The sequence below is a fragment of the Trachurus trachurus genome, assembly GCF_905171665.1.
Source record: "Trachurus trachurus genome assembly, chromosome: 12".
Classification (NCBI taxonomy): domain Eukaryota; kingdom Metazoa; phylum Chordata; class Actinopteri; order Carangiformes; family Carangidae; genus Trachurus; species Trachurus trachurus.
This window is the reverse complement of record NC_139908.1, coordinates 4726988-4798491: the sequence shown is the minus strand read 5'-3', so window position 1 is coordinate 4798491 and position 71504 is coordinate 4726988. Positions and strand designations below refer to the sequence as shown.

The 71504-nt window shown below is 40.9% G+C and overlaps 2 long non-coding RNA genes across 2 annotated transcripts; both read right to left on the bottom strand.

The window, feature by feature from the left end:
• Nucleotides 1–18065: 18065 nt before the first annotated feature.
• Nucleotides 18066–32572, bottom strand: LOC310994752. The gene is made up of 3 exons (XR_014595799.1): nucleotides 32490–32572; nucleotides 22029–22119; nucleotides 18066–18169 (listed from the first exon to the last, which is right to left on the bottom strand). It is a non-coding gene; the product is annotated as an uncharacterized lncRNA (long non-coding RNA).
• A 9147-nt stretch (nucleotides 32573–41719) lies between these two features.
• Nucleotides 41720–47522, bottom strand: LOC310994753. The gene is made up of 2 exons (XR_014595800.1): nucleotides 47457–47522; nucleotides 41720–43375 (listed from the first exon to the last, which is right to left on the bottom strand). It is a non-coding gene; the product is annotated as an uncharacterized lncRNA (long non-coding RNA).
• Nucleotides 47523–71504: the final 23982 nt, after the last annotated feature.

Here is a 71504-nt window from a genome sequence, read left to right as displayed (position 1 = left end):
CTATCGTTCTATCTATCTATCGTTCTATCGTTCTATCTATCGTTCTATCTATCGTTCTATCTATCTATCTATCTATCATTATATCTCTATCTATCTATCTATCTATCTATCTATCTATCGTTCTATCGTTCTATCTATCTATCTATCTATCTATCTATCTATCATTATATCTATCTATCTATCTATCTATCTATCTATCTATCTATCTATCTATCTATCTATCTATCTATCTATCCATCTATCTATCTATCGTTCTATCTATCGTTCTATCTATCTATCGTTCTATCTATCTATCGTTCTATCTATCTATCTATCTATCGTTCTATCTATCTATCGTTCTATCTATCTATCTATCTATCTATCTATCTATCTATCTATCTATCTATCTATCTATCTATCTATCTATCTATCATTCTATCTATCTATCTATCGTTCTATCGTTCTATCTATCTATCTATCTATCTATCTATCTATCTATCGTTCTATCTATCTATCTATCGTTCTATCGTTCTATCTATCTATCTATCTATCTATCTATCTATCTATCTATCTATCTATCATTATATCTATCTATCTATCTATCTATCTATCTATCTATCTATCTATCTATCTATCCATCTATCTATCGTTCTATCTATCGTTCTATCTATCTATCTATCGTTCTATCTATCTATCTATCGTTCTATCTATCTATCTATCTATCTATCTATCTATCATTCTATCATTCTATCTATCTATCTATCTATCTATCTATCGTTCTATCGTTCTATCTATCGTTCTATCTATCTATCTATCTATCTATCGTTCTATCTATCGTTCTATCTATCTATCTATCTATCTATCTATCTATCTATCGTTCTATCGTTCTATCTATCGTTCTATCTATCTATCTATCTATCGTTCTATCGTTCTATCGTTCTATCGTTCTATCTATCGTTCTATCTATCTATCTATCTATCTATCTATCTATCTATCTATCTATCTATCTATCTATCTATCTATCTATCTATCGTTCTATCGTTCTATCGTTCTATCGTTCTATCTATCGTTCTATCTATCTATCTATCGTTCTATCTATCGTTCTATCTATCGTTCTATCTATCTATCTATCTATCTATCTATCTATCTATCATTCTATCTATCTATCTATCGTTCTATCGTTCTATCTATCGTTCTATCTATCTATCGTTCTATCTATCTATCGTTCTATCTATCTATCTATCTATCTATCTATCTATCTATCTATCTATCTATCTATCTATCTATCTATCTATCTATCTATCTATCTATCATTCTATCTATCTATCTATCGTTCTATCGTTCTATCTATCTATCTATCTATCTATCTATCGTTCTATCTATCTATCTATCTATCTATCTATCTATCTATCTATCTATCTATCTTTCTATCTATCTTTCTATCTATCTATCTATCGTTCTATCTATCGTTCTATCTATCGTTCTATCTATCTATCTATCTATCTATCGTTCTATCTATCGTTCTATCTATCGTTCTATCTATCTATCGTTCTATCGTTCTATCTATCTTTCTATCTATCGTTCTATCTATCTATCTATCTATCTATCTATCTATCTATCTATCTATCTATCTATCTGTATATCGTTCTATCTATCTATCGTTCTATCTATCGTTCTATCTATCTATCTATCTATCTATCCATCTATCTATCTATCCATCTATCATTATATCTATCTATCTATCTATCTATCTATCTATCATTCTATCTATCGTTCTATCTATCTATCGTTCTATCTATCTATCTATCTATCTATCTATCTATCTATCTATCTATCTATCTATCTATCTATCTATCTATCTATCTATCTATCTATCTATCTATCTATCTATCTATCTATCCATCCATCTATCCATCTATCCATCTATCTATCTATCTAAAGCAGTAAACCCAAATTAGACAACACCACTGATGATGTCTTGTTCTTCTTTTTCTTCCTCTTCTTCTTCTCCAGGTTTTGACTCGTCACTGACACTGAAGGAGGATGATGACCACGGACTTCACCCCCCCCCCTCTCCCCCTCCTCCTCCCTCCCTCATGGTCCACAAACCTCTCAGACTCGTCAACAAGAACCAAACATTTCTTTCTACACACAGTGAAGAAACATGAACTGAACCCAGAGCAGAGACCAGAGACCTGGGGCCGTTTTTATCAAGTTTTTATCAAGCGTCTTATCAAGCGTCATTCAAGTCTTCAGCGCTGAAGAATTGGATTTGTGGGATTCAATCCTACTCCCAAACTTAAGAATAAAAGCTATTTATCAACTTCCTCCAGTCTAAGAATCGCTCCTACTTCCCCATTGGTTTGGAGTTGCCGATAACCTCCAACAGCAGAGCTTTCACTGCTGAATTAAACCTCATCACAGTCACAACGCTTCGACTTCTCGCCACTGGAAAAATGCAACAATGTAACACTGAATTAATGAAATGGAATGATTAGGAAACATTTATTTATTATATTCATTTCATTCCCAATGTACATAGTTTGTAATATTTTGTAGATTATTGTCAAATACGGTTGAATATACACTACCATTTATTATATTTCTATAATTAGGGATTCCCTTTGGCCATCGGTCACTCCTATGGACTTGGAAGTGACGTCATCTAAAATTCAATTTACGGCGCATTGTGGTGTCATAACTCAGCTCTGAGACCGACGCTGAAGATTCAGTCCTACACTTCAGTAAAAGTCTGAGTAAGACGCTTGATAACCAACTTTTAAATGCAGCTTTTTATTCAGAAGTCGACTCCTCGCAGTTGTTTTTTTGTTTTTTTTAGGAGTATTTCTAAGAAGCTTGATAACTTCGGCCCCATGAGGAACTGATAGTGTACATAGTGTGTTTGTCCAGCAGGGGGCAGAGCGACCGCAGTTGTAAAGTAACAGGACGAGTCCAGATGTGGACCTGCTCTGTCTCCTGTTTGTGTGTGTGTGTGTGCGAGTGCTTGTGTGTGCGTGTGTGCGTCACCTCACCTGCTCTCACCGGTGTGTGTCACAGCTCCGTGTAAATAACAATATCTCTATTTTTCTACGTCGACTCGTGGACTGTTCATCTCTTGACTTTTTTTTTTTTTTTCTATGTAGCTGGTTCCAACATGGCCGCCACCACAGAACCACGTCAACTTACCAAAAAACTAATAAAGTTCAACTGCTTCAGTAGCTCTGCATGGTGTGGCATCTGCTTCCTGTCATACACACACACACACACACACACACACACACACACACACACACACACACATAATAGAATAGAAAATACTTTATTTATCCCTAGGAGGGAAATTCATCAGGGTTCCTACGCAAGTATTAGAATTTGATTTTATACATTTCCAGGTCTGGAAAAGTATGGAAAATGGAAACTATTGTAAGGAAATATATTTATCTTAATACTTAACTGGGTTTGGTCTTATCTGAAGTTATTTGGATCAATGTTTTTAATGTGCTATTGTACCTAGTTACAATCTCCTGGAAATTATTTGGTGACATAATGGTGTACAAATTCATAAAAATGAAAATTAATACAATTAAAACATCTAATTACTCAAATGTCACAAATATTTTTTTTTATTTTCTTTTACAGAGAAGTCTGGAAAAATAATGACATTTTGAAATAAGTGTAGAAACCCTGTGCTTTTTCCAGACTTCTCAGTAAAAAAAAAAAAAAAAAAAAATTTCATTATTCTGAATTTGTATGTCATTATGTCACCAAGTCACTTCCAGCAGATTGTAGCTATGGTTACAATAGCGCATCAAAAATAATTAACCCAAATAACTTCAGATAAGACCAAACCCAGATAAGTATTAAGATAACTTACAACAACAATACAATATTACAACAATATTTTTCCCATTTTCCATACTTGCGTAGTTACCGTGGTAACCAGTGCTGGAGAACAAGTCGGGTGAATCTCTGAGGTCACATCAAAAGGCATCGATCATTTAGTAGCAAAAGTCTCACATTAGGTGATGTCATACAAAAGTCTCTCGTTAAACCATTTACATTTAATGCATTTACACAGTTTTGATGATAATATTCTGTTTATGTCAACTGCACATTTATTCTTACACAGTGCAACATGTTCAGCCTTGGCACAAGCAATAGCCTACTATACTATATATGTACACACACACACATAATATTTACATACACACAACTTTCCAGAGTTATTTATATAAAACCATACAGTGTCTCTTTTTTATATTTTAGTTTTCACCTCATGCTGCTGTAACAAGTAAATGTCTCGTCAGTGGGATCAATAAAAAAGTCTGACAGACATCCTTCCATGGACAAACAGGTTTTCAAATGTTGATGAAAATAAATAAAACAAATCGTTATATGCAAAGTGACCAGCATGCTGATTAAACATAAGTAAATATCCATATTTAATAACTTTCGGCATGTGAATTCACTGCACAATCTGAATGTTCAAACAATTTTCAGCTTCTTTTAAATCTGACGAACAATTTATTTATTATTATTAAAGTTGTTTATGACATGTAATCATTGTTCACGATTACTCCATGTCTTGAATTTCAATGTCCATTCACCACTAAGAGTGAATTTGTTTTTTTTGTTCCCCTCCTTTTTTTGTAACAACCAATCAGAGCTTGGAAAAGAATGAGTCATCCCTAGCAACGGGGATAAAAGTCTCTGTCCCCTCCTTGCTCAGAGTTGCTCTCAGAAACTTCCTAAAATCACTCTTAAGCTAAAATACCCAAGATGGTAACACTTTACTTAAAGGTCTCATCATAAGAGTGACATGTCACAGTCATGAATGTGTCATAAACATTATGTCAATGTCATAAGGTTGTTATTAAGTGTCATTCACTTTACCCTTACCCTAACCCTACAAACCCGAATGACATGCAATGTAACCTGATGTATGAATGCCTTATGAAGTTGTCATGGATGTATTACAAACACCTTATAAACGGTTTTATGAATGCGTTATGCACTAGACCGTTAAGTAAAGTGTTACCAATAAGAGTAACCATAGAGGTCGTCGTCTTCGTGATTACCGGCTCAGACGTCTCCTCCTCTTTACTGTCCTGTGAAGTCTTTGACTTTGTCCTTCATCTTCTTCAGTTCATCAGTGACTTTCTGACACTGATCAGCTGACTTGACGATGGAGGCTCTTAGCTTCTCATCCTGCTCAGAAGACGGAGTGAATCTGAAGACATTGACAACGAGCTGGATCAGACCATTGATGAATGATATCACTCCTGTGACGATCTCCAACGCTCCTATACTCTGTGTTTTCAGTTCAGAGACTCGTATCAGGACGTCTCTGAACTCCTCCATGTTCCTCAGAGTTTCTTCAGCCTGATGTTTCTGTGATTGTTCCTCCAACTCTTCACACGTCGTCTTTATCTCCTCCAAGGTTTTCTTCATTGGTTCAGCGATGCTCGTGAAGTATTTTCCCAGCTCTTCTACTCTCTGTGCACCTTGCTTCTCTTTAAACACCTTTCTTACATTTGTAAAAACAACATTTGCACCTTGAGCTCCTGCTTTGCGTATGTTTTCAGATACATTCCAACTAGAGAATATGCTCTTTGCAGCATCAGCTCCTGCTTCTCTGGCTCTATCTGCTTCCTCCTGTATCGCTTTCACCTCATCAACAATCTTCTGAAACTCTCCAACAATCCTCCTCATCTCATCCTCACTGCTGTCAAACTGTCTGATGAATTCATTTGCACATTTAATCAGTGTGTTCATTAAGTCAGACAGATGAGGAGGCAGCTCTCTGCTCACTCTTCTCTGGTTTGGTTGTGGTTCCATCTTCAGGTTCAGATTCTGTCCAATCAACACAATAAAAACACAAGTGAATACAATGCAGTGATGTCAGTTCTGCCTCTCTAGTCTTTCTTCTCTTCTATAACTAGGTTAAACAAAAGTTATTACAAAAATTATGCTACATTTTTATCTTAATGAAATGGGTTTGGAGTAATTGTGATGGTTTAATAAATGGCTTAACTTGTTACGCAGGTTTCATTGTAAACAAATGCACAGAGGAGGGTTAGCAAAACAGAGTGGTGTGGAATTTTGAAAGTCAATTTTTGTAAAGCACATTTACTTTGTTAATATAGAAATATAATAAACAGTTCAATCTAAGTATCAAATGTTACACCGAAATGTTAAATGTTGTCGAGTAAGATTGCGGTTCCTGGGCTTGGCCTCCAGGAGAAATGTGGTTTTGCTTAAAATAATGGTAACGACAGGGAAAGACAGTCACAATTGAGTTGATGATAAGGTTAGGGTGACAAAAGTCTTATGTGGTTTTTGCTATTTTGTTATTTCTGTCAAGAGTCATGTTATAAACAATAAGTGTGTTTTTGCTTAAAGGGATAGTTCAACATTTTGGCAAATTGGCCCCATTGCTATAATCCCTATAGTCATAGCAGTAGGTTCGTTACCTTTAATTGCGGTGCAAGCTATTTTTAGAACGGCGGAGCAGAGCTACTCTACTGAGGCTAACAGGATTTCTTGGTTTCCCTCATCAAATACACAATCCAACAACTTCAAAACGCTCTGGTGGACAAGTTGTGGCTCGCAGCTCTGCTCCACCGTTCTAAAAATAGCTTGCACCGACAATTAAAGGGTTCCAAACCTACTGCTAAAACTATAGGGATTATGGCAATGGGCCAATTTGCCAAAATGTTGAACTATCCCTTCAAAAATAGGGAAAGATATAGTCGATGCACAATCGTACCTAATGGTAAGGTTAGGGTAAGAAAGTGTGATGTGATTTTAGCTGTTGTGAGATTTGTGTTGAAACGCCTGAATTGATGAAATAATGGCTGTAACCCATTAGAGGTAGTAATGAGAGTAGGAGGGCGAAGGTTGAGGCGGATTATGTTTGTGACCTGAGATGGGTGGACAGGCTGAGGCAGGCTGAGGCAGGCCGAGAGGAAGAGGCCACAAGGACTGTGATGGTGACGGCACCTGAGACTCTGAGGAGGGGGTTGGGCAAAAGAAAAAAAACAAAAAAAAAAACACTAAATGTAAAACGAAATATTAAATCTTAATCTTAAATGTTCGCAGAGTGTAAAGCTAAATATTTAGAAAATATGCAAACCACCTCCGGTCTGCGCCTTGTGGCCACGCCCCCTGCACGCTAGAAGGATAAATTGAGTTACATAATGCACTTGCTCTGTGATGAAAGAGCAAGGATCGGACGGTGAAAAAGGACACCAACAAGACAGAACAGAGTGAGAGTGACACCCGTCCTGCTCTGTAGCTCGGTTTGGACCTCAGAGCTTATCGATTTAGCCTCCGATCATATCATTGATAAACTATGACTGATCCAGCTGTGCAGGGCCGGCCCCTGGCATAAACACTCTATGCGGTTGTTTAGGGCCACAGCCGTTAGGTGGGGGGCCACATGATCAGAAAGGTACCGGTTCATTCAAGTCATTTAAACATCCTGAGGTCTGCACGCACGCTATGAGCTTTATATGTCATTTGAAGTGAATATTCAGCTTCTTTTATCTCACATTTGAGACATTTGGTGAAAATAGAACGGCAGAATGACAACATTTGTGCTCAAAAAACAATCTTACAAAATTTAATTTTAGACTTGTTTTCTACACTTATCTATTACTGTATTCATATCCTATTTCAAGCACCAAAACAGTTCATTCTCATGACTGAAGGAGTGTTTTCACAAGGGATTTGAAATGTTTCAAAAAGCAGACCTCAAACTTCCAACATTTGGCCTAAATTATTTCTTTATACAGTGTTCTAGGACAAACTGGCCTCAGTGTGCTTACAGCGGAGGTTCTAATATTTAGACATAAAACACTTGAGTATTGTTACATCTGCAAGTATCTTAAAAAGATAAAATATGTAAAAGTCGAGAAAATGGCCTCAAACCTCAGAGGGCATAAACACGTCTGTATTCAGTTTTAACCAGTGATTTGGTGTTTGCGCTTAGAGTGCAGGGCCACAAACAAAAACCTTGTTTAGGGGGCCACCAAAATCCTAGGTCCGGCCCTGCAGCTGTGGCCGGACCTGCTCCTGTGTAACTCTGCTCAAAGCATTTTACAGAGTTTGAATCTGACAAGTCTCTCCTGACAAAAAAGAAAGAAAAGAAAAAAAAACTTGATCACTCTAACTCACCCTAACTGTTACTTTCACTTTTCACTCTCCTCCGTTTTCACTGAACACGTGGTGTGAACTGAAGCTGCTGTAGATTTCTGCTGCTCCATCAGTTTTAAAACTAGTCAACAAACTGCTGATAAACACGTTTTCTAGTTTAGTAGAAGTTTAGTTTAACTCACCAACTCATCGCTCAGCTCGTTGCAAACATTTCAGAGAGAGAGACCCTCTACGCAGCCAGAAAAAGCCCGGGTAAAAGGTCTGACTCCGCCCACACATTGAGACTGCAGAGAAGAAAAGCGGGTGATTAAACAGTGTGACGTATTTTGGGGGGCGGGGCTTAGCTGGATGCAAACCATGTCAAACGCTGGTTAGCATGTTTCAGCAGACTGTTTTTGCAGGAATGTATCGGGAAAACGCACATTTTAGTAAATAGGCTATGCAAGTACACTGTTATTTTAAAAAGTTGACTCTGACCGATGGGACGACATTCACCGACCCCTGCACTCTCACTCACTGGATGGATGATATTAAAGGATTTCTGAGAGCAGTGGTCGAGCAGTGCAGTGGTAATTTCCACAATATCTCCGTTTATTACTGTTTATTTTGTAAATAAATCATCACAACAAGGAAAAAGTGTTTGTTTCTGTAGCGGGGAGAGCAGGCGCTCTGTGATTGGATAGTAATGTCTTTCCAGGATGTTTCAGAGTTCAGCAATCTGAGGTGAGGGCTGTATGCAAAAACACAAAGTTTATACTGTTTATACTGTACACTATATGAGTTCAGTGGTGACTCTAAGGATTCCAGTCATAATAATAAATAATAATTGATACATTTTATTTATAGGCGCCTTTCTAAACACTCAAGGACACCGTACATTTGTTAAAAACAGCGCAACACAAACAATAATAAAAAATGGGGAGTAAACAAAATGATCAAATCAGGTTAAAATAACAACAACAACACAGTGCAAATGAGGTCAAAGGGAAAAGGCAGTCTCGAACAAGGATTCCAGTCATGTACCATCAATATTTGATTGTTTTCTGAGTGTTTGTTGTGGTTGAAAGAATTGCCCCAGTGGGTTAGCGTTGTCACTATCCCTAGCGCTGGGTAGCCATGGTGTAACTCCGGTTTGCCTGCATCAATTTTAGACACGTTTTTTGCTCCAACCACCACTGGGTGACCATCACGACAACGAATTAGGGGTCAAAAATGACCGGAATTCTCCTTTAATCATTGTTTTCTTTTTCTTTTTTTACTCATAGGTAGATGACGCTCTTCTGAAGGCAGCAATTAAGGTGAAGGTCACACTACATCAGGTCAGTTCAAGAGTTGCAGTGGGAACCACTCATGTTCTGTTCTAGTTTTCAGAGTGATTATAATATAAACACATAGTGTCAAGGAGAGTTGAGGGTCCCGGGCTAGGCCTTTTGATGTATACTGTGGTATTTGCTATTAATGATGCTTTTTATTATTTTATGATGGTTTTCTGTTTTATGATGCTTTTATTATTTTTGATGTCTTTACTATTTTTAGAGGTAATTACTGTATGTGACTCAGGGAAAGTATTACATGATATGATGAAACCCGAGCTGATGGAATAGTTGCTGTAATCTATCGGAAAGAAGAAGTAGAATGGGGTGGGCAGGACAAAGGTCACCAAAATGGGGAACCTGTGGCCTGTCCCGGGACATGCCAGGACAGGTCGAGGTGAGATGGCCATAGGGTCAGCTAATTGGGGAAATTTAGAGAAATAGAGAAGTGCGCGTTGACCAAATTTGGGCACGGAACCGGTGCAGAGTGGTGGAGAAATTATTCCATGACACCAAGGAAGGGTGTCGGCGGTCCAAACATATAAAAAGGTCATCAGGACGGAGTAAAAGGAGTGTGCGTCGGGACTGGGTGCGAGAGCGAGCTCCTCAGACCCTACTCCTGCGAAGACTCCGAAGACTGGTGCGGCTACAGAAGATTGCCATCGAACAAGAAGACTGCGCACAGCAATTTGGACTCGGATGATCTCCACACTCTCTGCTGGTCCGCTCCCAGGGGCTTAGGCCCACGATCATCATCCCCAGCAGAAGGGGTTCAGGAAATTCGAAGCCGGCCGAAACCTGCGTCCTTATATTCTAGAAATTCGAATCAGGCAACTATCCATCAGAGGTAGGGTTGATTAATAGGGTGAGAATTTGATTTTAATTATTTTCTTTGATTTTTATGTTTATGCTCTGATGCTGCTTTGCCCCTGCTAAATTCCTGCAAATAAATTTACAACCTAAAAGACAAGAGAACTGTTATCCTCATCTTTTGTGTCAGAGGTTTTTTAATTCAATTATCACTATATTGCTGTTCATGACCATAAGAAGTTAAGCCATAGTGTGCACGACATCTGTAAAACTCTCAGAGGTTAATCTAGTATTGTGTCCACTTTAAAAGTTAAACAGGTCCCTAGGGTTGTTTTTCCAAACCATTAAATTAAACCTAGCCAATAACAAGTGCACGGATCAAAGAGGGAAGCTGCCGTTAACAGGCGTGCCGGGTTACTACTTCTGGGTGGGGGGCTGCTCTATCAGGACTAGTAGCTTGGGGAAGCGGGACAGACGTCAGGACGAAGGCAGTTAGAAGCTAGGCGAGTTCCCTCATCACCAGCTTAAACATTCTTTAGAAATTCTACTCTGGTCCATGACCATTAGAACTTAAGACATTACCCTTTAAACGGAGAGCTGGTCTAGTATAGGCTTTTCTTTACAGGAGTCTAATACCGGGGATCTAACACGTGGCGCCCAACGTGGGGCTCGATAAAAGGAATTGTCGAGCCTAGGAGGAAGAACCACAGTGTACCTGGAAGGACACTGTTCGTGAGAGACGACCCGGCGGTGAGAGTTCTGACAGCAGGGAAGCGCCCTGCAGCCTCTGGAGACGAGGACCGGCAAGGAAGGAAAGTCGGCCTGTCAGCCTCTGGAGACGAGGACCGGCAAGGAAGGAAAGTCGGCCTGTCAGCCTCTGGAGACGAGGACCGGCAAGGAAGGAAATTCGGCCTGTCAGCCTCTGGAGACGAGGACCGGCAAGGAAGGGAAGTCGGCCTGTCAGCCTCTGGAGACGAGGACTCGGGCAGGGGGAGAGGAAGAAGAGAAATCCCCTGCCAGCACCAGCAGACAGGAAAAGGAAACCATCTGCAACTGAGTGAGTGTGGGCAAAGGAGAAGAAAAAGCCCGCAACCACTGGAGGTGATTCAGCACAAAAACTGCTGGAGCCTTGGCCTAGTGTGACACCGAGAGAAAGGGTCGCAAAAGGAAGAATCAGCAGCCGACGGAAGCTCAGTGACCGGAGCCCGAGTGACGCTGCAGAGCAGCCACAACAGTCTGCTCTCATCCCTGCTCAGCGGACGAAGAGAGGCTTTGAGGGGCAGACAGCCCGAGACGACGTAAGACAACAGGATGGCTACATGGAATGGAGCCAACAACAGAGGCATAAATGATCCGATTTATGTCGAGGTGGAGCCAGGAGACGCTCCACAACCCGAGGAGCATGAATATGAGGAGCTGGATATAGCTGGGCCAAGTGGCGGGCTCAGCTATCTAGTCATCCCGCAAGGAGCAGGAATCAAATTCGAAGTAGACAAATCACGTGAGGCTGTGAGCCGGAAAGTGGATCAGAGTTGCACGAGTCATGGAAGATATGTGGCAACGCAGATGTGTGAACAACAAATTGCAGTAGTGCGGGAATGCCCTGCACCCCCCAAGTCAAAGAAAGAAGTGGGAAAATGGATCGAGTGGTGGGCTGACGAATTAGAGAACCGTCAGATCTACAGAGAAGGGGGAGTTGAGAAGTAACAACGCAAGAGGCGCGGGTCACCCTTGAGCATGCTTACTGGGTGGGGGTGACGATATCTACACCAATGTGGATGGAGTTCCTTTCCTGGTCGACTCAGGGGCTGAGGTGTCCATGACCCGCAGGAGCCTCAACACAGCAGGACACCTAAAGGTGCAGCACCAAGGCTACAAATAGGAGATGGGGAGACATACTATTAGATGACGATTTGGAAATTGGGTCAGTGCAGCCAGTGAGCAAGGAAGTTGCGAAAGAGGATGTGACGCAACCAGCTGCATGTGAATGGAGCCTGTACACAGATGGCTCAAAGAAAGGCCTTGATGAAACAGCATTTTGGGGTTCATACTCATGAGAAATAACAAAGAACAATTTGGACAAAAAGGAAAAGTGCCAGGAAGTGCACAAATGGTGAAGTGACGGCTGTCCCAGAAGTACTGCTGGAACTGGAAAAAAGGAAAATAAAGAAAGCAAAAGTGATAACTGACGGCTTTTATTGTGCTCAGGCACTCACAGAGGATTTGTCTATTTGGGAGGAGAATGGTTTTGAGGGTGCTAAAGGAAGAATAGTGGCACATCAAAATCTGTGGAAGAAAATCGCTGAGCTGCGATTAAATATGGACCTGGACGTGGTGCATCAGAAAGCACATACCAGACAGGGGGCTCACTGGAAAGGAAATGAGGAAGTGGATCGTTTCGTCCAGATGAGGAAAGTTGTCTTAGTCGGGATCGGGAAGTGGGACAAGACACCCAAGGGAAGGGCGGTCCCAGAGGAGTGCGTGATGGAGGTAGTGCAGGCCGTACATGAAGCGCTGGGCCATGTTGGCACTGATCCCACACGCAAGGAGTTGGAGAAACAGCAGCTCTGGATTCCTAAACACCGGATTCGCCAAATTCTCAAGGACTGTGATGTGTGTGGTCGATACAACGCAGGGCGGAGAGGACAGAGGGTGGATGGACTCACCATAAAAAGCAAAATTCCCTGGGGTTTGGTGTGCATGGACGTGGCTGGACCCATGGGCGTGACAGGGAGAAAAGAAGGAATCCAAGATGTGGAGCAGCTGAAACCAATTCCTAACTAGAAGTAACTAGGAGTCAATTATGGCCAATTGCACACCAGGCTTGCCACCCTTTGCCAGATTGGCCACTGTGTATGGGGTGGTTGTCATGAGAAGAAGCACAAATGGGCTCTGGGCAGGAAGAGCTCTGAAAAAACTGGACTACGCAAAAAGAGGATTTTTGTCTGAAGACACAGAGATGTTGGAATGGAGAAGTGTCAACAACAGGTGTGTGGTGTGTTTCGAACCCACTACACTAACAATTTGCTGGGAGGGCCCAGGCTGGTTGAAACCAGTTAAGATTAAAGGTCAACGAAGAGGAGTCAGAGGCCTGCATCCTAAACCAGTGAAGGTGATGGATGCGTATATCTGCAGAGAAGTGCAGAGTTGGGGTGTTACCCAGATTGATGATAATCACTCAGTGGGATCTGAGAAGGATTGAATTAGGTCTCAATGAATGTACAGTACATGTCAGTGGGATGGAGAGAGATTGCAGCAGCGAGTGCAGTGTGTTGCAAAGATGTGGAAATCTGATTGCAGTTGGGCGAGCGGAAGAATGGCAAGTGAGAAAATTTGTCAGTCCAAAACAACACACACGGACGCCCTCAAGTGAGAAAGAGGGAGAATTGGTGACAAGAGTCTCGGCAGTAGTTTTGGAGGAGACTGAGGAGTGGAGCCGCATGAGGAAGTGGCGGCCGTGACCACACAGACCGCAGAGGGAGGCGGTATGGTCAACATGAGGAGTGGCTCGATCGCACTCTACCATGGATTTGGAAAGTGCTGCTGGAGCATTTCAGAGCAGCCTTTTCACCTGGCTATTCAAGAACCAGCCAGAAGCTTCCTAGACCAACAGAATTAAAGGGAAGCCCAACAAGAGACTTCCAGAGAATTGATGAGTGTTCCGGCCAGGAGAGAGAGAGATGGAGGAATTTAAAGGCCAGTCAGAAAATAAAAGGCCTGCGCAGCTGCTTTGCATAAGCTTATATAGGCAATATGTTATAAGGAAAAAGTGAATGAATATGGAGTCAGTGGAGGTCAGCAGATCCCTGTCGCAGCAGTCAACGAGACGTCAGGAGACGGTACCCCTTCCAGCCAGGCTGCAGATGGAGGTCAGCCACAGCTTCTTCTTACTACTAAGGAAGGGGGTTCGGGCCTTCAGCAGCTTGGGAGAGGTTCGTTTGGAGAAAAGGACATCGTGCTGGTCCACCAGGAGACGGACGGAAGTTCGGCAGAGTTGAGAGGCGTTGCCAGGGAGAGAGAAGACAAGGAAGCCAGGAGCCAGCCTCGCCTCAGGATGATTCCGGCCCTCGTCCAGGAGAGAAGAGCGATCAGCAGAGATGATCATCGGGATAGAAGGCGGAGGAGGCGTGAAGCCTCACCTAAGGGTGAGTCTGATCCTTGTCCAGAAGAGAAAAAGAGCGGATCGGAAGAAGGGGGAACCAAGGAGGATTAAAAGATCCCAAGCCCGGCCGCCATGGAGAAAGAGTAATGTTGGCTCAAGATATTGTACTCTTTGAAGTGTGTTTTTGCTAAAGTATTAGAGAACTTGAGTGATTATAGACTTTGAAGTGTGTTTTTGCTAAAAGTAAACTCAGTGTGTGGTTTTTTGCTGAAAGTATTAAGAAAGCTTAAAAAATTATAGTTATAAACTCAGTGTGTGGTTTTTTGCTGAAAGTATTAAGAAAGCTTAAAAAATTATAGTTATAAACTCAGTGTGTGGTTTTTTGCTGGAAGTATTAAGAAAGCTCAAGAAAAAAAATTTTAGTTATAGATTTGGAAGTGTGTTTCTGCTAAAAAGTAGAGGTGTGTTTTTTTGCTAAAAGTATTAAGAAAGGTTTGAAAAATTATAGTTATAAAACGTTGAAGTGTGTTCTTGCAAAAAATAGACTTGGCAAGTGGTTTTGATGAGGAAGTTAAAAAAGCAGAAGTGAAGAATATCCTATGGGTGATTTATTTTTGTTTTATGGGTATGTTATTGTTGGCAAAAGAGAAATTATTTTCAAAAGTGGTTTTGATGAAGAAGTTAAAAAGAGAAGTAAAAACCACATCCGGCAGATTTAGCCGGTTTAAAAAATGTTGTACTCTTTAAGGTATGGGTTTGTGAAAATCATTTTCAAATGTTTTGCTAAAAGTGATAAAAAAAAAAACAAAAAAAAAAAAAAAACAGGGTAATCAATTATCATTGATCTGTTGGAAAGCAAAGTAAAGAAAAGTATCCTGTGAGATTGCCATTTCAAAGTATTATACACCTTCAAGAGCGTTTTGTTAAGTGCTAAGGAACAGGCTGATGGAGGCAGCACGGGACCTCAAGGAGGGGGTGTCAAGGAGAGTTGAGGGTCCCGGGCTAGGCCTTTTGATGTATACTGTGGTATTTGCTATTAATGATGCTTTTTATTATTTTATGATGGTTTTCTGTTTTATGATGCTTTTATTATTTTTGATGTCTTTACTATTTTTAGAGGTAATTACTGTATGTGACTCAGGGAAAGTATTACATGATATGATGAAACCCGAGCTGATGGAATAGTTGCTGTAATCTATCGGAAAGAAGAAGTAGAATGGGGTGGGCAGGACAAAGGTCACCAAAATGGGGAACCTGTGGCCTGTCCCGGGACATGCCAGGACAGGTCGAGGTGAGATGGCCATAGGGTCAGCTAATTGGGGAAATTTAGAGAAATAGAGAAGTGCGCGTTGACCAAATTTGGGCACGGAACCGGTGCAGAGTGGTGGAGAAATTATTCCATGACACCAAGGAAGGGTGTCGGCGGTCCAAACATATAAAAAGGTCATCAGGACGGAGTAAAAGGAGTGTGCGTCGGGACTGGGTGCGAGAGCGAGCTCCTCAGACCCTACTCCTGCGAAGACTCCGAAGACTGGTGCGGCTACAGAAGATTGCCATCGAACAAGAAGACTGCGCACAGCAATTTGGACTCGGATGATCTCCACACTCTCTGCTGGTCCGCTCCCAGGGGCTTAGGCCCACGATCATCATCCCCAGCAGAAGGGGTTCAGGAAATTCGAAGCCGGCCGAAACCTGCGTCCTTATATTCTAGAAATTCGAATCAGGCAACTATCCATCAGAGGTAGGGTTGATTAATAGGGTGAGAATTTGATTTTAATTATTTTCTTTGATTTTTATGTTTATGCTCTGATGCTGCTTTGCCCCTGCTAAATTCCTGCAAATAAATTTACAACCTAAAAGACAAGAGAACTGTTATCCTCATCTTTTGTGTCAGAGGTTTTTTAATTCAATTATCACTATATTGCTGTTCATGACCATAAGAAGTTAAGCCATAGTGTGCACGACATCTGTAAAACTCTCAGAGGTTAATCTAGTATTGTGTCCACTTTAAAAGTTAAACAGGTCCCTAGGGTTGTTTTTCCAAACCATTAAATTAAACCTAGCCAATAACAAGTGCACGGATCAAAGAGGGAAGCTGCCGTTAACAGGCGTGCCGGGTTACTACTTCTGGGTGGGGGGCTGCTCTATCAGGACTAGTAGCTTGGGGAAGCGGGACAGACGTCAGGACGAAGGCAGTTAGAAGCTAGGCGAGTTCCCTCATCACCAGCTTAAACATTCTTTAGAAATTCTACTCTGGTCCATGACCATTAGAACTTAAGACATTACCCTTTAAACGGAGAGCTGGTCTAGTATAGGCTTTTCTTTACAGGAGTCTAATACCGGGGATCTAACAATAGGTAAATGATGTTTTGTTTTTGTATATAATTTATTGTGCAAAGCATTAATTGCATGTGCGTCACACTCATGGTAATGCTGTGGGATAAAAAAAAATGCATAAAAAGTACAACATAGCATCATCTAGACAAAAACATGGACAGGTAGAAAAAACATTGACAAGTTAAAGAATTGAAGAATGACATGAAGCAAAGTTTCTTAAATGCATGAACCTGTTTCAGAAGTCGTTTCACTTCAGTGTTTGTCACCATGTCCAGCTGCTCTACATAGTTGTTCACCAGGTGGAGCCAGAGAACAAGTGACGTTCAGGAGCAGCAGGAGGAGAGGAAGGTGGGAGGTGTCCAACATTTTCATGTCTGTTCACAACATCTGTCCCGTAAAAATAAAATAAAGTTGCCTCAACCAAAGTAAACACCACAACAGGAAGTATAGTTCCCACTCCCCGTCTCAAAAACGGATCCACATCATCTTCATCAATAACATCAATCAGATCATTGATATTCTAACAACCTTAAATACACATAATGAAAATAAGAAAATATACATCTACCTCTGTACTTCTGGATTTTTTACTAAACAGATGCAGATTTTCCTGACAGAATAATGTTTTACAGAACCAACCACAACCAGAAAAAAAAATCAACTAAAAAACCTGCAGGATTCAGTTAAAACATGAAGAACCAGCGCCAAAAAACAATTCTATTCAGTTCTATCAATGAAACTATTAAATCAGTAAAATTAGTTTTCATTTATAGAAAATATGAATCAGCTGAACAACAGAACATCAACACTCATGTTCCTCCAAACAGAGTTCAGTCTTTTCTCAGCGTCTTCATCTTCATGGTGGAAGTTGTGATTATATTTTTTCAAATCCTTCATAAACCTTCAGACACTGATCAGCTGCTGTTTTCACCTCATCAGGATCTCTTGGTGCTCTGAGCTCTGCAGTGATGACAAACAGCTGCTTGATGCTGTTTTCTAATCTCTCCAATGTTGAGGACAGACCTGATCGTCTCAGTTCCCTGTTCAGTTCTTCAGTGATCATCATGAAATCTTCTGTTAATTGTCTTGCTTTCTTTATATAATCATCTCCTTTAATTGCTTTTTTAACAGCGAACCCAGCAGCAGTCAGACTTCCAGCAAGAGAACCTGCTGCTGCAGCTCCAATTATGACCATACTGAGGCCTCCAGTGAATGGAGCTGCTACTGCTGCTGCAGTTCCTACACCTGCAACAACACTTCCTGCAATTACACCTCTCTTTACTTTCTTCACCTTGGCAGCGATCTTCTGAAGCTCATCTACAAGATATTTCATCCTGTCTTTGTTTTGTAAAAACTGCTCTCTGAGTGCAAAGCACGGAGGAATGTCTAAACTACTCCGTCTTCGTGTTGATTCACTTGAGCCCATTTTCAGGACGTTTCCTCCAAACTACGTGAGTAGAGAAGTTTCCCTCTGCAGAGTCAAAGACAAGAGAAGAGAACAGAGACAGCTGCTCTCAGATCAGCAGTTCAACAGGTGTGTGACTGTTGTTCTTCATGATGATGTGTTTCTTCTCACCTGTGTGTCTGCAGCAGCTCTGAGCTCACTGTCATCACAGTCGCTCTGGTCAGCTTCCTGTGCTTCAGGTTTCTGTTCAGGCTGAACCACCATCACTGCTGGTAAATACAACAATGATCAGAAACATCAGAGCTGTGACAAATGGGGCCAAAGTTTGGATTCAAACTTTATTTTCATTTTCCATCAGGAGATCAGTCGACTTTAAATGACAGAGACTCAAGGATGTGACCTCTGACCTCCGGTGACATTTACACAATAAAATACACCACAGTAATCAAACTGATATTGAGGAGCTGTAGTCACCTGTGTGTGTGTGTGCGCGCGCGCAATCCGCGCATTCATACACGCACGCATGGGTGTGTGCGCATTTGTGTGAGAAAAAGACAGGTGTGTGTGTTTGTGTTTCAGAGATAGGTACATGGAGTCAACGAGGGTCAGGGAGAGACGTGACTGACGCGCACTGAGAAGCTCACAGTTTAAATTCTGTCATTTCTACATAGCCTACTGCTCTTCAACAATTCTGATTTATTCTAATTTACAACCATTTCATAGCCTCTGTCCTACATGTTCTACTTTTACTCTTCAGATATTGTTTCATCTTTTCAAGATTGCTTCAAGTCAGTTTCTTCACTTGATTCAGCATTGTTTCAACAATTTATTCAGCTCATTCAGCTTTCAGCATTCACCCGTATTTCCTTCAGGAGATGCATTCTCTAGTTATCCTATAAAACTTTACAGAAATGTTCGAGTCTGAGTCTGAGTTTCTGCCATGACGTCTCTGACAGAAACAACGACACGTAGGAAGAAAGTCTTCTACAGAAATAACTCATGTCTTTGTTCTTAAAAGATCAATCTTCAGATTTAAAAGATCTCACCTGTTGAGTTTTCTCCAGGTCGCTCTGTGATCCTGAGGAGGAGGACGAGCAGAGAGGAGTCACTGGTTGTATCAGGAGGAGCCTCTGAGGTCACAATTTAAAATCTTAATCTTTTATAAAAAAAATATAAAACATCAGAGCTCAAAATCTGTTTGTTGTCCGTCCAGGACTTTATGATGTTCCTGTGTTTTCCTCCGTATGCGACAGATGTTGTTAACAGAGTTACAGCTGCTAATGTTTCTGAGAGAAAACCTGGACAGAGAAACTACACGTATAGGTTTTATTAAGTTAATGATTACTGATCATGGTCAATGATAGGCAGTGGGCCTGTGAATATTCTCATTTGTCCAGGTCATATTGGGTCTCCACACCAGATAGTTGGACCAGTCTGTCCAACCCTGTGCCATCGCCTTAAAAAAAATAAATCTGGAGAAAGATTTCAGGACTGATTCAGTTTGAACTTTACTGAAATAAGGCTGGAGAAAGATTTCAGGCAGTGTACTCTAAAAAAATTAAAAAAAACAAAACAACTTTGTATAAAATACTTGCAACATAGACAAAATTACGGACAGGGGAAAAGAAACAAACATTTATTTTATATATTTTAATGTCTATTTAACAGGGACGATACAACATTGCCACAGAAAATGTGAAAATGTATAGTATATGCATATAAGACGTCTAGCTACAGCTACTTTGCAGTCTGTGTCCCTAATCAGGCTTTAGAATAGAATAAAAATATACTGAATACAATAAATGCAATGATACAAATACAGTGAATAATAGGTACCAATAAACACAGCTGCAGTTGTACATTTCAGATTAAAACACAAGTTAAACTTAGCATTAAACAAAGTGCTGTATTGACAATGACTTGTGAGAAGTTAATGTTCATGTTGACAGGTTAAAGAATTGATGAAGCAAAGTTTCTCAGATGCATGAACCTGTTTAAAAGTTGTTTCAATAGAAGGACGATATGAAGTCATTTCACTTCAGTGTTTGTCACCATGTCCAGCTGCTCTACATAGTTGTTCACCAGGTGGAGCCAGAGAACAAGTGACGTTCAGGAGCAGCAGGAGGAGAGGAAGGTGGGAGGTGTCCAACATTTATATGTCTGTTCACAACATCTGTGTCCCATAAAAATAAAATAAAGTTGCCTCAACCAAAGTAAAAACTACAACAGGAAGTATAATTCCCACTCCCCATCTCAAAAACGGATCCACATCATCTTCATCAATAACATGAATCAGATCATTGATATTCTAACAACCTTAAATACACATAATGAAAATAAGAAAATAAGAAAATATACATCTACCTCTGTACTTCTGGATTTTTTACTAAACAGTGCAGATTTTCCTGACAGAACAATGTTTTACAGAACTAACTACAACCAGAAAAAAAAAACAATTAAAAAACCTCCAGGATTCAGTTAAAACATGAAGAACCAGCGCCAAAAAACAATTACATTCAGTTCAATCAATGAAACTATTAAATCAGTAAAATGAGTTTTCATTTATAGAAAATATGAATCATCTGAACAACAGAACATCAACACTCATGTTCCTCCAAACAGAGTTCAGTCTTTTCTCAGCGTCATCATCTCCATTAGCCTGGCTCTCGCCAGACCCTTGTAGTTCCGCAAAGCTCCACCAGAGGCGCTACGCTCAGCTTCACACAAGGGTCTGGACTCGAGGCCAATGCAAACTTCTTCCCTGGAGCAAAAAATAATGAACCAATCAGGATCGCCGGGCGGGACTTTCTGAGGTGTGACGTAGCGCTGAAGCGACTGTTTGAGTCAAACAACAATGGCGGCTCGCAGTGAGGAGTCGTGCGTTGGCATTGATTCTGCTATTTCAACTGTTTTGTCGAATCTATCGAATATTAATTCTTTGAAAGATGAACAGAGAACGGTTGATTACGATGTGAGTGGCTGAAGTAGCACGTCATTCAAGATAACGGACAAGTGGTTTATCCAATCACATACAATATTTTTTTTTACAAGGCCCCGCCTTCTGAAATGAATCGCCTATGGAGCAGTCCCAGACCCTTGTGTGGAGCTCAGCGTAGCTTTGCGGAACTACAAGGGTCTGGCGAGAGTCAGGCTACATCTCCATGGCTAAAAGTTGTGATTCAACTTCTACAAATCCATAATAAACCATCAGACACTGAGCAGCTGCTGCTTCCACCTCATCTAAAGCTTCAGGTGCTCTGAGCTCTGCAGTGACGTCAAACAGCTGCTTCAGGCTTTCTTCTAATCTTGTCAACCTAGAGGACGGACCTGATCGTCTCAGTTCTCTACTTTTAGCCTCCACAAGTCTCAGTTCCCAGTTCAGTTCTTCAGTGATCATCACAAACTCTTCTATTAATAGTTTTACTCTCTTTATATAATAATCTTCTTTAATTGCTATTTTAACAGCGAACCCAGCAACAGTCAAACCTCCAGCAACAGAACCTGCTGCTGCAGCTCCACATATCACCAAACTGAGACCTCCAGTGAACGGAGCTGCTGCTGCTGCTGCAGCTGCTGCAGCTGATCCTACACCTGCGACAACACTTCCTGCAATGAAACCTCTCTTTACTTTCTTCACCTTGGCAGTGATCCTCTGAAGCTCATCTACACAACGTTTCATCGTGTCTTTGTTTTGTATAAACTTTGTTCTGAATGACTCTCCAAAGTGAGGAGGAAGGTCTATACTCCGTCTTCGTCTTGGTCCAGTCGAGTCCATTTTCAGGACGTTTCCTCCAAACTACGTGAGTAGAGAAGTTTCCCTCTGCAGAGTCAAAGACAAGAGAAGAGAACAGAGACAGCTGCTCTCAGATCAGCAGTTCAACAGGTGTGTGACTGTTGTTCTTCATGATGATGTGTTTCTTCTCACCTGTGTGTCTGCAGCAGCTCTGAGCTCTCTGTCCTCACAGTCGCTCTCATCAGGTTCCTGAGCTTCAGGTTCACAGTTTGACGGACGAACTCTGTGAATATTAAACATCATAAACATTCATGATGAGACCAGAGGACTCTGTTGGACATATTTCAAAAAAATGTGACCACATATTTGTGTGTCACATGACCTCTGACCTCTGGTGAGACACAAACAGAGTCTGGTTCAATCAAAGTTGTAATCAGTCACTGACATAACAACCTGAAAGCATAACAACTGTTGCACTAAATATAGAACAATATGACACTCAGTGTGAATCTGATCTCTCTCACAGTACACACACACACACACACACACACACACACACACACACACACACACACACACACACACACACACACACACACACACACACACACACACACACACTGACCTTGGAGCTGATCGATTACCAATCATTGATAAACTTCTCTCATCCAGCTGTGGCTTGGACCTGCTCCTGTTTAACTCTGTTCAAAGTTTCACAGTTGGATTTGGACAAAGACAGACAGAAATCTCTGCTCTCTAAAAATAACTCAGTCCCTCCAACTTTTACTTTCACTTTCACATGTCCTGCTGCTCCTTCAGTTTTAAAACAAGTCAACAGCTGCTGATCAACAACTACTTTCTAGTAGGTTCAGTAGGAGTTTAGTTTAACTCACCAACTCCTTCAGACAGAGACAAACACCAAGTCCAACGTCCTTCAGTGCCTGGGGAGGGACTCAACCACAGACGGTACAGAAACAGAGCAGTAGAGTTTCAACGTAAGCTGCACCGGACGCTAAAATTAGATGTGTGTTGTGGAAATTTTTAGCTGTCTGCTGTTGGTGAATAATGAAATAGAGACTTCGCCGGCCGACATGTTTTTATGTCCTTGCAAAGAAAGGTCAGTTCTAACCCGAGCGGTGATGATAAAGAAAAGACAAAGAGAAATGGGGAGACCTAACATTTATACCTAAGGAACGCTCCCTAAGGTGTGTTCTACACCCCTCTGTCTGCTGCGGGGGTCGACCCCAACACTCTGTTGTAGGTATTGGGGGGGGGGTATTTCTCACCTGGGGCATCCTGCAGGATTAAGAGGTCTGGGTTAAAATACACAAATGGGTAACAAACAAAAGGAGATCTGATATCTTGGGGGGGGGGGGGGGGGGCAGGGTGTAGGGACGTCTCAAGTGAAGGAATATTCAAATTTACCATTACACGTGTCAGTCAAAGGGAAAAGGCAATCTGAAAGCTGTACAGAAAAGAAAAATGAATTTGAGCCCACTGTGGGTCTTAACATTAGTGTAATAACTCATCTATCATCTCTGTGATTGGTTCTTATCTAAAAACAAACTGAAGCTGAAGATCAGACATCTCTTCAGAGACTCTGACTCTTTACTGTCCTGTGAAGTCTTTGACCTTGTTCTTCATCTTCTCCAGTTCATCAGTGACTTTCTCACACTGATCAGCTGACTGGATGATGGAGGCTCTTAACTTTGCACACCTCTCAGAAGTCAGAGTGAATCTGAGGACAGAAACAAGGCGGCTCAACAGACCGTCATTTACAGAACTCTTTGTTGTGACGATCTCCAAAACTCCTTGACTCTCTGTTCTCAGTTCAGAGACTCGTCTCAGGACGTCAGTGAACTCCTCCATGTTCCTCAGAGTTTCTTCAACCTGATGTTTCTGTGATTGTTCCTCCAACTTTTCACACGTCGTCTTTATCTCCTCCAGGGTTTCCTTCATTGGTTCAACGATGTTCATGAAGTCTTTTCCCAGGTTTTCTATTTTCTCTGCACGATTCTCTATGATCACTTTTGTTACATTTGCACCAACAACAGCTGCAACTCCACCTGCTGCTGCTGCTGATAATAAACGCACTCCTCCAGTAAACGGAGCAAAAATGAGTCCAACTCCAAGTCCAAGTGCTGCAGCAACAGCTCCTGCTGTTCTGACTGTATCTGTTTCCTTCTGTATCTCTCTCACCTTATCAGCGATCTTCCGTAACTCTCTGACAATCCACCTCATTGTCCCCTCTCTGCTGTCAAACAGACTGATGAATTCATTTGAATATTTAATTAGTTTGTCCATTAACTCAGACAGATCAGGAGGCAGATCTCTGTTCAGGCGTCTTTTTGGTTCTGTTTCCATCTTCAGGCTCAGATGAAGGTCCTGCTGATGCCACATGTATAGGTCAACACCTGTATCAATGACACACACACACACACACACACACACACACACACACACACACACACACACACACACACACACACACACACACACACACACTTAATTTATAGTTTATTCATTACGTAACATCTGGATGAAGAATAAAACTCTGAAAGAACCCACAGAAAAATCGATTTTTCAATTCATATCGACCTTCATTTAAAAGATCTGATATCGATTCATAAAATCCTTTGATCCATCTTTTAATATATGCCATTTCTTGTTTCCTTTGTTAGATCTGCGTTTGAGCCAATTCTTTATGTAAACATTGATATCTTTGATAATTACACCAGGTTAGAGAGTTTCATCTTTCTTAGTTCTGTGAAAACCTTTTTCATAACCGAGCAGAAAATTGTAGTAAAATTGAAATATCTTTAAATGGATCAATATGAAATAAGATTGAATCGGGACCTTGTGAATCGGAATTGAATTGATTCAGTAAATCAGTAGCAATACAAGCTCTGATAAAAAACACACATTGTCTTCTCGTCACTGGGTTTCTGTATCAAGGTGCAATAACATTTGTTATGTTTGTAAAAGCAGATCACCGTGGGAAAAAAATGCGTCACTCCAACTCTTACTTTCATTTTCACTCTCCTCCGTTTTCACTGAGCACGGTGTGAACTGAAGCTGCTGTAGATTTCTGCCAATAAATCAGTTTTAAAACAAGTCAACAGCTGCTGATCAACACGTTTCTAGTTCAGTAGGAGTTCAGTTTAACTCACCAACTCGTCGTTCAGCTCGTCACAGTTCAGACAGAGACACAGACAGCAGGTGAACGGCAGGTACACTCTCACTGATTGGCTGTTACCGTCTTAAAGGAACAGTGTTGAGCTCAGGTGATCATCTGGAACAAGTACACACCTGGAAAAACCTCTAGCCTATTGATTTGGCTCATTTCTTGAAACAGAAGTTACATTCTCAAAACGACATGGACAAACCCCCAAATCACTTGGCAACAGAATAGAATTTCTCATTCATTTCATCACATTGCAAATGACTCAGTGCATCTTTACAGATGATGTAAGTACAGGTAGCCCGCAGTTAGCACAATGTCCAAGTGAAAAGCTCTTGTTGATTCTCAGTCTAATGGTTGTTATCTCCAAAACATGTCAGCGCCGTTTCATCACATGCACGATAGTCTGTTCAATTGTCAAAATGATTCAAACATAATACTTTGAATACCATATCTGAATGGCCAGGAGAGCGTGGACAGTGGCCAATGAAGAAGTGTTTGTTGTGAAACTCTAGCTTTATTTACAGCACTGTAGACTACATATAATTTTTCTTTTTACTCTGATGTATGGAAAGTTACTTTATGTGTGTGAATAAAAATGTTACAATTTCCTTGGCAGTATGAGTGCAAGGTGTGATGTCAAACCTTGGAGGCTACTCTTACAGTAAAATCTTTTTTTCCCACTTTTATACACAACTGTATTCTGGTTGCTGGACAAAAACAAAACAAAAACTAGTACAGTTACCACTGTTAGTGAACGACTGGGCTAAGACTTTACTTTACTTTATTGGTTTATTTGGGTGGGACAATGCACATTAATGGACATATAAAAACAAGTAAATGTGCCGGATTGTAGCATCAATGCTAGTTTCCATCCGGAGTCCCAAAACATAAAAACAGTACAGTGTCAGAACAACATAGTATTATAAAAGACGTGATGCAGACAACAACAAACGACTTTAACAAAATAAAACATTGTCATTTTAACAACACTTCCATTGGTAGGGGGACCAAAAGAGTTTCACAGTGACTGAGGGATATTTCAATGGTCTTCTGCATAGTGACAAAAGATCTAAACATTTTGACTTGCAGCGCTCACACAATGCCAAAGGGACCAATGGAGAACAATTGTAATATCAACTGCACATTTATTCTTAGACACACCATCCACACTGCAACATGTTCAGCCTTTTTAACAAGCAACACTATGTATAGTGTTAGGGCCCATTCACATGGAGCGTCTTTTGCGCAAGCGTTTCCATTGTTTTCAATGTAACCGCGCGCCTTGCGTGCGCAAAATCCGAAGCGACACCGACGCGCCTTTTTTCCGTGCGTGTCCGAGGCGCACCGAGATGAAAATATCTCAACTTTTTCGAATGCTGCACGCGCACCGCGTGTCATGTGATCAGAATCAGCTGCACGGAGTTGCTTCACCAGCAGCAACAAGCAGCCCGGCTCTCAGTGCTTGCTGCTTTCAGCAGCTCCCTCTCCCCCTCCCACTCCATAGCTGCCGTAGCAGCAGTGTGATACCAGTACATTTAACCGCATTTTTAACTTTTATTAGACACAAGGTAGGGAGTTTACGTCTCGCCTGCCTCCCTCCTCTCCACACGGCGGTGAGTCCTCCGTTCAAACTGACAGACAGATCGAGCAGTGAAGCTGCTGAGAGGGATTCACGGTGCTTGAAATCTGATCAGCTCTGTGTTTACTCAATTCCTGGTTAAATGACAGAAGCACACGTAAAAATGTGACAGGTTCTTTTGGTTGCTTAGTAACGGCAGACGCGACCATAGACGCGAGCTCAGAAGCGCTTTGAAAAACGCATGCAAAACGCTCCAGCTGGCGTTTTGCATGCGTTTTCAGGCGCTCCATGTGAATGGGGCCTTATATAGCTTTAAGTTATTTGTATAAAACTGTACAGCCTCTTTTTTATATTGTAGTTTTTCCCTCTGCTGCTGTAACTATTAAACGTCCCGTCACCTGCTCATTAGTTCTCACTCTGTGATTGGTTCTTATCAATAAACAAACTCAGTACACTGAAGAAACGTTGTCAGTTCTTTAGGGAGGAAACATATGGAGGCTTCAGGAGGAGGAAGGACCCTGATGACATCACTGATGACATCACTGATGACATCACTGATGACATCATGTTCAGGTGTTTTTCTCTGACATCAGAGGTTTTACAGATGGAGCTCCAGACCAGTCTCTGACTCTTTACTGTCCCTTGAAGTCTTTGACCTTGTTCTTCATCTTCTCCAGTTCATCAGTGACTCTCTGACTCTGATCAGCTGACTGGATGATGGAGGCTCTGAACTCTGCATCCTGCTCAGGAGTTGCAGTGACTCTGAAGACAGAAACAAGGAGCCCCAACAGACCACCGACTGATGTTATCGCTGCTGTGATGATCTCCAAAAGTCCTTCACTCTCTGTTCTCAGTTCAGAGACTCGTCTCAGGACGTCAGTGAACTCCTCCATGTTCCTCAGAGTTTCTTCAGCCTGAACTTCAGATGATTGTTCCTCCAACTCTTCACACGTCGTCTTTATCTCCTCCAAGGTTTTCTTCATTAGTTCAACGATGTCCAGGAAGCGTTTTCCCAGCTCTTCTACTCTCCCTAAACTTTGATTCTCTACCTTTATTTTTCTTACATTTGCACCAACAACAGCTGCACCTCCAGCTGCTAGTGCTACTATTGCTGCTGCTGCTGCTCCAGTTGCTACAGCTGGTCCAGCTGCTGGTCCAGCTGCTGGTCCAGCTGCTACTGCTGGTCCAGCTGCTGGTCCAGCTGCTGGTCCAGCTGCTACTGCTGGTCCAGCTGCTGGTCCAGCTGCTGGTCCAGCTGCTACGGCTGGTCCAGCTCCTCGTCTGGTTGCTACTGCTGGTCCAGCTGCTGGTCCAGCTGCTGGTCCAGCTGCTACTGCTGGTCCAGCTGCTGGTCCAGCTGCTGGTCCAGCTTCTACAGCTGGTCCAGCTCCTCGTCTGGTTGCTACTGCTGGTCCAGCTGCTCCTAATGCTGCTATTGCAGGTCTTACTGCTCGTCTGGCTGCTATTGCTGGTCTTACTGCTACTACAGCTGCTGCTGGTCCAGCTGCTACGGCTGCTGCTGCTAACAAACTCGGTCCTCCAGTAAATGTAGTAATAAGGATCCCAGCCAGTCCAACTCCTGCAGTAACAGCTCCTGCTGTTCTGACCATATCTGTGACCTCATGCATCTCTCTCACCTCATCAACGATCTCCTTCAACTCTCCAACAATCCTCCTCATCTCATCCTCACTGCTGTCAAACTGACTGATCAATTCATTTTCACATTTAATCAGTGTGTTCATTAACTCGGACAGATGAGGAGGAAGCTCTCTGCTCAATCGTCTTCTTCTTGGTTGTCTTTCCATCTTCAAGGTCAGATGAAGGTTCTGCTGATGTTCAAGGCAACCACCTTTATCAATGACACACACACACACACACACACACATACAGAATTAAGAATTAAAGCAACAACAACAAACAGCAGTGACTCTTGGGACAGAAACAAGGAGCCGTATACAGACATGGACCGATGCCATCAGTGATGTCATCACAGAGAACAAAGGAACCAAACTACATTTGACGATCTGAGCAAAGAAGACAAAGATTATTGTAGAATCTAGTCTGACCTTGGAGCTGATTTAGTTTACTGCTGGTTGGCCTGGACCTGCTCCTGTTTAACTCTGGTCAAAGCATTTTACAGTTTGATTTAAAAAAAAAAAAAAAAAAAACGTTACTCCATCTCTTACTTTCACTTTCAATCTCCTCCTTTTTCACTGAACACACGGTGTGAACTGAAGCTGCTGTAGATTTCTGCTGATAAATCAGTTTTAAATGAGTCAACATTTTTGTTTCTAGTTGTAGGTTTAGTAGAAGTTTATTTTAACTCACCAACTCGTCGTTCAGCTCATCACAGTTACAGTAAGACAGAGACGCAGGCAGCAGGTAAACACCACACCTGGGAGAGGTACACTCTCTCTGATTGGCTGTTACCGTCTTAAAGGAACAGTGTTGAGTCAAAAAAACATCTGCAGAGAAGGTCATCAGGTGTCCAGACATTCAGAGTGATGTTTCAGGGGTCTACACAAAACATGTCCAACTGAGTGACCTTTGACCTGCCCTCACTTTGGAAGGCAATCAATTATTTTCATTATTGATTCATTGATTTGTCCTCATCTATCTATCTATCTATCTATCTATCTATCTATCTATCTATCTATCTATCTATCTATCTATCTATCTATCTATCTATCTATCTATCTATCTATCTATCTATCTATCTATCTAAAAACAAACATTGTTTCATATATTTTAATGTTTATTTAACAGGGACGATACAACATTGCCACAGAAAATGTGAAAATGTATAGTATATGCATATAAGACGTCTAGCTACTTTGCAGTCTTTGTCCCTAATCAGGCTTTAGAATAGAATAAAATACACTGAATACAATAAATGCAATAAACACAGCTGCAGTTATACATTTCAGATTAAAACAAAAGTTAAATTTAGCATTAAACGTTAGTAAAGTGCTGTATTAAAAATGACTTATGAGAAGTTAATGTTCATATTAACAAGTTAAAGAATTGATGAAGCAAAGTTTCTCAGATGCATGAACCTGTTTAAAAGTTGTTTCAATAGAAGACGATGTGAAGTCGTTTCACTTCAGTGTTTGTCACCATGTCCAGCTGCTCTACATAGTTGTTCACCAGGTGGCGCCAGAGAACAAGTGACGTTCAGGAGCAGCAGCAGTAGAGGAAGGTGGGAGGTGTCCAACATTTTCTGTCTGTTCACAACATCTATGTCCCGTCTGTCCGTCCTGGGGGAGAGATCTGTCCTCTGTCTCTGTCTCTCACTCTGAGGTTTCTCCTGCTGTTGTTTTTCTTGGGAGTTTCTCCTCAGTCGATGTGAAGGTCAGAGGTCAGAGGATGTTGTTATAATGCAGTGTAAAGACATTTGTAACAAACTGTTTGTAAAAATAAAATAAAGTTGCCTAAAACAAGATAACCACTACAACAGGAAGTATAGTTCCCACTCCCCGTCTCAAAAACAGATCCACACCATCTTCATCAATAACATGAATCAGATCATTGATATTCTCTCTGTAACAACAACATTAAACATACAATGAAAATAAGAAAATATAAATTTACCTGTACTTATGCATTTCTTTCTAAACATGCATATTTTCCTGACAGAACAATGTTTTACAGAACTAACTACAACCAGTACAATCAATTAAACAAACAGTTTAATTCAGCGGGCGGGTTCTCGGCCGGCAAACCGCAGCACCTCTCCAAATATGGAAAGTACACTCCCACTAAAATCGTGGGAGCGCAGTTCAAATGCCCGTAGTAGAGGCACAAAACAGACTCCCCCAAACCAATGGGTGACGTCACGGGTGCTACGTCCATTCTTTTTACAGTCTATGGTTCTTCTGTAAAACAAATTTGATCACGGAACGAGTTAACGGTAAAAACAGTAAAATTTCAAGGTAAACAAAGGAAAATGAGACAATAAAGCAGTAACGGTAACTTAATAATAAAACGCCGGAGGCTGAATAGCAACCCCCCGAGGAGGCACAAGGTTAGTGTGTGTAGTGCTTACAGTCATACTTGTTTTGACTATTTGTGTCAGTAGGCTAAGCTATGCTAACTCTTTTGCTCACCTGATTGGTGAAGCTACGGTGTAGGCTATTGTTTAACAAAGTGCTGAGTGGAAACATAAATGTAACTGTTGTATTTTCTGTGTTTCATCAGTTCTCACATTGGTTTTACGGAATTGGTTTATGGAAATAAATAGTCGAATCCACCATCTTTCGGAGGGTAGGGTATGCTACAAAATGAGTTTTCATTTACAGATAATATAAATCAACTGAACAACAGAACATCAACACTCATGTTCCTCCAAACAGAGTTCGGTCTTTTCTCAGCACCTTCATCCTAATTGTGGCAAGGTGGTGAGGGCCCGGGCGGGGATTGAACCCACACCTCCCGGGAAAGAGTCATGTGCGCTTGCCAGTCACCCAAAGGGACATCCCCTTGGCCAAGTAGCCAGGGCACATGATCATTTGGAGGCACAGTGACAGGACCACCACTGTCACATCTCTCCCCCTCTTTTCACAAGCATGTCCTCGTGCTTCCGCGCAGGCTGCCACACATTAGGAATCCATGGACCCACCCCTAGTGCTACATGAATCCTGCCAACAACGCCAGAATGTGGCAAGGTGAAGAGGGCCCGGGCGGGGATTGAACCCACACCCCCTGGGTATGAGTTATGCGTGCTTGCCAGTCACCCAAAGGGACATCCCCTTGGCCAAGTAGCCAGGGCACATGATCAATTGGAGGCATAGTGACAGGACCACCACTGTCACATAATGGTTGAAGTTCTGATTCCATTTCTACAAATCCTTCATAAACCTTCAGACACTGAGCAGCTGCTGCTCCCACATCACCTGAATCTTCACTGACTCTGAGCTCTGTAGTGATGCCTAACAGCTGCTTGATGCTGTTTTCTAGTTTCATCAACCTAGAGGACGGACCTGAACGTCTCAGTTCTCTACTTTCATCCTCCACACGTCTTAGTTCCCTGTTCAGTTGTTCAGTGATCTTCATGAACTCTGCTGTTAATTGTCTTGCTTCCTCTATATAATCATCTTCTTTAATTGCTATTTTAATAGTGAACCCAGCAACAGTCAAACTTCCAGCAATAGAACCTGCTGCTGCAACTCCAAGTAACACCAAACTGACACCTCCAGTGAACGGAGCTGCTACTGCTGCTGCAGTTCCTGCACCTGCAACAACACTTCCTGCAATTAAAGCTGTCATTGCTTCTGTCACTTCAGCAGTGATCTTCTGAAGTTCATCTACAAGATGTTTCATCCTGTCTTTGTCTTTTAAAAACTGTGTTTTGAAAGAAAGTGCAAAGTGAGGAGGAATGTCTCTACTACTACTCGATCTTGGTGTTGATTCACTTGAGCCCATTTTCAGGACGTTTCCTCCAAACTACATGAGTAGAGAAGTTTCCCTCTGCAGAGTCAAAGACAAGAGAAGAGAACAAAGACAGCTGCTCTCAGATCAGCAGTTCAACAGGTCTCTGACATTACAACCTGTAACCATAACAAACTGAGTCGCACTAAATATAGAATATGACACTCAGTGTGAATCTGATCTAACTCACAGTACACACAGTTCTGAACACTCTGTCCTTGGAGCTGACCGATTACCAATAATCATTGATAAACTTCTGTGATCCAGCTGTGTCCTGGACCTGCTCCTGTTGAACTCTGTTCAAAGTTTCACAGTTGGATTTGGACAAAGACAGACAGAAGTCTCTACTCACTAAAAAAAATAACTCAGTCTCTCCAACTGTTTCTTCAGTGTTAAACAAGTCAACAGCTGCTGATCAACTACTACTCTCTAGTAGGTTCAGTAGGAGTTTAGTTTAACTCACCAACTCCTTCAGACAGAGACAAACACCAAGTCCAGCGTCCTTCACTGCAGTCAGAGCAGACTCAACCACAGACGGTACAGAAACAGTATCAACGCTGCGTCAGACGTTAAAATTAGACGGTGCAATCAGTCAAACGGAAAAGGCGATCCTAAACAGGTAGGGTCTGAGTACATCACAGGTTTAGTAGGTGAAGATCACTTTACGTATCACCAGATGAGGTACTTTTACAGTACTATACTCAACTTAATCATCGTTTTCTATCAGGTAACAATAGAAAAGCGCTATATAAATGTAATCCATTGTTATTATTATTATTATTTTTACTCATAGTTAGATGATGCTCTTCTGAAGGAAACTCTGGAGGCAGAGAGGTGAAGCTCACTAGCCTACATCAGGACAAGATCAAGAGTTTCAGTGATGTGATGACCTGAATGTAGAGGAGATTATTGACCTGAGGGAACTGTTCATGTTCTGTTTCCCGTTGCCTAGGTGATTATAACATACACACAGGTATTTCAGGTAAATAAGTTTTATTTTTGTAGCTATATAATTTAATGTACAAAGCATTGTCAGCATGTGAGTCACACTCACTCATAGTAATGCTGTGGGATAAAAAAGAAAATGCATAAAAAAAACATGCAACATCTAGACAAAAATATGGACAGGTAGAAAAAAATAAAAACATTGACAAGTTAAAGAACTGAGGAATTAGGTTACATGAGTTTCTTTGGAGTTTCTCTTCAGTCGATGTGAAGGTCAGAGGTCAGAGGATGTTGTTATGACGCAGTGTAAAGACAAACTGACACTGTAACAAACTGTTTGGAAAAATAAAATAAAGTTGCTTCAACCAAAGTAAACACAACAGGAAGTATAGTTCCCACTCCCCGTCTCACAAACAGATCCACATCATCTTCATCAATAACATGAATCAGATCATTAATATTCTCTTAGTAACAACAACAACAACATTAAACACACATAATGAAAATAAGAAAATATAAATCTCATATAGCTACATCTTCTTCATAAACCAGTGAAATCAATTAAACAACAGTGTTAAACACATGAGGAATCAGTTCATAATGCTGGATTCACAGATCAGGTGGCTTTTCAAACAGTACAAATAATATTCAAGGCAAAACTCTGCATGTTACCAGGAAAACCTCCAAAAACTATTCAAGGGACGGAGTTACACTTAGTTTTTCTATGTGTATGTAGGGGTAGGATGACATAAGTGTTAAACTTCTTTTTTTTTTTTAATTAGGAATTATCTTCTCTGTTCATGTTGTCTTTTGTCACATCACATTTTTTATAGGCTATAAGCTTGAAATAAACCGTGAAATTAAAAAAAAAAAAAATGAAATGAAAAAGCAGAAGTAAGCAGAATGTTTGTGTTAATCTAAGTCTTAAATAGTTGTATCTTCCGACAGCAATCACTTATATAGAGTGTTTGGACTGAAACACGGGTCTGTCAGTCACTCTGCTCTGAGCCGAGGAGAAAACTTTCCTTGTATCCTACAACCTTTGTCCAATGAGGAGAGAGAACGGCATAAAGGGGCAGTCCTCTCTGTGTGTGCAGCCAAGGGATGCGCGTGAATGTGGTGACGTAGGGACGAGGGCGGGGACTGCTAACTCCATCGGCTGACAAGAAGTTAGCCAAAACCACCGGATCGCTTACTTCTGCTTTAAATCCATAAAATTAGTTTTCGGTTACAGAAAATATGAATCAATTGAACAACAGAACATCAACACTCATGTTCCTCCAAACAGAGTTCAGTCTGTTTTCAGTTTCTCCATGGCTAAAAGTTCTGATTCTATTTTTACAAATCCTTCATAAACCTTCAGACACTGAGCAGCTGCTGCTTCCACCTCACCTGAATCTTCAGTGACTCTGAGTTCTGCATTGATGACAAACAGCTGCTTCATGCTTTCTTCTAATCTCATCAACTCTGAGGACGGACCTGATCGTCTCAGTTCCCTGTTCAGTTGTTCAGTGATCATCATGAACTCTTCTGTTAATTGTCTTGCTTCCTTTATATAATCATCTTCTTTAATTGCTATTTTAATAGTGAACCCAGCAACAGTCAAACCCCCAGCAACAGTACCTACTGCTGCAACTGCCAAACATCCAGCAACCAAACCGATCCCTCCAGTGAACGGAGCTGCTACTGCTGCTGCAGTTCCTACACCTGCAACAACACTTCCTGCAATTACACCTCTCATTGCTTCTTTCACCTTGGCAGTGATCTTCTGAAGCTCATCTACAAGATGTTTCATCCTGTCTTTGTTTTGTGAAAACTGTGTTTTGAAAGAAAGTGCAAAGTGAGTAGGAAGGTCTATACTCCGTCTTCGTCTTGGTCCAGTCGGGTCCATTTTCAGGACGTTTCCTCCAAACTACGTGAGTAGAGAAGTTTCCCTCTGCAGAGTCAAAGACAAGAGAAGAGAACAGAGACAGCTGCTCTCAGATCAGCAGTTCAACAGGTGTGTGACTGTTGTTCTTCATGATGATGTGTTTCTTCTCACCTGTGTGTCTGCAGCAGCTCTGAGCTCACTGTCCTCACAGTCGCTCTGGTCAGGTTCCTGAGCTTCAGGTTCACAGTTTGATGGATGGATCATATACATTCATGATGAGACCAGAGGACTCTGTTGGACATTGTTACACATATTGTGACCACATATTTGTGTCACATGACCTCAATCAATCAATCAATCAATCAATCAATCAATCAATCAATCAATCAATCAATCAATCAATCAATCAATCAATTTGTTTATTTCGGGCATGTCAATTAAAATCATCACACTTCATCTTAGTTCAAATAATACAATACACATGGCCGAAAGGGAAAGCGGGAGAAGCAAAAGCTTATTTAGTCCCGCCCCCATTACCCACAGAATAAAATCTTTTCATAATCAGGTCATATCTTTTTCTTGTATGTAGATCATATCATACTATTTTCGTTTGTTTTTCACATTTTGGTACAACATTTTTTATTTTATTTTATTTTTTTACTTATGACATTTTGACATAACGTCTGGTGAGACACAAACAAAATCTGGTTCAATCAAAGTTGTAATCAGTCACTGACATAACAACCTGAAACCAAAACAAACTGAGTCACTGCTCAACTGTCGCACTAAATATAGAACAATATGACACTCAGTGTGAATCTGATCTCTCACACAATACACACACACACACCGTTTTGAACAGTGACCTTGGAGCTGATCGATTACCGATCATTGATAAACTTCTCTGATCCAGCTATAAACTCTGTACAAAGTGTTTCACAGTTGGATTTGGACAAAGACAGACAGAAATCTCTGCTCTATAAAAAAAAATAACCAACTGTTTCTTCAGTTTTAAACGAGTCAACAGCTGCTGATCAACAACAACTCTCTAGTAGGTTCAGTAGGAGTTTAGTTTAACTCACCAACTCCTTCAGACAGAGACAAACACCAAGTCCAGCGAGCTTCAGTGCAGTCAGAGCAGACTCAACCACAGACGGTACAGAAACAGTATCAACATAGACTGTGCCAGATGTTAAAATTAGACGGTGCAATAGAATCAGTCAAGGGGAAAAGGCGATTTTAAACAGGTGGGGTCACTACATCAGGTCAAGAGTTGCAGTGATGTGATGACCTGAATGTAGAGGAGATTATTGACCTGAGGGAACTGTTCATGTTCTGTTTTAGTTTTTATTGTGATTATAACATATGCACACAGGTATTTCAGGTAAATACGTTTATTTTTTGTATATAAAGCATTGTCAGCATGTGAGTCACACTCACTCATGGTAATGCTGTCGTATAAAAAAAAAAAGCATTAAAAAATGTGCAACATCTTGACAAAAATATGGTCAGGTAGAAAAAAATAAAAACATTGACAAGTTAAAGAACTGAGGAATTAGGTTACATGAGTTTCTTTGGAGTTTCTCTTCAGTCGATGTGAAGGTCAGAGGTCAGAGGATGTTGTTATGACGCAGTGTAAAGACAAACTGACACTGTAACAAACTGTTTGTAACAATAAAGTTGCCTTAACCAAAGTAAACACTACAACAGGAAGTATAGTTCCCACTCCCCATCTCACAAACGGATCCACATCATCATCATCAATAACATCAATCAGTATATCATTGTATATAAACAGTATATCATATATCAATATCATTGATATTCTCTCAGTAACAACAACCATAAACATACACAATGAAAATAAGAAAAATATACATCTACCTCTGTACTTATGCATTTTTTACTGAACAGTGCATATTTCCTGACAGAACAATGTTTTACAGAACCAACCACAACCAGTAACATCAATTAAACAAATAAAAAACCTCCAGGGTTCAGTGTTAAAAACATGAAGGACCAGCTCCAAAAGAAACAATCATATTCAGTTCTATCAATTAAGCTATTAAAGCCCCAGTGTGTAACTTATTTGGCTTTTTTTTAAAGCAAAAATCAAACATTGCTTTCATAAATCCGTATTTCACTGAAGTGGAATCACACCAGCATACAAATGAAAGCTTTCTCGTACCTTAGAATGAGTTGTTACAAGTCGTTACAAATACATAAGTGGGCGACGCACCGAACCAAAGATTGACGTAGCTGTGGGCCACGTCAAGATGGCGGCAGGAGCAACGCGGCGCACGGCAGGAGCAGCACGGTGCGCTGCAGCAAGCACAACTCATGGACTTTTCATGTTTTTCTCAGCGCTAACTTTATTGACACGACTGCGCTCAATCCCTACTCAGAAAGAGCCGATTGGAGAACGCATGGAAAATTTCCCCAATCCCTACATCCAACCAGACCAGCCAGAAACTAAACACTTCGGCTTTGGTTGTGCTGCACTACAACACTAGAACGCCGCTCACTGCTCACTTTTCATTTACAGAAAATATGAATCAGCTGAACAACAGAACATCAACACTCTTGTTCCTCCAAACAGAGTTCAATCTTTTCTTAGTGTCTTCATCTTCATGGTGGAAGTTGTGATCCTACTTCTACAAATCCATAATAAACCTTCAGACACTGAACAGCTGCTGCTTCCACCTCATCTAAAGCTCTGAGATCTGCAGTGTTGACAAACAGCCGACTGATGCTGTTTTCTAATTCCTCCAACCTAGAGGACGGACCTGATCGTCTCAGTTCTCTACATTCATCCTCCAGATGTTTTAGTTCCCCGTTCAGTTCTTCAGTGATCACCATGAACTCGTCTTGCTTCCTGTGTATAATCAACTCCTCTAGAAAATATTTGCTGCAAAATGCCAGTCGACCAACCTACTCCTACTGCTCCTGCTACTGCTCCTACTGCTGCTCCTCCTACTGCTCCTCCTCCTGCTGCTCCTACTACTCCTACTACTGCTCCCACTGCTCCTACTGCTGCTCCTCCTCCTGCTGCTCCTACTACTGCTCCCACTGCTGCTCCTCCTCCTGCTGCTCCTCCTCCTGCTGCTCCTACTGCTCCTACTGCTGCTCCTACTACTGCTCCCACTGCTGCTCCTCCTCCTGCTGCTCCTCCTCCTGCTCCTCCTACTACTGCTCCTACTACTCCTACTACTGCTCCTACTACTGCTCCCACTGCTCCTACTGTTGCTCCTCCTACTGCTCCTACTACTACTCCCACTGCTCCTACTGTTGCTCCTCCTACTGCTCCTACTACTGCTGCTCCCCCTACTGCTCCTACTGCTCCTACTGCTCCTGCTGCTGCTCCAGCTGCTGCTCCTCCTACTGCTGCTCCTGCTCCTCCTACTGCTCCTACTGCTGCTGCTCGTACTGCTACTCCTCTCTTTATTTCTTTCACCTCAGCAGCGTTCTTCTGAAGTTCATCTACAAGACGTTTCATCTTGTCTTTGTTTTGTAAAAACTGTGTTCTGAATGAAAGTCCAAAGTGAGGAGGAATGTCTATACTCCATCTTCGTCTTGGTCCAGTCGAGGCCATTTTCAGGACGTTTCCTCCAAACTACATGAGTAGAGAAGTTTCCCTCTGCAGAGTCAAAGACAAGAGAAGAGAACAGAGACAGCTGCTCTCAGATCAGCAGTTCAACAGGTGTGTGACTGTTGTTCTTCATGATGATGTGTTTCTTCTCACCTGTGTGTCTGCAGCAGCTCTGAGCTCACTGTCCTCACAGTCGCTCTGGTCAGGTTCCTGGTTCACAGTTTGACGGACGAACTCTGTGAATATTAAACATCATAAACATTCATGATGAGACCAGAGGACTCTGTTGGACATTGTTCATTACATCACTGGGTTCAAACTTTATTTTCATTTTCAGTTTAAAATAAAGAACAGAAACAGAGTGAAGCTTCATCCATCAGGAGATCAGTCGACTGTAACAACAACAAGGTCAAGTTTATAACGAGTCACTGACATTACAACCTGTAACCATCACACACTGATTCTAGTTCTGTATCTCACTGCTCAACTCTCTGTAAGGTCACACACTATTGATTGATTAGTGAAGCCAATAATCAGCTGATGACGAGACGTTTAAACTGAAGTCAGATCAACGTCCACAGAGCTGCAGCTTTTATTTAACGTTACAATGAATTTAAGAATGTCCGTTCACATGAAGTTTCTTTTGTGTATTAAGTATTTATTGAGTCAGATACATCACGGTTGAATCTCTCTAATTCACGCTCAAACACGTTAAATCACGGGAACTCACAACAATCATGTCAATCACGGTCAGAAAACGTCTTTCTCTCCTACTGAGGCTCATCTATATGTCCTTCCCAACATAATACCCCACCTAGTGGTTAAACCCAAAACTGGCTAAATGGCTCCAACACACACCATTCATTCTTAATTAATTAATTATTACATTTAAAACAATAATTTATTCAATTAATTTAATCATTTCTGTTAGAGCCATTTTGGGGTTATTTGTGTTTTTGTTTATTTTTTGTTTATTGCCTGCAGTCCACAGTAGGTGGCGCTCTGTACTGTGTGTGCAGGAAGTGTGAAATACAGGCACAGCCACCGTGCCCATCTTATTGGTACAAGAAGGGCACTACAATTTCATTATGTAACATCTGGATGAAGAATAAAACGCTCAGCAGCTTTTATAATTACAATTTTCATGGGATACGAGGTCTGTCACCAAAATTTATTTTCCTTTATTGTTAATTTGATTGTTTTTTTTCTTTTGCTTAACCTTTGTTATACTGTCATATAATTGTAACTTCACTACTGTTAGGACTGTTATAAGGAATGTGAGCTGGAAAGACTGAAATGTTGTTGTTACTACAACTTTAAATAAAGTTGAGGAAAAAAAACATCCATTATGTTTGTAAAAGCAGATCACCATTGAAACCTGTGGCGAATTACAAGACAGACAATCTTGTTGTTGTGTATGATGGGATGTCTAGATGAATCTGGACATTTATGTTGCCTTGGTGACAAGTTTGGGGTTAGTGCACGTGCTCTCTGATTACAAAGTAAAGATTAAATGGACAGGAGGAGTGTGAACGTGGCCCCGCCCCGTTCTGTAGTTCGGTTTGGACCTCGGAGCTGATCGATTACCAATAATTGATAAACTTCTTCTTCTTTTTTTTTTCTCCAGAACTTTATTAAAAATTGTGCAAAACAATACAATTCAACACTACAACAAATATTACCGCCAGGGGGTTACATGCATAAAGGCATTTTTTACAGATTGCATTATAAAAAATATGTTGTAGGCCTATTTTTGTGTTATTAGATTTTTCAATGGTTTTAACCTACTGCTTGACGTTCTTAAATGTAAGAAAAAAAGGATTTTTATTTGTGTAGGCTATCTACATTTATGAATGTGCCATTTTGATAAAAGGATAATAAGATTAATGATGTAGCCTAGTACTGTCTAACTTTGGTAAATGGAAAGACAGTGAAGCCAAACAGTATCATTGATAAGCTTAACTGATCCAGCTGCAGCCTGGACCTGCTCCTGTTTAACAGACCTCCGCCCCCCAACTTTACTTTCACTTTTGTTTTCCTCCGTTTTCACTGAACACGTGGTGTGAACTGAAGCTGCAGCAGTCTACATTTCTGCTGCTCCACCAGTTTTAAAACAATCAACAAACTGCTGATCAACACGTTTCTAGTTGTAGGTTTAGTAGAAGTTTACTTTAACTCACCAACTCGTCGTTCAGCTCGTCACAGTCCAGACAGAAACAAACTCCATGTTCAGAGACCCTCCCTCACTGCAGCCAGAGCCCGGGTTAAACATTAGACTCCCCCCACACACAAACACACACACACACACACACACACACACACACACACACACACACACACACACACACACACACACACACACACACACACACACACACACACACACACATTGAGCAATGAGCTCCGTAAGAAGAAAAGAAGCGGGAGACTAGGGACAATACGGAAGTCAGAAAACACAGCATCAGCCCTTCAGTGTTGGCTCCACCTAGTGCTCACTACACAAACCAGCAGATACACACTGGATCGATCTATCTATCTATCTATCTATCTATCTATCTATCTATCTATCTATCTATCTATCTATCTATCTATCTATCGTTCTATCGTTCTATCTATCTATCTATCTATCTATCTATCTATCTATCTATCTATCTATCTATCTATCTATCTATCTATCTATCTATCGTTCTATCTATCTATCTATCGTTCTATCTATCGTTCTATCTATCTATCTATCGTTCTATCTATCTATCTATCTATCTATCTATCTATCTATCTATCTATCTATCTATCTATCTATCTATCTATCTATCTATCTATCTATCTATCTATCCATCCATCCATCCATCCATCCATCCATCCATCCATCCATCCATCCATCCATCCATCCATCCATTCATTCATCCATCTCAGGTGTAGAGCATAAAAAATGAAAAAGCCCATTAAACTAATATCTCACTACTTTATTGTCTTCAAAATCAATAATAAAAACAAAATAAAAAATAATGATCATATGGCAAAAGTCTCACATCAAATAGTGCAACTACAGGTGAGTACAGGAAGTAAGGTAAAAAAAAAAAAAAAAAAAGAAAAGAAAAGAAAACACAGTGACATAAAAAAAAGTCTTGTTACATGAACCATTAACATTTGATGTATTTAAATTTTACACAGTTTAACCATATTTATATATTTGATAGGCTATTAATATTCTGTTTATATCAACTGCACATTTATTCTTACAGACTGTCCACACTGCAACACGTTCAACCTTTGTACAAGCATGCTACTGTTATACGTATACTGTTTATATGGTGTTATAATGTTTTGCCAAAGTTATTTATATAAAACTGTACTGTTTTTTTTATATTGTAGTTTTTCCCTCTGCTGCTGTAACTATTACTAAATGTCCCGATGACATCACTGATGAGATCACTGATGACATCACTGGTGACCTCAGGTGATGTTCAGGTGATTGACAGGTGAGGGAGCTCTGAGAGATCAGACGTCTCCTCGGAGACTCTTGGTGTGTCCCAAATCGCGCACTTCTGCACTTACACTTAAAGCAAGTGGGTTCAAACTTTATTTTCATTTTCTGTAAAGAACAGAAACAGAGTGAAGCTTCGTCCATCAGGAGATCAGTCGACTGTAACAACAACAAGGTCAAGTTTATAATCAGTCACTGACATTACAACCTGTAACCATCACACACTGATTCTAGTTCTGTATCTCACTGCTCAACTCTCTGTGATGTCACACACTATTGATTGATTAGTGGAGCCCCACTTGCTTTGAGCAGCGATGGAGCTGACACCGGCGTAAATGTCTTTAAAAAACACTCATAACAGCACAACAACAACACTAACACAATAAAACACAACTTAATAGCTTGTTTTGATCGGCAAAGCGCTGTCAAGTGTCGGCGATAGGGTTACAACGGCTGGTTGCAATCAGAAATAGAAGAAGAAGCTGTCGAGTCATTTCCGGTAAGTGCGCAGCGGCAGTGTTTGATTTGAGACGGTACTAGCCTGTCCAAATTAGTGCACCCAATCACTGCACAAGGCAGTGCACTGCCTTACAGTGTACTGTAAAGCAGTGCACTAAGAGAAGTATGTGATTTGAGACACACCATCTGACTCTTCACTGTCCTGTGAAGTCTTTGACTTTGTCCTTCATCTTCTCCAGTTCACGAGTGACTCTCTCGCACTGATCAGCTGACTGGATGATGGAGGCTCTTAACTTCTCATCCTTCTCAGGAGTCGCAGTGACTCTGAAGATAGCAAGAAGGAGCCCCAACAGACCATCGATTGATGTGAAAGCTGCTACGATGATCTCCAAAATTCCTTTACTCTCTAATTTCAGTTCAGAGACTCGCCTCAGGACGTCAGTGAACTCCTTCATGTCCTTCAGAGTTTTCTCAGCCTGAAGTTTACGTGATTGTTCCTCCAACTCTTCACACGTCGTCTTTATCTCCTCCAGGTTTCTCTTCATTGGTTCAACTTTGTTCATGAAGTCTTTTCCCAGCTTTTCTACTTTCTCTGCCTGGTCCTTTTCGGTATACACTTTAGTTACATTTGCACCAACAGCAGTTGCACCACCTCCAGCTGCTGCAGCTGCTCCTGCTACTAAACTCGCTCCTCCAGTAAATGGAGCAAAAATGATTCCAAGTCCAAGTCCAACTCCTGCAGCAACAGCTCCTGTTGTTCTGGCTGTATCTGTGATCTGCTGCATCTCCCTCACCTCACCAGCGATCTCCTTAAACTCTCTAACAATCCTCCTCATCCCAGCCTCACTGCTGTCAAACTGTCTGATGAATTCATTCGCACATCTAATGAGTGTGTTCATTAAGTCAGACAGATGAGGAGGCAGATCTCTGCTCAATCGTCTTCTCCATTCTGTTTCCATCTTCAAGTCCAGACGAAGGTTCTGCTGATGTCCAGGTCACCACCTGTATCAATGAGACGGAAGGTACAATACAAGACAAAAAGACACAGATTACTAAAATCACACAATAAAAAGTATAAATAATTTTAAAACAAATAAATATACAGGCTTTAATGCAACTCTCATTGCCCATGCAGGCCTTTTCAAGAAATAAGAAAATGCAAATATTTTTAACTGAAAAATATGTTTTAGCTTCTCAGCATCATCTAACCACACAAATTCGTTATTCGGATGCACCTTACTAAACAGTGTGTGTCTTATGAAGTCATGGAAAGGACAGTATAACACAAAATGAATTTCATTCTCCACCTTTTGGATGTCACACAAAGTATCTATCAATTCTATCGTCTTCTGCTGTGCCAACATAACTGCCTGTCTCAATATGAAGACCAAGAAAATCATCTCTAAATTCAGCAGGAATCTTTTCTTTTTTGACAAATTATACAAAACATAATTTTCTGGGCCAAATACCTTCTTTATTTGACAGTCAGTACGCAGTTTTGGTTTACCCCAAATATCTAGTGCCCTTCTATCTTCTATCTAAAATTTCTCCCAAATTGGAAATAAAAATATTGTCATTTAGAGCATTTATTTATTTGCAGAAAATGGCAACAGGTCAAAATAACAAAAACATTCTGGTGTTTTCAGACCTTGTATAATGCAAAGAAAACAAGTTCATATTCATTTTAAAACAACACAACACTACTTTTTGAACTTAGGAAGAGTTTAGAAATCAAAATTGGTGGAATGATCCCAATTTTTAATCGCAGCAGTGTTTTTTTATTTTTATTTATAATCTTTTTTACTAATTAAATATGATTTGGTTCAGGTGATCAGCTCAGTAGAGTGAGGTGCAGGGGCGGGGTTAGGGGATGGCTACTTGGGCTCAAGCCCCGGATGTTTTTGCCAAAGCCCCGAATGTTTTACAGTAGGGGCAAAAAAAAAAACCTCAACGCGGTTTATGTCAGTCTCCCTCCACTGACCGCACCTGAAGTGTAGCCTCATGGACGTTGGGGGAGAGACGCACACTTATCAGTGATTATGTGATTTGAAGTTACTTTTACCACATTTAATCAAATAGCCTAATTGTCTGTCTTCAATCATTAGCTACACGAACAAAAAAAGGCCGGCCCTAAATACAAGCCGGGTCAAAAAACAAACAAAAAAAAAACTTGTGTGGACTGTCTGTGATGACTGAGGGGAGTGATGCTGGCCTCGTCCTCTGCTTCAGAGAGGGACAGCTTTCCACTGTCGGGCCTGGGTCTCTGCTCTGTGTCCGGAGCCCGCTCGGGACCGGAGCATGGATGTATTATAATAGATTCATGAACCGAAGACAGACCGCAGCGCACGCTGTAAAAATGCGACTTGAATGGGATTGAAGCGATACAGCGTAACGGAGACATAGACTCAGGTCCGACAGCGCAGCGAGGAGAAAAGCACGTGAAGAAGATGAAGATGAGCTAATGAGCGATGAGCTTGGTCGCTATGTGTAAAAAATAAAAGGAGGGATTTAGAAATAAAGGCTTTCCCTCAGATAAAAGCCTGCCTCCCATAAAGGCCATCGGCCGTAGCCTACGTCACACTGAGCTGTCAGATGCATATCACATCAAAAGCATAGATCTATGCGTTATATGAGATACACACGCTTTTGGATTACATTTCAGAATGCACCTAAAATGCACTATAACCTTTACAGGTGAACTTAATTTAACCTTCTCTAAACTTTTGAATGCACATGTCCAGTTGTTCAATGTTTCAGTCCTTATTGGATAACATGCTGTTCTCTAACAAGGTGATTAACTACAAAAATCACAAGCACCATCTGATTTAGTGGTTCAGTTGTCATTGAACCACTAAATGTTCTGGTTCAATGACAATTTGTATACAGTCCTCATCTCTCTCCCTCTCCTCTCCACCATGTTCACATGTTGACATCATGAGACCAAGAACAAAGTTATTGAGGCATTGAGATTTTTGTTGTGCTATAGCCACCACTGTTGTTAGCTTTTGTTTGAGATAAAGAAATGACCATTGCCTCATGATAGAATATCACTGTAGCATGAACTTTTTTATAGGGATATTCTTATCAAATATCCCTAACTTTTTGTGAGTTTTATAAATGTAAGTCAGACAAATTGAGTTTAAATTCAGATTCTTTCCTCTTTTTTTTTTTTTAAAGCGTAATGCTGTGGGTAGGGAGGCTGATGTCAATCAGGATTACATGCACTGCCATATCATTTTTATTTGAGTAGCTTATGATCATGTTTTATATTTTCTTTTTTTTATGATGTAACACCTGTTTGTGGATCCTTCAGGACAACGCTTTTGTGGATCCTTCAGGACAACGCTTTTGTCATTGTCCACTCTGTTAAGTTGTGTTTGTGCCCTTTTAAGAAAATGCCCTTATTTATCAGTGACATCACTCTTCTGAGGAGACATCACACCAGTGGTGGGAAATTCAACTGTGGTCAACTTTTTTTTTATTTTTTTACCTCTTTAAAAATCAGATTTTGCAGTTTTATGAAGTAAGTTCAGTGTGGTTGATCATAACGTGTCCACTCTGTTAACGCTATATATCAAAGAAATTAATCAAATTGAACCATTTCAAAAGGGTTTTGTGTAAAATTATAGATTTCTTATCAAGTATCCAAAGTCATGTTAGCTATTAAGCTAGCAAAGCCAGGCTGAGGGCTAACTTTAGCTCAAAATGTCCACTCTGTTAGTGTCCACTCTGTTATCCTTATTCAAGTTAACTTAACAGAGTGGACATATACTGTATGTATTATTGACTGTGTTTCGTCCACTCTGTTATGATACTGTCCACTCTGTTAGACCTCTGTCCACTCTGTTATGTTATTTTTCCATCATAGTTTAATGAAATAAAAATATTTTAACTATGGATTTGTAGTGATATAATGATATGGAGGGGTTTGAATGTACAGGCTAGAATTTTTTTGTAATTTGCATCATAATTCACTTTTTTAGGGAAATTAACTGGAGGAATATGTTCCACGATCATAATACACACTTAAACAAATAAAAACTTATTTAAAATAACTTAATTGTAAAATAAACTATCTGACTAAAGTGAGGGGCATACACTTTCTTTAAAAATATAATTTCATAAGGAGTCATGCAGTAAAAACACATTAAAAATGGTATGTCTATGTCCTTAACAGAGTGGACACATCCTACGTCACGTGTTGTTAAAATATATAAATATAATATTATGTAGGTGCCTGAGCTCAGCCAAAATGTTTTTCAGTAAGTTAAATGTGTCCTTTTTTAAAGGAAACATTAAAATCTGGGTGAATCAAATATTTTTTTCCCACAAGTTATGATGTCCAAATGGCACCCTATAAAAAAAAATGACCCACTACAACCTGAAACCATAACAAACTGATTCTAATTCTGTATGTCAGTGTTGCACTAAATATAAGACAATATGACACTCTGTGAATCAAAGTTGGCAGCCAGCCCCACACACACACACACACACACACACACACACACACACACACACACACACTTTACTTTCACTTTTGTTTTCCTCGTTTTCACTGAACACGTGGTTTGAACGGAAGCTGCTGTAGAATTCTGCCAATAAATCCGTTTTAAAACGAGTCAACAGCTGCTGATCAACACGTTTCTAGTTGTAGGTTTAGTAGGAGTTTAGTTTAACTCAACAACTCGTCGTTCAGCTCATTGCAAATAGTTCTCACTGCTCAACTGTCGCACTAAATATAGAATATGACACTCAGTGTGAATCTGATATCTCTCAGTACACACACACACGCACACACACGCACACACACACACACACAGTTTTGAACAGTGACCTTGGAGCTGATCGATTACCGATCATTGATAAACTTCTCTGATCCAGCTGTGGCCCGGACCTGCTCCTGTTGAACTCTGTTCAAAGCATTTTACAGTTGGATTTGGACAAAGACAGACAGAAATCTCTGCTCTCTAAAAAACATAACTCAGTCACTCCAACTGTTTCTTCAGTGTTAAAACGAGTCAACAGCTGCTGATCAACTACTACTCTCTAGTAGGTTCAGTAGGAGTTTAGTTTAACTCACCAACTCCTTCAGACAGAGACAAACACCAAGTCCAGCGAGCTTCAGTGCAGTCAGAGCAGACCCAACCACAGACGGTACAGAAACAGTATCAACTGTGCCAGATGTTAAAATTAGACGGTGCAATAGAATCAAGTTCAAGTTCAAGTTCAAGTTCACCTTTATTTGTATAGCACGTTTAAAAGACCTGTCACGGTCGGCCAAAGTGCTTTACAGCGCAGAAGTAAAAAAGACAAAAAATACATAACAATTCACACACGCATATCAATATACATACAGAAATATATGTACATGTATACATATGTACACATAACCATGGCGAGAACACAACAATTCAATCATGATCCGAAAGCCAGGGAAAAAAGATAAGTCTTTAAGGCGGACTTGAACCTCTCCACTGATCCTGCAAGTCTAATATGTAGTGGCAGGCTGTTCCAGAGCTTGGGGGCAGCTACTGAGAAGGCTCGGTCACCTTTGGTTTTTAATTTCGTTCGAGGTATATCCAGCAACGGTTCTCCAGATGAACGCAGAGCTCTAGCTGGATATCGGACTTGTATGAGTTCTTTAAAGGTGTACAGAAAAGAAATTTGAATTTGAGCCCACTTTGGGTCATAAAATTAATGTAATAACTTATCTTTCAGACGTTGTAGGCCAAACTTTGTGCAAAATTCTATTTTTGAGTAAATCCGGGATGAAAGTGTGTATTTTTTTTTCGCATTGGATAACGCAGGCGCACGGATTATACGTCAGCCTGTACACGATTCACCAGCCACTGATATTGGATCCGTCATCCGTCATTCAAACGTCTGAGACACGCACACACACACGGAGCTCGGGCTCGCCCCAAGCTTTGAATATCCCGCCCGCTCGATAACGACCAATCAAATTCGTTTTCCTCACTCGGGTAAACTCGTGTTGCAGCTCGTGGAAACTCGGCGCGACAAACAGGACAAACGGCCATTTCTGTACACCTTTAAGATATAGTGGGGCCAGACCGGTTAAAATTTTAAAAACAATTAATAACACTTTAAAGTCAATTCTAAAACGGATGGGAAGCCAGTGGAGGGAAGCCAGAACAGTTGAATCAGTTGAATCAGTCAAAGGGAAAAGGCGATCTTAAACAGGTGGGGTCACTACATCAGGTCAAGATGAAGAGTAGCAGTGATGTGATGACCTCAATGTAGAGGAGATTATTGACCTGAGGGAACTGTTCATGTTCTGTTTCCCGTTGCCTAGGTGATTATAACATATACACACAGGTATTTCAGGTAAATACGTTTTATTTTTGTAGCTATATAATTTAATGTACAAAGCATTTTCAGCAGGTGAGTCACACTCACTCATGGTAATGCTGTGGGATAAAAAGACATGCATTAAAAAAACATGCAACATAGACAAAAATATGGACAGGTAGAAAAAAAATAAAAACATTGACAAGTTAAAGAATTCAGGAATTACATGAGTTTCTTTGGAGTTTCTCTTCAGTCGATGTGAAGGTCAGAGGTCAGAGGATGTTGTTATGACGCAGTGTAAAGACAAACTGACACTGTAACAAACTGTTTGTAACAATAAAGTTGCTTCAACCAAAGTAAACACTACAACAGGAAGTATAGTTCCCACTCCCCGTCTCACAAACGGATCCACATCATCATCATCAATAACATCAATCAGTATATCATTGTATATAAACAGTATATCATTGATATTCTCTCAGTAACAACAACCATAAACATACACAATGAAAATAAGAAAAATATACATCTACCTCTGTACTTATGCATTTTTTACTGAACAGTGCATATTTCCTGACAGAACAATGTTTTACAGAACCAGCCACAACCAGTAACATCAATTAAACAAATAAAAAACCTCCAGGGTTCAGTGTTAAAAACATGAAGGACCAGCTCCAAAAGAAACAATCATATTCAGTTCTATCAATTAAGCTATTAAAGCCCCAGTGTGTAACTTATTTGGCTTTTTTTTAAGCAAAAATCAAACATTGCTTTCATAAATCCGTATTTCACTGAAGTGGAATCACACCAGCATACAAATGAAAGCTTACTCGTACCTTAGAATGAGTTGTTACAAGTCGTTACAAATACATAAGTGGGCGACGCACCGAACCAAAGATTGACGTAGCTGTGGGCCACGTCAAGATGGCGGCAGGAGCAACGCGGCGCACGGCAGGAGCAGCACGGTGCGCTGCAGCAAGCACAACTCGTGGACTTTTCATGTTTTTCTAAGCGCTAACTTTATTGACACGACTGCGCTCAATCCCTACTCAGAAAGAGCCGATTGGAGAACGCATAGAAAATTTCCCCAATCCCTACATCCAACCAGACCAGCCAGAAACTAAACACCTCGGCTTTGGTTGTGCTGCACTCCACGGAACACTAGAACGCCGCTCACTGCTCACTTTTCATTTACAGAAAATATGAATCAGCTGAACAACAGAACATCAACACTCTTGTTCCTCCAAACAGAGTTCAATCTTTTCTTAGTGTCTTCATCTTCATGGTGGAAGTTGTGATGCTACTTCTACAAATCCATAATAAACCTTCAGACACTGAACAGCTGCTGCTTCCACCTCATCTAAAGCTCTGAGATCTGCAGTGTTGACAAACAGCCGACTGATGCTGTTTTCTAATTCCTCCAACCTAGAGGACGGACCTGATCGTCTCAGTTCTCTACATTCATCCTCCAGATGTTTTAGTTCCCCGTTCAGTTCTTCAGTGATCACCATGAACTCGTCTTGCTTCCTGTGTATAATCAACTCCTCTAGAAAATATTTGCTGCAAAATGCCAGTCGACCAACCTACTCCTACTGCTCCTGCTACTGCTCCTACTGCTGCTCCTCCTACTGCTCCTCCTCCTGCTGCTCCTACTACTCCTACTACTGCTCCTACTACTGCTCCTACTACTGCTCCCACTGCTCCTACTGCTGCTCCTCCTCCTGCTGCTCCTACTACTGCTCCCACTGCTGCTCCTCCTCCTACTGCTCCTACTGCTGCTCCTACTACTGCTCCCACTGCTCCCACTGCTGCTGCTACTACTGCTCCTACTACTGCTCCTCCTACTGCTCCTACTACTGCTCCTGCTCCTGCTCCTCCTACTGCTGCTCCTCCTACTACTGCATCTACTACTCCTACTACTGCTCCCACTGCTGCTGCTACTACTGCTCCTACTACTGCTCCTCCTACTGCTCCTACTACTGCTCCTACTACTGCTCCTGCTCCTGCTCCTCCTACTGCTGCTCCTCCTACTACTGCTCCTACTACTCCTACTACTGCTCCTACTACTGCTCCCACTGCTCCTACTGTTGCTCCTCCTACTAATCCTCCTACTGCTCCTCCTACTGCTGTTCCTACTGCTCCCACTACTACTGCTCCTACTACTGCTCCCACTGCTCCTACTGCTCCTGCTGCTGTTCCAGCTGCTCCTCCTACTGCTCCTCCTACTGCTGCTCCTCCTACTGCTCCTACTACTGCTGCTCCTGCTGCATCTCTCTTTATTTCTTTCACCTCAGCAGCAATCTTCTGAAGTTCATCTACAAGATGTTTCATCTTGTCTTTTTTTTGTAAAAACTGTGTTTTGAATGAAAGTCCAAGGTCAGGACGTTTCCTCCAGACTACGTGAGTAGAGAAGTTTCTCTCTGCAGAGTCAAAGACAAGAGAAGAGAACAGAGACAGCTGCTCTCAGATCAGCAGTTCAACAGGTGTGTGACTGTTGTTCTTCATGATGATGTGTTTCTTCTCACCTGTGTGTCTGCAGCAGCTCTGAGCTCACTGTCCTCACAGTCGCTCTGGTCAGGCTCCTGAGCTTCAGATTCACAGTTTGATGGACGAACTCTGTGAATATTAAACATCATAAACATTCATGATGAGACCAGAGGACTCTGTTGGACATTGTTCATTACATCACTGGGTTCAAACTTTATTTTCATTTCCTGTAAAGAACAGAAACAGAGTGAAGCTTCATCCATCAGGAGATCAGTCGACTGTAACAACAACAACAAGGTCAAGTTTATAACGAGTCACTGACATTACAACCTGTAACCATCACAAACTGATTCTAGTTCTGTATCTCACTGCTCAACTCTCTGTAAGGTCACACACTATTGATTGATTAGTGAAGCCAATAATCAGCTGATGACGAGACGTTTAAACTGAAGTCAGATCAACGTCCACAGAGCTGCAGCTTTTATTTTTTATGTTACAATGAATTTAAGAATGTCTGTTCACGTGAGGTTTCTTTTGTGTATAAAGTATTTATTGAGTCAGATACATCACGGTTGAATCTCTCTAATTCACGCTCAAACACGTTAAATCACGGGAACTCACAACAATCATGTCAATCACGGTCAGAAAACGTCTTTCTCTCCTACTGAGGCTCATCTATATGTCCTTCCCAACATAATACCCCACCTAGTGGTTAAACCCAAAACTGGCTAAATGGCTCCAACACACACCATTCATTCTTAATTAATTAATTATTACATTTAAAACAATAATTTATTCAATTAATTTAATCATTTCTGTTAGAGCCATTTTGGGGTTATTTGTGTTTTTGTTTATTTTTTGTTTATTGCCTGCAGTCCACAGTAGGTGGCGCTCTGTACTGTGTGTGCAGGAAGTGTGAAATACAGGCACAGCCACCGTGCCCATCTTATTGGTACAAGAAGGGCACTACAATTTCATTATGTAACATCTGGATGAAGAATAAAACGCTCAGCAGCTTTTATAATTACAATTTTCATGGGATACGAGGTCTGTCACCAAAATTTATTTTCCTTTATTGTTAATTTGATTGTTTTTTTTCTTTTGCTTAACCTTTGTTATACTGTCATATAATTGTAACTTCACTACTGTTAGGACTGTTATAAGGAATGTGAGCTGGAAAGACTGAAATGTTGTTGTTACTACAACTTTAAATAAAGTTGAGGAAAAAAAACATCCATTATGTTTGTAAAAGCAGATCACCATTGAAACCTGTGGCGAATTACAAGACAGACAATCTTGTTGTTGTGTATGATGGGATGTCTAGATGAATCTGGACATTTATGTTGCCTTGGTGACAAGTTTGGGGTTAGTGCACGTGCTCTCTGATTACAAAGTAAAGATTAAATGGACAGGAGGAGTGTGAACGTGGCCTCGCCCCGTTCTGTAGTTCGGTTTGGACCTCGGAGCTGATCGATTACCAATAATTGATAAACTTCTTCTTCTTTTTTTTTTTCTCCAGAACTTTATTAAAAATTGTGCAAAACAATACAATTCAACACTACAACAAATATTACCGCCAGGGGGTTACATGCATAAAGGCATTTTTTACAGATTGCATTATAAAAAATATGTTGTAGGCCTACTTTTGTGTTATTAGATTTTTCAATGGTTTTAACCTACTGCTTGACGTTCTTAAATGTAAGAAAAAAAGGATTTTTATTTGTGTAGGCTATCTACATTTATGAATGTGCCATTTTGATAAAAGGATAATAAGATTAATGATGTAGCCTAGTACTGTCTAACTTTGGTAAATGGAAAGACAGTGAAGCCAAACAGTATCATTGATAAGCTTAACTGATCCAGCTGCAGCCTGGACCTGCTCCTGTTTAACAGACCTCCGCCCCCCAACTTTACTTTCACTTTTGTTTTCCTCCGTTTTCACTGAACACGTGGTGTGAACTGAAGCTGCAGCAGTCTACATTTCTGCTGCTCCATCATCTGTTTTAAAACAATCAACAGCTGCTAATCAACACGTTTCTAGTTGTAGGTTTAGTAGAAGTTTAGTTTAACTCACCAACTCGTCGTTCAGCTCGTCACAGTTGAGACAGAAACAAACTCCATGTTCAGAGACCCTCCCTCACTGCAGCCAGAGCCCGGGTTAAACATTAGACTCCCCCCACACATTGAGCAATGAGCACCGTAAGAAGAAAAGAAGCGGGAGATGAGACAGGGGACAATGCGGAAGTCATCTATCTATCTATCTATCTATCTATCTATCTATCTATCTATCGTTCTATCGTTCTATCGTTCTATCTATCTATCTATCGTTCTATCTATCTATCTATCGTTCTATCTATCTATCTATCTATCTATCTATCTATCTATCTATCTATCTATCTATCTATCTATCTATCTATCTATCTATCTATCTATCTATCTATCTATCTATCTGTCTATCTATCGTTCTATCTATCGTTCTATATCTATCGTTTTATCTATCTATCGTTCTATCATTCTATTGTTCTAACTATCTATCTATCTATCTATCTATCTATCTATCTATCTATCTATCTATCTATCTATCTATCTATCTATCTATCTATCTATCTATCTATCTATCTCAGGTGTAGAGCATAAAAAATGAAAAAGCCCATTAAACTAATATCTCACTACTTTATTGTCTTCAAAATCAATAATAAAAACAAAATAAAAAATAATGATCATATGGCAAAAGTCTCACATCAAATAGTGCAACTACAGGTGAGTACAGGAAGTAAGGTAAAAAAAAAAAAAAAAAAAAAAGAAAGAAAGAAAGAAAAGAAAACACAGTGATAAAAAGGTCCCATTACATGAACCTTACATGAACATTTGATGTATTTAAATTTTACACAGTTTAACCATATTTATATATTTGATAGGCTATTAATATTCTGTTTATATCAACTGCACATTTATTCTTACAGACTGTCCACACTGTGCAGCACGTTCAACCTTTGTACAAGCATGCTACTGTTATACGTATACTGTGTATGTAGTAGGGTTGTATATCTCCACCACTGAGGCCGATTCGATGCGCATCTCGATACGCTGCCACCGATACGATACATTAACGATACACTGAAGCTCCTGTCGATACGATGCGATACGATTCACTCCTGTTCACGATACGATGCGATTCAAAAATGATTTGATAACGATATGACTTAATTACAAAGAGATTTGGTTCGATATGATGTACAGTATCAAGTTCGGTACAGTTGTGATACGAGAGTTTCTTAGCCCACATCAGGTTTCTTACCTCAATACCACTATTCTGCTTCTCTGTATCAATTTGAGGGATGTATTTAATATTTGGTTAATTTTTATGGGGCAAACAACTCATATTTGAAAGGTATAGTAGAGCTTTTAGCTAAAAAAAGAAAAAGAAAATGCTAGACTTATACAAATGAAATCCAGCTTAATCATCACCTATGGGCTTCTAGTCATGTGTGGTGGTAAGTCTGCATTTTGGTCTTTTGCTATGTTTTAATAATAATAACTTTATTTATATAGCACCTTTAAAAACACAAGTTTACAAAGTGCTTCACAACACAACATAAAAGAGACAAGTCACAGATGTTTTGTTGTGGGACACTTTTGGGTGGAGAGTTGGTGTTTTCTCTCCAGCCAGTGACACTACCGCTAACTAGCGGTTAGCATCCGCGGCTACCACCGCTTCCCAGCTCACTACAACTAGAGCCACTACCACGGCCCTGCTCCTAGTTACAGCCGCTGACGGCCGAGTATTGACCAAGGGGGCAGTTGTCGGTCTGAGAAGTGAAGCTCACTTCCGCGTTCAAAAAACTGCAATCCCCCCGGCTTCCTCTGGGGGCTGGTGTCAGAAAGCAGCATTCCCCATAGACCCCCATGTTAAAATCACCGACTTTACATCCTCAATAAACATGATCAAAGCCTGGTGTCAGAACGTTTTTTTGTCTCAATCGATAGTTTCTACCCCCGCACACACTCTGAGGGGGGTGAATTTTTTTTAAACTCTACCGTTTTACTGTTATTAGGTTAAAACTCTGGCCAATTAGGGCGCGGAAACGTTGAGTGACAGGTCCGAGCAGCTCCGTGGACAGCTGCTTCGAGGCCAGTGGGCGGGTTCTCGGCCGGCCAATCCAACATGGCGCTGTCCAGGCCGCCATATTTGAGTCACAAAAACGACTCCCCAAAACCAATGGGTGACGTCACGGGTGCTACGTCCATTCTTTTTATAGTCTATGGTATTGACCCGTCGCTCCAGCGCTTCAGATCGGACTGTTTACTTTTCTTGGCGGCTCTGACTACAGCTGCTGCTGCTGCCTGTCAAGGCCCATTTATACTCAACGTTAACTACGCATACGGATATGGACGGAGCCTTTCGTCCGTACTCTTCGTTCATTTCGTCTGTTTTTCGTCCGTTTCCACAAAGCTTACGGATACGCACCAAACGGAGCAGTACCACCGGACACGGCGGGGGCGCTGTTGCTGTCACTACTCGATACGGAGCCTAGATCCAGTGTGAGACAGAAGAAGAAGAAGACACAATGACTGAATGGGAGAAAAAAATTCTCCGTCCTCCAGCCGTGATTAATTTAACGGGCATCACATAACGAGTCTGTTTTCTTCTTTTATTTATTATGTACATTATAAGATCTCCTCCGTAGTCGCCATGTTTGTTGTCATAAACTTTTGACTCTGAGCTGCCCCCTGGTGGAAGTATTGGTTAACATCCATGCCAACGTTAAGGACGCATGGAAGTATGTGAGCAGTGACGGTAAAAACGTTTGAAACGGACGCATACAATTACGTCCGTAAGTGGAGTATAAATGAGCCTTCAGGGGCGGGAGGCTGCGCACGGCTTCCGCGGTGGTGCATTCAGGTTGCCTCGGAAAATGAAACGATCGATGTAACCATGAAATTTGCCGATGTAGACAGCTAGAAGAGATGCATCGCAAATTCAACCATGAATTTTATCCGATGTACCCTGAATCCACCGGTGCAGTCGCATCGCAAACGTTTGTATCGGACCACCGGTATGAATCGGTGAATCTCCACATCCCTAGTAGCCTATGTAGTGTTATAATATTTTGCCAAAGTTAGGCTATTTATATAAAACTGTACTGTCTCTTTTTTTATATTGTAGTTTTTCCCTCTGCTGCTGTAACTATTAAAGGTGTACAGAAAAGAAAATTGAATTTGAGTCCACTCTGGATCATAAAATTAATGTGATAACTCATCTTTCAGATGATGTAGGCCAAACTTTGTGCAAAATTCAATTTTTAAATCCGGGATGAAAGTGTGTATTTTTTTTCCTGCGTTGGATAATGCAGGCGCACGGATTATACGTCAGCCTGTACACGATTCACCAGCCAATGATATTGGATCCGTCATTCAAACGTCTGAGACACACACACGGAGCTCGGTCTCGCTCCAAGCTTTGAATATCCCGCCCGCTCGATAACGACCAATCAAATTCGTTTTCCTTACTCGGGTAAACTCGTGTTGCAGCTCGTGACAACTCGGCGCGACAAACAGGACAAACGGCCGTTTCTGTACACCTTTAAATGTCCCGTCACCTGCTCATTAGTTCTCACTCTCTGATTGGTTCTTATCAATAAACAAACTCATGACACTGAAGAAACGTGGTCAGTTCTTTAGGGAAGAAACATGTGGAGGCTTCAGGAGGAGGAAGGACCCTGATGACATCACTGATGACATCACTGGTGACCTCAGCTGATGTTCAGGTGTTTCTCTGGTGAAAAAGAGACTCTGACTCTTTTACTGTTCTGTGAAGAGTTGGACTTTGCCCTTCATCTTCTCCAGCTCATCGATGACCTGCTTACATTGAACAGATGACTTGATGATGGAGGCTCTTATATTTTCATCCTTCTGGGGAGTCGACGTGACTCTGAACTCAGCAACAATGAGCTGCAACAGACCATCGACTAACGTTAAAGCTGCTGTGACGATCTCCAAAGTTCTTTCATTCCGTGTCTTCAGTTCGGAGACTCGTCTCAGGACTTCATCCTCCATGTTCCTCGGAGTTCTCTCAGCCGCATGGTTACGTGATTGCTCCTCAAACATTTCACACGTCGTCTTTATCTCCTCCAGGTTTCTCTTCATTGGCTCAGCTCTGTTCATGAAGTCTTTTCCCAGCTCTTTTACTTTCTCTGCCTGTTGCTTTTCGGTACGCACTTTAGTTATACTTGAAGCAACAACAGATGCACCACCTCCAGCTGCTGCACTTGCTCCTAACCCTAAACTCAGTCCAAAAGTAAATGGAGCAAAAAGGATTCCAAGTCCAAGTCCAACTCCTGCAACAGTTGCTCCTGTTCTCCTTCCTGTATCTGTGACCTCATGCATCTTTCCTACCATACCGGAGATCTCCTTCAACTCTTCAACGATCCTCCTCATCTCATCCTCACTGCTTTCAAACTGTCTGATGAGTTTATTTGCACATCTAGTGAGTGTGTTCATTAACTCGGACAGCTCAGGAGGCAGATCTCTGTTCCATTGTCTTCTTGGCTCTGGTTCTGGTTCCATCTTTAGGTCCAGATGAAGGTTCTGCTGATGTTCAGGTCAACCACCTGTATCAATGACACACACACACACACACACACACACACACACACACTATAAATTATGGACATATAAACATCTGCGCCACGAGGCCGCACGACCAAATCACACCCGTATACAGAATAGAGCTGCCCCCACAATACTGAAGTGTGACTACAGGACAGGTATAATTTCTATGCACAAGAAACTTAACTGGTTACTGGTCAAAGACAGACGATTGTACTCACTGTTTGTTGTTATTAGAAATATATCTGTCCTAAAAGCTCCTTTTATCTTGTTTAAAACCTCGCTCTTAGTGCAGAGAGTCATACATATATTACCAGACATGCAGCTGTAGGAAACTTTACATGACCTAAAGCAAGATCTAACGCCATCAAGCGTACGGTTTTGTATAGAGGTATGCAAGAATGGAATTCACGGCCGAAAAATATCAAACTCACCATGAACACAAAGAAATTCAAAATATTAATAAAACAGCATTTATCAAAGTAAGACAACATGGTATATTTATATATGGAGTATATTTCGATGGATATATGATATGTGTTATTGTAATGTATATTCTGTAGAATGAATGTATACAAGTATGTGTGATGATGTGTAATGATGTACAGTATACATATGTAGAAATGTGGGTAATAGGATTAGTATGTGAACAATTAATATAACGAAGAATGAATGAAGCACAGTTAAGAAATGTAAACACTTACTCTGTTTTGTTTTGTTAGGTTAAGCATATTGCTCACTTGTGTTTTTGTTTTTAATTTTTATAATGTTTATGTTTTGTGTTTTCAACTGTATATTTGATACTGTTGGACCCCAGGAAGAATAGCTGTGGCTTTGCTGCAGCTAATGGGGATCTTAATATTAAACAATAAACAATAAACCCATGCTGATACAGTAAAACCAGAGCCAGTCTAGAAATTCTCTGGTACAACAGCACTCCCTCTCGTGTGATAATAACAATCCAACCCTTAGTAACGACCTTAGCAACAAGGATTTTCTAGTCCCAGATGATGAACTCTGAGCTGACGTTAATTAAGCAATAAATCACGACAGGACACCAGGGGGCGTTTGTCGGGTCGAAGAACGCCCCTTATGGTGCTTTTCCACTAGCGTGGCGCGGCACGGCTCGCTTTTTTTGCTTTTTCTATCTATCTATCTATCTATCTATCTATCTATCTATCTATCTATCTATCTATCTATCTATCTATCTATCTATCTATCTATCTATCTATCTATCTATCTATCTATCTATCTATCTATCTATCTATCTATCGCAGTTTTTTTCAGTCAGGAGAGACTTCTGTCTGTTGGAAAGCAAAAAGCAAAAAAAGTGGGCCGTGCCGTGCCGTGGGGAGCATACGCCAGTCTGACCGCCCATTTCTCCGACTACGATTTATCCGGGTTAAGTTTACGGTTAGGGTTGGGGCGGGGAGGGGGGGGGTTATATAGAAACGTATGGTCGGAGAAATGGAAAGTCGGACTAATGGATGCAAAAATATAGAAATGTATGGTCGGAGAAATAGGAAGACGCCATGCACTCCCGTGCCATGCCGTGCCAGTGGAAAAGCACCATTAGCCGTGGTATAATGAGCATATACCACAGCCTGTCGTGATTTATTGCTCAATTAACGTCAGCTCAGAATTCATTATCTGGGACAAGATAATCCTTTCTGTTGCTCCTTTCTGTCCCATTACACGTGACTGATTGTGTTTCAGGTAGGCTATTGGTATTCCCATGGTAACGGGAAGCACACTGGCAAAAACCTTTCAAATTTGAGAGCAAATTGTCCATGAAATGAACTACTATATTTTATTTTGTTGGTAGTAGTTGTATAGTCGCAATATTACGCCTCGGGGGTGTTCTTAAACATAATTTGAGCACTTCAGTGACGCCTGCGGAGCTCGGAGTAATGTGTCTGGCTCAGATGCCGCTAAAGCAATTAAGCCCCCCGAGGGTAATACTGCTAGATGAGACAAGGAAGCAGGAAACTGAACAGCAACAACAACAACGGGGGAGAGAGGACGTGGACCCGCCATGTTCTGGAGGAGCAGAGAGAAAGGAGAAAAGGAGACATTGGCAGCTGAACAGCCCTAGCCCGGTTTGACCTCGTAACTGATCGATTACCAATTATTGATCGTCTAAACGTCACTGAACCAGCTGTGACCGTAGCTCTGCTCCAACAGACAGAAGTCTCTCCAAAAAACTGATAGATAGATAGATAGATAGATAGATAGATAGATAGATAGATAGATAGATAGATAGATAGATAGATAGATAGATAGATAGATAGATAGATAGATAGATAGATAGATAGATAGATAGATAAATGTTAAGATGGATGGATGGATGGATGGATAGATAGATAGATCATAAATGCAGATATAAATAATAAATGACAGATTAATATAGTTTGCCAGCTCACCAACTCGTCGTTCAGCTCGTCGTAGTGCAGGAACCCTCACTGCAGCCAAGCCCGGATCAAATGCCTGACTCATCCACACAGGCACACACACACACAGAGGCACACACACACACACACACACACACACACACACACACACACACACACACACACACACACACACACACACACACACACACACACACACACACACACACACACACACACACACACACACACACACACACACACACACACACACACACATTGAACACCGTAGAAGAAGAAAGGGAGCGGGAGTTTTAACTTGCAGAACCCTCCTCCTCCAGAGATCAAGTTCAGATAGCAAAACACTGCCCAGACAACCACCAACCAGCAAGAAAGAAAGCCTTTCATAGCCACAATAATGTCCAAAACAGCATCAGTGTTGGAGTTGAGGAGGCACGAGGCTGGATATCAATGAATTAAATCATGGCTGTCGGAGGCATCAGATACTTTTCAGGACTTTTAATGATATTGGACCCACTCACTTCAGTTTGTTCATAGCCTGGCCGTATGGGAGTTAAGACATAAACTCATTTAGATTGATAACACAAGCTCTGACAGCTTTGAAACTTGACATAATCGTAGTCAGGAAGTTGCTTTATTAGAAAAACTTGGATGTGAATATCTTGATGTGTAAACTGTAACATATAGAGACCTATGAACACATGCCTAAAATAAGTGGACAAGCAAAAAAATTATATCTTTGCAGAAAGTTCTCACTTACTTTGTAGTTTCTTGGCCAGGGATTGCCATAGAAACATATCATGGCTTGTTGGACAGATGCATGAGGTTGTGCCAAATATGTAGTTTGCATATAGTCAGTGTGTTACCAAAATGGAAGAAAGTGAAACATTGACATAATCAAGTCTCCACAGCCAATTATCAATGGAGAGAATAATTTAAATGTTAACCAATTCAATGTTACTGCAATCTAATCAAGTGTTGCCTTATATGTATGATGCATTTAATAAATGATATTCATATGACACATTTTATTATACAGTTCTTATGGAAACAAAAATTAAAATAGAAAGACAACATCTTAATTATTGATACATATGATAGCTTGTTGGAATGATGTGGTTGAATGCAGCCATACCAAAAGATAAATACCATGCATAATCACTCATCACTATATATTACAGTTTTTCTCAGTCGCTTTGGTGCTTTTCTCACATCACTCTTAACATTTGTACAACAGTTAGTGCATTTCTCAGAACAATTATCACAAACTGCAAAACCTAGTGGATAACCTGCAAAAGCGCGTCACTTGCTCAAAATGGATTGTCCATCCCTCAAAAGCAAGTACTCATGTCAATGAAACTGTCAGTGTCGTCAAAATGAGAAGTCTTGACACCATCGTTTATGAACAAGATGGTCAAGTGGCTTTGTCATGTTTTCATTAGGACACTTTATTCTCTAAGTGTTTTCCAATGCAAAAAGTGATGATACTACCTGAAAATGCTCCAGACAGCACTATACACTACTTGTACAGCCATGTGAAAACTACAGTAAAGTTACACATTACTGTATTTAGTGGAGATACTGAATATGTATGTTTCACATTTCTACTGCATATGCTCTTTGCAATTCTGATTTGTTCACAGCGTTGTGCAAAGGAAAAATACACTACAGTCATCTACAACAAACATAAGTAACACTCTTTGGGTACAACTTTACATAAACAATGTTGCAGTACATATAGTAACTGAACCTACAGAGTACTGTAAATCATTCCTGCACATCCAGACGTTCCAGTCACATTTTCATCTACATCACTCTGTCAGTTGTAGCGATTGAAACAGATTCAATATTCCCAAAGACACAGTAATGTCATCCTTACATTGTATCTCTTTCAACCTTATGCCATTGTTTGTCATCACCATTGCACAAATGTCTTGTTCTTGTAGCAGAGTAAAAAGGGCTCAGTCTCTTCCACCTCTGTGAGGTTGTCTTGTAATCCTATGTGATGCAGAGTAAAATTACAGTAATGTACAGTACATGTACTGCATCAACCATTATTACTGTAGTGTACAATACTGTAAAAGTGCTTCCTACTTGTAAAATGCTGTAGTACAGTACCGTACTGTAAAGATGGGAAATCTTTACTGTACATCTGTTCTCTAGTGAAGCTTTAAGTCTAAATGTAAAAAAGTTCTTGTCCCACTGTATCTCACAGTAATGCCTGACACAATGACAGCAGTGCAGATTGTTTAGTGCTGAATTACTGTCCAATACCATACATACCTGTTGTTCCTTACTGTAAATATTTGAATCATTGAATTCACAGTGCTTCTCCCAACATTTAAAATTAGTTTGACAGATTTTGAAAACTAGTTCAACAATTTTGTATGTAATGACTCAAGCAATGAAATGAGGACTATTAGTTTTATAGGGAAAGACTATTCAATGTTCAAAAGTATAGTTCATTTTGACTGACATGACATAAACAAATGATAATGTTGTAAAACAGCAGAGAATTGTATGAGAGCAACTGATACATGTCCAAAAGCATTTGCAATTTGTTGAGAGGAAGGAGAAACTGCTACTATGATGTGGACAAATGACTACATGTTGTGGAGGTTGAACTAATAGTTATGAGAAGTTTCATTCTGATCTGAGAATAGCACCAAAGCGATTGAGAAAAACTGTAATATAATTGTATCATTATTTGCAGGGTCATGTGTGTCTGTGAATGTGCTGCTTGGCCTCTGATCCACCACCAGGTGGCGCCAGAGAACACGTGACGTTCAGGAGCAGCAGGAGCAGAGGAAAGTGGGAGGTGTCCAACATTTTCATGTTTGTTCACAACATCTATGTCCCGTCTGTCCGTCCTGGGGGAGAGATCTGTCCTCTGTCTCTGTCTCTCACCCTGAGGTTTCTCCTGCTGTTGTTCATTCTTTTTCTTGGGAGTTTCTCCTCAGTCGATGTGAAGGTCAAAGGTCAGAGGATGTTGTTATGATGCTGTGTAACAACCTTTGTAACAAACTGTAAAAATGAAGTTGCCTCAACCAAAGTAAACACCACAACAGGAAGTAGAGTTCCCACTCCCCGTCTCTCAAACGGATCCATATCATCTTCATCAATAACATCAATCAGATCATTAAAGCAGAAGTAAGCGATATTTTTGTGTTAATATAAGTCTTAAATAGTTCTATCTTCTGACAGCAATCACTTACATAGAGTGTTTGGACCGAAACACGGGTCTCTCAGTCACTCTGCTCTGCTCTGAGCCAAGGAGAAAACTTTCCTTGTATCCTACAAGTTTTATCCAATGAGGAGAGAGAACGGCATAAAGGGGCGGTCCTCTCTGTGTGTGCAGCCAAGGGACGCCGTGAATGTGGTGACGTAGGGACGAGGACTGTTATGGTGCGTTCAAGGCAGCCCGTAACTCGTGTTTTTCCAACCTCTGAAGTTGTACCAGTTCGATCTGGTACGAGTTCACGGGTCAGAAGTTACGAGTGGCCGTTATAGTGACTTTCACAGGTAAAACAGGAAGGAAAAACACGAGTGGGTTGCCTGGAACGCTACAAAGTCGTAAGTTGTGACTTGAAGCTGTAACTTACGGTTTCAAAAGCCTGCCTGGAACACAGCATTGCTTACTTCTGCTTTAATATTCTCTCAGTAAAAACAACAACCTTAACCATACACAATGAAAATATGAAAATATAAATCTACCTCTGTACTTCTGGATCTTTTTCCAAACAGATGCAGATTTTCCTCCTGACAGAACAATGTTTTACAGAACCAACCACAACCAGTAAATTCAGTTAAACAAATAAAACACATCCAGGATTCAGTGTTAAAAACATGAAGAACCAGCCCTAAATGAAACAATTATATTCAGTTCTATCAATGGAACTATAAAATCAGTAAAATGAGTTTTCACTTACAGAAAATATGAATCATCTGAACAACTGAACATCAACACTCATGTTCCTCCAAACAGAGTTCAGTCTTTTCTCAGCGTCTTCATCTTCATGGTTGAAGTCCTGATTCAACTTTTACAAATCCTTTATAAACCTTCAGACACTGAGCAGCTGCTGTTTTCACCTCACCACGATCTCTTGGTGCTCTGAGCTCTGCAGTGACGTCAAACAGCTGCTTCAGGCTGTTTTCTAATCTCATCAACTTAGATGACGGACCTGATCGTCTCAGTTCTCTACTTTCATCCTCCACACGTCTCAGTTCCCTCTTCAGTTGTTCAGTTATCATCATGAACTCTTCTGTTAATTGTCTTGCTTCCTTTATATAATCAGCTCCTTTAGTTTTAAAAGCAGAACGTACTGGCTGCAAATTGCCAGCAAACCTAACTTCTGCTCCTCCTACTGCTGCTCCTCCTACTGCTCGTACTGCTAGTATTGCTCGTATTGCTTGTATTGCTCGTACTGCTAGTTCTGCTTGTACTTGTAGTACTGCTCGTACTGCTTGTACTGCTACTACTGCTCCTACTACCGCTCCTCCTACTGCTGCTACTGCTGCTCCTCCTACTGCCCCTCCTCCTACTGCTCCTACTACTGCTCCTACAGCTCCTCCTACTACTGAGCCTACTGGTCCTATTACCGCTCCTACTACAGCTCCTTCTACTGCTCCTCCTAATGCTCCTGCTGCTGCTCCTCCTAATGCTCCTGCTGCTACTGCTCCTCCTACTACTGAGCCTCCTGGTCCTCCTCCTGCTCCTTCTACTGCTCCTCCTCCTACTGCTGCTCCTACTGCTGCTCCTACTACTGCTCCTACTACTGAGCCTACTGGTCCTACTACCGCTCCTTTTACTGCTCCTACTGCTGCTCCTGCTGCTGCTCCTCCTAATGCTCCTGCTGCTGCTCCTACTACTGAGCCTCCTGCTCCTTCTACTGCTCCTACCTCTGCTCCTACATCTGCAGCCACACTATTTTTTCTAGCTGCATCTCTCTTTACTTCTTTCACCTTGGCAGCGATCTTCTGAAGTTTATCTACACGACGTTTCATCCTGTCTTTGTTCTGTGAAAACTGTTTTCTGAATGAAAGTCCAAAGTGAGTAGGAAGGTCAATACTCTTTCTTCGTCTTGGTCCATCTGGGTCCATTTTCAGGACGTTTCCTCCAAACTACGTGAGTAGAGAAGTTTTCCTCTGCAGAGTCAAAGACAAGAGAAGAGAACAGAGACAGCTGCTCTCAGATCAGCAGTTCAACAGGTGTGTGACTGTTGTTCTTCATGATGATGTGTTTCTTCTCACCTGTGTGTCTGCAGCAGCTCTGAGCTCACTGTCCTCACAGTCGCTCTGGTCAGGTTCCTGTGAATTTAGCCACAAGTTGAATCAGACAGACTGAACCACCATCACTACTGATCAATACAACAATGATCAGAAACATCAGAGCTGATTTTCATCTTCAGTTTAAACTAAAGAACAGAAACAGAGTGAAGCTTCATCCATCAGGAGATCAGTCGACTGTAAATGACAGAGACTCAGGATGTGACCTCTGACCTCTGGTGACACTTTGTCAGATTTAAGATGAACTGCACCAACAAAGTCTGATTTGATCTACTCTAAGATTATCATCAGTCACTGACATCAACATGTGGACCGTGAAGGCCTCACAGTGACTGTGACATTGTCCAGTCAACACAATAAAACACACAGTGGTGGACAGTAACGGAGTAAATTTACTTGAGTACTGTATTTAAGTACATATCCAAAGGATTTGTACTTTACTTGAGTATTAGATTTCTTTGGTACTTATTACTCTTACTTGAATACATTTCCAAGACAAATATTTTTACTTTTACTCGAGTTCTAGGAAGGCTGAAAAGTACTGGTTACTTTCAGGTCTGCTCTTTTTGTTTTTTTACTATTGGACACAAGCTGTGTTTGTCAGAGAAGGAAACCCTAACCCCTAAAAGCAGCACATCAGTGCAGCGGGTTTCAAAGAGTTCATTCTCACTAACAAGAGTTAAAAGCTCCTTAAATTCATTTAGAAAAAAATATAGTAATTCATTGATGTGAAAAATAAGAAATTTACTCTTAGTCTTACTTTTACTTAAAGTAAATTTAAAAGCATGTACTTCTGGATACTTAAGTACCTTTAAAAGCAAGTACTTTTTTACTCTTACTTGAGTAACATGTCAACTGATCAAATTTTGACCAGTAGTATTTGTACTCTTACTCAAGTACTGGGGTCGAGTACTCTGTCTATCTCTGAAAACACACCACAGTGATCGATAGCTGCTCTGACGTCATGCTTTAGATTCAAAGAGAAATAACAAATAACTGATTGAATCAATGAAAACAGTTCAGAGCTTCAGTCTGTTATTGATCCGTCTCATCACTCTCACTCCTTCAGTCAGTCACAGAGTCACAGTGACGGTCCTGACCCGACACCTGCAGTGAGGTCTGCTGCCACAACTATAGAAACACTCTGACACACAACCAGCTCATAAAAACCAAAATGACGTGTGACCAGAGATGAACTGGACTCCTAGCTCCAACATCATGTTCTATCACTGTGCTGCTTTTATACCTGACTAACAGGTGAGAAACACACAGTCTCCACCGGTCTCTGAGTGATCAACACGGTGATGTGTCCAGGTGAACCTCCTGGTCCTGGTTCTGATCACTGAGTCAACAGGTGAGTATCCTGATAAACCTGTACTGGTACAAAAACACAGCTGTATAACAGCTTTAATGGGAGTGATCTGTTGTTCCAGTTCAGCTGTTTGTACATTAACTAAACAACACATGACCCATCACCTGCTGCTTGGACAGAGTCCAGGTCAAACCTCTGTAAAGTATTGAAGGTCAAAATACATCAACGTAACCTGAGGGAGCTGAACAACAGACAGAGGAAGTAGAGAGTTCACGCCAAGTCTCTGCATGACTCTCAGATAAGATGGACCTTCATTAGACCTTCATTAACCTTCATTAAACTTCATTAACCTTCACTAGACATTTATTAAACTTTCACTAGACGTTGATGAAGATCAGAGCTGGTAGTAACAGAGACAGTTACTGTGAGCTTCAGTGAGAACAGATCTGATCTAGAGTCAGTCAAACTAAATGTTGAGTTCCTCTCATGTTTCAGATTCATTACAGAAGAAGAATTAAAGTCAGTGTGATCTCACCTGTTGAGTTTTCTCCAGGTCGCTCTGAGATCCTGAGGAGGAGGAAGAGCAGAGATGAGACACTGATCAGAGATCAGAGGGTTTTTATCAGGAGGAGGGAGGAGCCTCTCAGGTCACATGATCTGACAGAAACTCTTAAATATAAACTTAATGTTCAATATGAAAATATGAAACAACAGAGCTGTTGTGTGTTGTGTGCGAGTTGTTGTTTGTCCAGGTCTTCCTGATGTTCCTGCTTTTCCCTCCGTATGTGACAGATGTTGTTGACAGAGATACAGCTGCATTAATGTTTCTGAGAGAAAACCTGGACAGAGAAACTACAGACACTTCTTATGGTTTAATATCTGGCAATAAAAAAAAAAGTTAATCATAACTGATCATGGTCTTTAGACTCTGATAGATAAGTATTCTCCTCATTGACCTTTGAGTCTGATTATGATTTGTCTCTGATTTAATATTTGAATCTACAAACACCATGTTGTATTCTGTATGTTAAACTTAATCACATAGAGAAGTTTATGTCTGCAACACACTCCCTTCATCCTTTCTTTAGTTTGCAGCAGTCTGGGTCGACCCCTCTCCCTCCTTCACTACTTGTCCATTAGATTATCCAAACATATGAAGACCGACCCAATCATTTCCCTTCTATAAAACATCTGGAGAAAGATTTCAGGACTGATTCAGTTTGAACTTTAATGAAATAAGGCTGCTAGCTCACACTCAAGACAAGTGAATGTAAATTCTCCTGAGTTCAGCAGAGTGAGCTCAGTCCACACAGCAGCAGCCTTCAGTCCTGTAGTGTTGGCTCCACCTAGTGCTCACTACACAAACCAGCAGATACACACTGATGAAGCTGGGATTGAACATCACTGAGTCAAAGACGACCTCAGTCCACTCTCTGTTTGGACTAGAAACACTAATCGATCTATCTATCTATCTATCTATCTATCTATCTATCTATCTATCTATCTATCTATCTATCTATCTATCTATCTATCTATCTATCTATCTATCTATCTATCTATCTATCTATCTATCTATCTATCTATCTATCTGTCTATCTATCTGTCTGTCTATCTGTCTGTCTATCTATCTATTATACAATAAGTATATAAAACAATCATCATGCATCATAACTGAACTTAAATAACTTATTTATTAAAGCTGGTTTGATTAAATCAAGACAGGGTTACATCAGTGATTATTACATATAACAGTATCCTTATACAAGGTTTTTCATGTCTGTGAATGTGCTGCTTGGCCTCTGCTCCACCACCAGGTGGCGCCAGAGAACAAGTGACGTTCAGGAGCAGCAGCAGTAGAGGAAGGTGGGAGGTGTCCAACATTTTCTATGTCCCGTCTGTCCGTCCTGGGGGAGAGATCTGTCCTCTGTCTCTGTCTCTCACCCTGAGGTTTCTCCTTTTCTCTTCCTTGGGAGTTTCTCCTCAGTCGATGTGAAGGTCAGAGGTCAGAGGATGTTGTTATGATGCTGTGTAAAGACCTTTGAAACAAACTGTAACAATAAAGTTGCCTAAACCAAAGTAAACAATATATAATATTCTCTCAGTAACAACAACAACCTTAAACATACACAATGAAAATATGCATCTACCTCTGTACTTATTATAATGTATATTCTGTAGAATGAATGTATATACAAGTATGATGTGTGATGTGTAATGATGGCAGTGATCATCAACTGGCGGCCCGCGGGCCGAATCCGGCCCGCCGAACCTTCCAATCCGGCCCGCGACTGAGTTCTGATAGTTAAAAAGTAGCTATTATATTTCTCCGTCTCTGGTGGTGTGCGCCTGTAAGTCAATGCGCTGGGACACGGAGACACGCAGACACGCTCAAAGAAAGTGTTAGTGTGTGCCTGTAAGTCAATATGCTGGGATTAGGAAACGCCGCGGTACTCAAAGCACCGTGCATGAAAGTTTAGGGAGCTGGACTGCAGGGTTTTCCCTGGCTGTCTGAAGAGGCGAGCTGCCTGGGTGATTTTGGCCGCCGCCTTGGTTAAACTGGGTGAGCACGGGCCGTTCAGATGTAGCGTCTTTTGCGCACTAAACCCATTCAGTGTAGATGCGTGTCATGCGCGCTCACAACCCAAAAACGATGCGGTAGCGGCGCGTGTTTGATGCCACGCGGTTGTTTTTTTGTGCACGTCCTGCGACGCACGGACCTGCTTCTCCCTCCGGTGTTGTGTCCCGGTTCCCACTCGGCCTGTGTCTCTCCTATTGTTTCCCACTGAGCTCTGCCCGTGTGTGGAAAAACGTCGCCTCCGAGATGTAGAATGTGTATTATAGAAGAGAAACACTACTGACTACTCAGGACTACTGACTTGTATCATCAGAACCGTACGTCAGCCTCCTTTCATATTTAGGCTGACAATCACAGGGCAAGTCAGCAGTGTAAAGCTCCAGCATGTCGGAGTATCTTAAAGTCCAGCTGTCAAGATTTTTCATTTTATATCATACCAAACACCAAAGATAGCCTATGTATAAATGAAAATTATGAGCTTACAGGTAAAATAGAATATAAACAAATAAATTAGGCCTATTAGCCAAAAAGGTGAATTTAATTTCAATCTCTGCCTAATTGAGTGTCCGGCCCCCAAGGTGTCTGTTGAGAAAAATTCTGGCCCTTCAACAAATATAGTTGATGACCCCTGATGTACAGTATACATATATGATATGTAGAAATGTGGGTAATAGGATTAGTATGTGAACAATTAGTACAGTTTTTCTCTGTTGGTTTGGCTCATTTCTTGAAACAGAAATTACATTCTTAAAACTATAAGACCATTTGGCCAAACAGTCTTAAAGTTCTGCACAACATTACAGCTCACTAGCAAAAGCGCATATCTCTCCCAAAACTGTTCACACATGCTTCAAAACTAGATTCCTTTACCATGTAAAGTGTCAGTACCATCAAAATGGCAAAGATCTTTCTCAATTGCTTTTGGCTCATTTGCATTCACTTAGTGCTTTTACCAAAAATAAACTGGATGGTTCAGCATAACACCATGGATGAGCTGCAGAACCTCATATCTCTCCCAAAACAGTTTACTTATGTGTCAAAACCGAACTTCTTTCTCATGTAAGTAGTCAGTGCCCCCAAAATGCATCATCCCTGTGGCATTCTGTGAGCACTGCAAGTCAAAATGCTTAGATGTTTTGTCACTATGGCAGAGACGTATAAAACCTAAGAAAAGGACTTTACAGTTAGAGCAGCCTCCAAAGTTTGACATCACACACACTGCACTCATATTGCCAAGGAAATTGTAACCATTTTTATTCACATATAGCCTACATAAAGTAACTCAAGATTATGTACTGTAAAAACAAAATGTATAGGCCTACAGTTCTCTGTACATGTATGTATGTGTATGTATGTTTATACTGCAAAAGGTACAGGCCCTAGCCAAGCTCTATATATACGCGTTTGGCAGCATTCACAATCATAGACAGCACCAGTCAGGTAGCTAAACAGCTGATTGATTGGTCATCTGAGATGTAGGAACTCCTCCTTCGTTAGTCAAGTTCTAATTTCACCTGACTGTCGATTACTGTCATGAATTTATGAAATGCTGCAAGAACTTCATATGGTTTTCATGGTATTAGCCTTCAGTATGTTGACTAATTTTGACAGTTGAACAGACTATTGTGCATATGATGATTTACACAGTGAAATCATGCTGACATGTTTTGGAGAGAGCAACCATTAGACTGAGAATCAACTAATCAGCTTAGATCAGCAAGATCTATTCATTTGGAAAATGTGCTAAATGTATGCTCATTGTGCTAACTCTAGGGTACTTGTACATAACCATTTGCAAAGATGCACTAAGACACTTGAGACATGTACTAAGACATTTGCAATTTGATGAAATCAATGAGAAATGCCATTCTGTTGTGAACATTTGTAAGGTGGTTTGGAGATTTGTCCATGTTATTTTGAGAATGTAATTTCTGTTTCAAGAATTGAGCCAAACCAATAGAGAAAAACTGTAATATAACGAAGAATGAATGAAGCACAGTTAAGAAATGTAAACACTTACTCTGTTTTGTTTTGTTAGGTTAAGCATATCGCTCACTTGTTTTTTTGTTTTTAATTTTTATAATGTTTATGTTTTGTGTTTCCAACTGTATATTTGATACTGTTGGACCCCAGGAAGAA